Genomic DNA, 72,089 nt, shown 5'->3' on the forward strand with positions numbered 1-72,089 from the left:
CTGATTACCAGCCAATGATGTAAGTTGTTAACAGGTGCGAGAGGAATCACCGATAATGATGATGACCCTCAAGGTACTACAGTACAATTTGCGTGGTGTGAAAAAGGGACTTGGTGTCGAAGGCCATTGATGTAAACCTGTCTCCGGAAGTGAGAAACTTGTTGTTGAGGCATGTAAGCATCAAAGTACTGAAAGGGTTGTTCCTAAGTCGACTTCTTGGATAATGAGCTAATGTCGACAAGAAGCGACCCGTCGTAGGAGGGCCTTAACGAATCCCACATCTATGACACAGAACGGAGTAAATGATTTTGGAGGTGAAAACGATCTGATGATACAGGGTTCAGGGTGGTGGTCATGAAAGAATGGAGCGTGAATGTATTGCAGTGGATGAGGCACAGGTGAATTCTCTAAGCGACGTCTCTTGAACATACCGGCGACACTGACATGGATTGGTAGTGTTAACCCCAAATATGGATGGTGTGATGGACCAATGGTGATATGACCGGTGAATGGAATAACCCAACTCGACTCGGACGTGGAGTGAAAGTGTCATGTTCAAGAGCGACTTGCTACCAATAAAGTTTCTTCAAGTTTTCTTCCCAATTTTTCCCCAGTCATTGTTGACCAGTACCTCTTTATTTTTTATCAATCTTGAAGGAGGATAACATATGCTTGTTCTATAATCTGCCCTTCGGGAAAACCCGTCGCTATGTTTTAACAAGCCTAGCAACAGTGAAACTCATTCTTGTCTATATGGACAAGTTTGTCGCTATTGGTTTTAACGAGTTTAACGACAAAGATAACTCGGTACTTTTCAATTTTAGAGAGTCTGAAAGGGACGTAAAAGAAACTCCACTAATCCTTTTTCGTCATATAATCCCTTAAGCCCGAAAAAGTATAAAATAATACAAAAGGGATGAATTTTCGATAATTTTAACGAGCCGAACAAAACAAGTGCTCGATCTTTTTGTGCAATAATCCCTCAGGTCCAAAAAGATTAAAATCTAGAGGAGAGATAGCACTCCCAGTAGCTTTAACGAGCTGGAGAGGCCAACTGCTCGGCAATCTTTTCATATTTTACGAGTCAGATGAAAAGAGCTTAAAGGAGACTCGTCTTTTTAGGAACGAGTGATAATTTCAGGTAGCAGCTGATTCGAAGTAAGGTTTGGAATTTTCCAATCATGGCAGTGTCACAAGGATGGTTAACAGGATCACTCTTTACAGCTATTCCTCAAAAAGGGGTAAACAATCAAATGGAGGTGAATGATCAGCTAAAACATAGTGGAGGTGATGATGAGAACATAACCAAGGCTCAAAAGCTGACGATAATGCATTCGCAATGGTTATTTACCAGAAATTGGTTCATTTTTTAATGAGCTTAAACTATGGGGGAAACATTTTCTCATTGCTTAGGTTTAATTTTTAACGAGCTTGGACTTCACATAAAAACTGCTCGTGATAATGGTCATTGATTATTTGATTTTACCGCTAACCGCTTTGTTCCTTCAACGGTTGTATTGCCTGTTCAATTGCTTCATCAAACCGATTAGAAATGCACAATACATGCTTGAAAAAAGAGTTAAAACACTAATACTTTACTCGAATTACGTGAAAAGTAATCTAAAAGTGGTTTTTTCCCCTCATTTTACCATTTCATTTGAACTTTGGTTTGTTGGAGCTCTGGAGGTGCCTTTCCCCCTTGATTTTCACTAGCTAATTCCGGGAGATTCTATGGACGATTCTTGGTGCCATCTGGACCAGGTAGGAGCTAAACCTAAGCTCTTCAGTTGCATTCCTTCCTTTTTGAATTCTGAGCATGTTTCCCTATTTTTCTGAGCCCCTGGGGTTTGAAAAATTTTCCCTGGCTCCATCGCACCCTTCCTATATCGAAAGGTGTGATGCATACTGGCCTGGCCATTGGCCAGTCAGTATGCATCCCACCCAGTACACTACTGGGGTGCGATGGGCGCGAGAAGGGAAACTTTTGCACTGTTTTCTCATGGAATTTTTGCCTGTTTTTTGCCAAATCAAGACCCTGACTCTTCTCTTGCTTGTTTTGCAAAGATTCATCGGAGAAAAATGGTTGTTACATGGCGAGAACGTGAGCATGAAGAAGAGGACATGGTTGCTTTACATGATCCGGGTACGGTAACTGCACTGCGGAACTATGGCCTGCTCAAGTTTTTCCGCATCTCTAGCATGAGGCAACAAATCAACTTGTTGCAATATTTTCTTGATGCATGGGATCCTACCAACCAGGTGTTTCAGATCAGAGGCAAATCCATCCCCTTGACTGTCGTGGACATCTATTTTTTGACCGGTTTATCGAGGCATGGTGCCCCTCTTTCATTATCAGGTTCTGCCCGTGGGGGTGAATCCGTGAGAGATTATATTCGTCGGTATTACAGAGAGGGATCTCAGCCAAGCATGGATGGCAAGATCAACATCCGAGACGTCACTGACCGACCCTTGAGGACCATTCTGTTCACTTTTGCTAGCCTGGCTAGTAGTGCAGCTCTTCATGTGGCTAACAGGTCCTATATGCAGTACGCCTTGGAATGCCTTGAACCAAAGGTGTTCAACTGGTGTGACGCAGTACTCCCTGTGATGAAAGAACAACTGACCAAGGTAAAAATCAGAAAATCCAAGAATTTCGGCTATGGTTCTATTTTGACCACTTTCGCCTTGGAAAAGATCCCACTGATGCAGCCGTAGTATATTTCACTTAGTTTACCTCCACCAACTGAGCCACGGATGTAGAGCTGGGTCGACCTCATGGCCCGACATGCTAGTCAGTCCCAGGTTTCCTTCTCTGATACCTTCTTCGAGTGGTTCAACCGTCAGGAAATGGTTTTTTCTGAGTGTCCATATGCTAGTATGGATTTCCGGGGTGACCTGGATTTGGTGCTGTCGGCTGGTGAGTAGTGGGGTGATATCGGTAAATTCTCTGACCATATCTCTGTTTATCATTTTTTATAACATTCTCGTGCTTTCTTCTATGAAGACTAATCAAAACTCATGTGCTCATGCAGATATTGGACCAGTTCGGCCAGTAGTATGTCTGAGAGCACCAGCTACCATTCCAACAGGAGAGGCTATGGGGAGGGCTATCCTTCGCGACCTTGATGTGGCCGAGACTCTTTCAGCATTACAGGATCAGGTCGAGGGTCTCACTCTTGGTATTTCGGACGTGAGGACCGATGAGCTGCCTCTGAGGTTGCAGCAACATACTACTGGCATGCCGAGTCGATGGACTAGGCTTTTACGCATGATTGCACAGGCGGTGACTTGTTATCACCAGCATCATTAGACTAGGGTGCCCCCTAGCATTTTGAGTTTTGGGTCATTTGACTGATTTTGTCTTGGTTACAGAACATTATGTATAAACCATAAACAGTTATATATATTTTTTTTTATTTTCGGAGCTTTATTTTGGTTAAGTTACGTGATCTTGATGCAAATATTGATGAAATGCTTCTTTTATAAATGTTGCAAATGTCTATCTAACACATAATTTGCTAATGAGTCCATTAATGTGTTTAAGTTTCTGGAAATATGCTGATATTGAATAGAATCAAACTGCCTTTCCAAAATCTTGACCCTCAGGAACATGCGATAGATAGCTAGATTCCGTACGGAGTAGATACCAGTGAGTTGTAGGATGATGAGTTGTGAATCTAGCTTGACGACGAGTCGACGTATGCCACGTATGATGGCATCAGAAAGGAGCTCTATCAACGTGTTGTATTTAGCAATATTTTTTGTTGACCGACCAATACATACCCCTCTGAAACTCACTAACTCGCCGCTTGGATCGAAGATGGCCTAGGCTCCATTGACATATCCAACAAATGATTCCAATAGGTCTGACATCTACAACAAATGTGAAAGTGGATCACTTAACCAAAATGATTACCCTTAGCGAAAACAAAAATGTAACAAAAGCATAAGGGTTACTATCTTGAGTCAAGCATAGTAACGCTTAAGGTACAACCCATTGCGGGGTTGCGCCAGTGGAATCCCATCATAATCCACTAACTCGTAGGCTCCTTTTGCTAATACATGCTTAACAATATAGGGGCCCATCCATAAAGACTTGAACTTGCCTGCTCCCAATTTATCAGACTCCTGGTCGTAAAGTAAGACTAGGTCACCTTCTGAGAAGACACAGGGTTTGACATTCTTGTCGAACTGCGCCTTGACTCGTTTCTTATGGGCTTCATTAGCCAAAGCGGCATCACGATGGGTTTCATCCAATTGGATTAGTTCCAAGAAACGAGCCTCCTCTTTTGAAGTTCCGGGGAGAAGGTCGACCACGAGTTTGAGGGATGAGATTTCACACTGAACTGGTAAGATCGCTTCCAGGCCATACACCAGTTGAAAGGGTGTAAACCCAGTTGCATTCCTCACTGATGTCCGGTATGCCCATAAGGCTGAGTACAGGATCAGGTGCCAACTCCTTTTGTGGACTCCAATCATCCTTTTCAGCATTCACTTCAGGACCTTGTTGATTGCCTCAACTTGTCTGTTGGCCTGCGGATAATACGGAGTAGAGATGTCATGGGACAACCCTAATTTGGAAGCCAACTCAACCATCATGTGATTGCGAAAATGCGATCCATGATCTGTGACTATGGCCTGTGGAACGCCTAACCTGGAGACTACATGATTGAAAAAGAAGAGGGCAGTCGTTTCACCATTGTTGTTTAATGTAGGCATCGCCTCAGCCCATTTGGTAAAATAGTTTACTGCGACTATGATATACCTATTCCCCCTCACCGAGGTGGGGTAACATGTCATGAAATCTATGCCCCATTTGGCAAATGGCCGAATAGCAACTATTGGTTGCAGAGGTACAGGTGGTATTATGGTTTTGCGATCGAAGATTTGACATGCATGGCAACTTCTAACTGTGGTTATGCAATCTTTGAACATTGTTGGCCAGAAGTATCCTACTCGTAAAATCTTTTGCGCCTTAGCGTAACTAGATTGATGCCCACACGTGCTTGAATGGCAATCATTCAGTTCTTTTTCGGCCTCCTCGTGGGTGAGGCACCTCCTCAGAACTGTATCGACACCACGATGGTAAAGTGTATCACCGACGATCATGTAGTCTTTTGCTTGGTATTGAATTCGTCTTTGTTCTGTGCGCGAGGTATTAGACCTATATGTTTGGGTTTGGAGATAGATTATTATGTCTCCATACCATGGATTGCTTGAAGATATCAGAAACAAAGATTCGTCCATGATTGCTTCTTCTGAGGTTGCATCGTTGGACGACAATGGGAGATCGCATAGTAACTCCACGAAAACCAGGGATTTCTTTGATTTGGATTTTATAAATTCCAGATCAAACTCTTGTAGAATTGCTATCCATTTTGAATATTTTCCCCCCAGCAACTGTCGCGACAATATATAAGTCATGGGGTTGCAATCTGACAAAATGGTAGTTTTTCGAAAGAGGACGTAGTGTCGAAATCTAGGAGTACTTGCTTTCCATATCATTTAAGTTTCTACTAAAATAATATATAGGATGTTCAATCCCATTGTCTTCTTGAACTAAAACCATTGCGATGGTCGTATCCGCTGCAGCCAGATACAGGTTAAAGTCTTTTTTATAATCAGGAGCGTACATTAATGATGCTTTTATTAGGGATTCCTTTAAAGCATCAAAGGAAGCTTGCGCGACCTGATCCCAAATGAAGGGTACTTCTTTTTTCAATAGACGAGTATAACCTTTAGCAAGTTTGGCGTAATTTGGAATGAACCTCCTCAGAAAGTTTGCTTTCCCTTGGAGTTTCTGAATCTGAAGCAAATTTGAAGGTGGAGGCAAAATGATTGCCTGAACCTTACATGGGTCGAGACGAATCCTGTCCTTTGAGACCACAAAGCCAAGTAAATGACCAGAACTGACACAGAACACACATTTGTGTGGATTGAGTCGTATCTTGTAGTGTTGGCAACGTAGAAATATCGCTCTCAAATGCTGCGGATGATCGGTCCGCTTTCGCGAATGAGCCGGAAGATCGTCGAGATATGGTTGAACGATGTTTTTGATGTCATGGAAGGCATAATTCATTGCCCTCTAAAATTTTTCCCCTGCGTTCTTTAAACCAAAAGGTATCTTGCGATATGAAAATGTGCCCCACGAACAAATAAATGTAGTCTTTGACTGGTCCTGTGGGTGGATATTTATTTGATTATACCCAGAAAATCCATCCATGAATGAAAATATTTCACATCCGGCACATTCATCAATTATCTGGTCAATGAAGGGTGTAGGATAGTTGTCCTTCGGACAAGCTTGATTTACATCCCTATAATCGATGCACACTCTAATCGTTCCTTGTTTTTTCATTACAGGAACAATATTCGATACCCAATCAGTTAGAGGAACCGGGTAAATAAAACCAACATGGAGAAGTTTTTCAACTTCTGCCTTGATGGCAGCGGCTTTCTTGGGGTGCACCTGCCATAGTCGTTGTCGTACCGGTTTGACATCTGGATACATCTTAATTTCATGTTCAACTATGCTCGAGTCAATGCCTGGCATTTCATCATACGACCAAGCAAAGACATCTCTGAACTCGCGAAAAAAAGCGTGATATATTTCCAATTCTGAAGAAGAACAAGATTTGCCGACATGAATATTCTCTACAACATCTGTTTTGGTCGAGATATTTATGGTGATAGTCTCTTCAATATTGGACAAGTTTCGTTCAGAATCCACCGTGTTTACAATATTTGTTAGAAAATCAAAAACTGATGGATGATGAAGGTCACTAGGAGTATCTTCTTTGTAATCTGAAAGATGGGAACGATGGTGGTAATCTTCCCATGGTGCCCCATCAATCATCATTGGCTGAACAATGCCTTCGTCTGTAGAATGTACTTGCGACCAAGGATCTAAAGGGGTACCATATTCCTTAGACCTATCTATCCAAACGCTTGATGAAAGTTGATTTGGGTTTGCCTCCCATGCCGAAAACATTGATTGCTACAATATTTCTATTGGGCTTGGAGGCAATACCTGCAGATGATCCATGTTAATATCGTTTTTAGAGATCTTTTGAATAGAAGATATCATATTGCAGGTTCCCACAGTTGCCACTTCCGCCAGATTGATTAGAGGTGGTAGGGCAAAAGTCCCCATTAATATAGGGTCTTTTAGTAGGCCTACTCCGATATTTTGAAGCGAATGAGGGCTTCCATGGATCATCGGAATGCTTCCTGTAACTTGTGAACTGTTGGGGAGAAATGTTTGTTGGTCGACGATTGTAATACTTCCTTGGAAAGGAAATGCAATCTTCCTGAAGTAGGTCGACACAACGGCAACCATAGCATATATCCAGGGCCTTCCCAGTAGGATGTTGTAATCAAGGTTTCCGTCGATCACTTCAACATCAACTTCTGTTGTTTTTCCCCCCAGTTCGACTTACAAGTTACTTAAAATCCCATATGGGGTGTATGTTCGTCCATCAAATGCTTTTAATGTCGTCAAAAATCGTGACAAGGGTGTAGATCCTAAATTTTTCCAGCGACTCATCGACATAATACATGTAGATGCCCCCTCATCAATAATTGTTCGATGAACAGTTTTGTTGAGGGCTTTCACTTGAATAAGGAAAGCTAGTTGAGCTGGTAACTGAGGGTCATATCCTTTGTGATTAAAGGACACAAGATTGGAATCCGTTGGGTCAATCCCACCTATCGCTGATAATAAAGCCTGCTTTTGGGAGGGGCAATTTTGCAGTACCTCAAGTGTCGACATAGCGGATGGAGATTGGGCCAGATCCTCCACTATATTATAATGTTGTGCTTCTCTGGCATGAGGATTAAATGTCGATTTGTGTACTACTCCCTTTGGCGGCTTTATCGTTAGTTCAGGAATGATGGGTGGCACAACTTCGGTCGAAGTTGTTGTCGAACTACTAGGTTGATCATTAGCCTTGTTGTCCGACAGCTGTGGATTCTCGTAATCTTTATTCCTTGTCAATATCAAAGCATCATTTTGCTACTTCGAAACCGACAACATTAGCACTTGGGACGGGGAAGCATTGTCACTAGCAACCAGATTTGTTCCTAGATTTGGAAACGGATATGTCAATACCGCCAAGGTTCTTGAATTCTTGAAGAATTTTCTAAGCTCACCTTTATATGGACACTCTCTTGTCCAATGATCCTCATCACCTATAAGGCATGGATGATTTGGTTTCCTATCTCCAGAAGGGTTTGCAGAAGATTTTTTAGGGGACGACTCCTACTATTTCTTCTTCTTCCCTTTCTTTTTCTTCTTGCCTCCTGGTTGCTTGGTTTCTTTGCCTTTGTCAGTCGATACAGCATTTACTTCCGAGGCGAGAAGTTCCTCATTTGAATTTTGACCTGAAACTGTACGAGCCTTCTTTGACTTAGCCTTTACGGTTTTCGTGCTGGTCGTTCCTATCACGCCGTCTCCAGCATGAGAGTCTTTGTTTGATTTAGGAAAGGGAGGAACGGAAAATTCCGATCTAGGAGCATTAGGGATTTTATCGTAGAGCGTGCTAGACTGAGTATAGATCAAATCTAAATATTGCGCACGAGCAATGACTTACTCTTCAGTGATGACTCCTCCCTTTGCCACATATTCCGTAATAGAAGGTAACAATGACTTAATAAACCATTCAGCCAATAGCTGATCAGGAACATATGTTTTTACCATTCTACGACGACTCTCCACTCATGAATATGATCGGATATGTGAGTGGCTGTGATTTTCTTGAAATTGGTAAGAAGCTCTGTTCCCATTTCGTACATTATGGGTAACTGAAAATGGGTTAAAAAGGTTGTGGCTAGGGTACTGAAGTTATAAAACAAAGCTCTAGGCAATTCAATATACCATTTTGCTGTCGGACCAGTTAACGTTCGCTGAAAAAGGCGAAGTCTAATCGAATCATCATTTAGAGTGTTAGATGAACACCACAGATGAAAGGTCATCACATGATTCGACGGGTCTTCACCTGGATTTCCATTAAATTTAGGAATATCTGACGGAAGTTTATGAGGAATCGCTGGCCACCAAGAGGCGTAAGCAATTAGATCGTTTGTCAGCCGATTTAGATCTAGTAACTCTAAAGTTGCCACGAAGGGCAACTGTTGATTTAGGTTCGGCGAATCATACCCAGGATAAGATGGGATTGCATGAGTAGTGGGTCCTTACATACCAGCATAGTGCATTTGATGCTGATAACTTTGGTAAGGTTGATGGGCATAACCATTATGAAATGGTTGATGTTGACCGTTTTGAATATACGGCTACCCATTACTTGCAAAGATTTGGTGCTCAGATCCTTGGTAAACTTGTTGGAATTGCGGTTGTTGATATTGCACCAGCCATGGTTGTGAAACCATTTGCTGTTGTCCAATACTGGTTGTTTGACCAAGATGAGGGGTAATGGTACCCATTTGAGCCTGGGTCACTCCAGTTAAGGAGCCACTAATCGATGATTGTGGTGGCATCATAGAGACAAGAGGTTGTTGACTTGCGACCTGAGAGACTTGAGGTTGGCATACAACAGGCAACGCTTGTACTTGCGACACCGTCACAATAGCCGGTGTAGTGGGGATATTTGACATAGGCAGACTTTGTTGCATTGAGTATACAACTCTTGGTTGTTGAGGCAGTATTGGCACCCAACCGCTAGATGTAATTCTAGCATAACCTGAATTCTGTTGTGAACTCTCGTATGTTTGTTCTCCCATAGGAGACAATGAAAGGGTATATTTCCCCCCATATGGCAGTAATCCAGTGCTTAAAGGAATGATCTGCCTTTGAGGACTGGACTGCCCAAATTGACATTGCAAAGGATCAATTTGCTGAGACTCAACATAAGAGATTCCAGATATTATTCCGGACGAACAAATGGGAACAGACCATACTGTCGAAACAGCCCTTGGATGAATCCCACCCAGTGCTTGAGAGCTAGTTGCGACAGACGGTATGCCGGCAAACATTGTTGGAGTGACAGCAGGAAGTTCTGCTGCTGCTGCATCAGATGACACAGCCCTAGATGTCGACGGTTGTTCAAACATATCTAGTCTATCCAAAAGATTTCCTAGCGATTCTATAGGAACTTCCGATAACGGTAGACTAATTTCTGACGAAGAAGGATATAGGGTTATCCCAACTCCAAAATGCGACAGAGTACTAGATGGGGGATCCTCCACAATCTCTTCTATAGCAATCAATCCAGGTGGAAGAGGTAGACCGTCAGGTCCGTAAAATATTTCCGGTGCCGAATAAGGTATAGATTCTTGTTGGAGAGGTAAATCCCCTCTGCGGACAGAGACGATCCCACTAGCCCAAAATGGGTCTAGCAACAATCAAATCACGCTACTATGCAAGTTCCTAGTTGCATAGAGAAAGTGGATTACGATAACCAACCTGGAGTCCAACGCTAATGTCGAAGAAGAGTTGATACTCTCGTTCCCTTGCTCCGACAGGTCACAATCCTTGCGATCCCCGCGTATGGATACCTGCACATGCAAAGAACGAAACGAGAACAAGCATAAAATCCACTAAAATACAACTATATTTCAGTCAGAAAGGAAACAAATCAAACATTATCATGATGAACAATGAGATTGGAACCATAACAGTAGTCGTTTATTAATGAATAATAAGCAGAGAAAGATACAACCAAGGTTTTGACATTGAACCTATCCTCTGGCTAGGCGAGTAGCTATGTATGTCTTGCAATAGACCTCCTCTCTCTCTCAGACTTCCGGTAGCATAACCTCCCTACGCTTCAAGACTCTTACTATCACTCAAGACAAGCATAATCACAACTAGCATTACTCAAAAACTAGCTTGTCTAATGCATGAGGACAGACTTTTATAGATGGAGAAGGGAGGAATATAGAAAACACCAGGACACCCATTGTGGATTGACATTATCTCCGAAACGCTGATGTGGATAGATGTCAAGGATAGATGATGACTCTCGACCTCTATCAGATGGATTTTATCCTCAAAAGACTTCGTGATCTGAAGGGAAAAAACATATGGGTGCGTGTTTGTCAGAAATCATTACCAAACTTGGTTGGCACGGGTGTTGTTCTAAGACAGGGCGCCAATGGTCGCACCCCCTTTTGAGGATCTCAGTGATTGGCGCGGGTAAGACACTGTGGACCCACGCCAATGGAAAAAGGGCACTTTTCAGGGATAATTTGCAGAAGGTGTCTTCAGGGAACATGAAGTACATACTCAGGGGAACATAATGCAAGTGTTTTTAGGTTATGTCACTGCTCACAGGTCCCGGAATGTGTCCTCCAACGTACAGAAACAAGGGTGATAGGGACGGTGACCAATGGTGACAAATTACTGTGTAACAGATGCCCCCTAAAGCATGAGGCCCAAGAGAGAGAGAGGGTTGAAATGCTTTACAAGAACACATGTAGCTACCGCCGAGAATCTGCATTGAGAGATACAATTGATAGCTCAAATACATGATGTATGTGGTATGGTCGCAGCCATCCATAAGAGAGTACATGATAATCTAGATCCATAGTATGGACGCAGCCATCCGGTTAGGATCATTGAATTGACTCAGGTATGGTCGCAGCCATCCAGTGAATGAGTCATGTATCAAGAATCACGCCTGGATTACAACAGACACAATCCAGGGTCTTGCGCTCCATCTCGACCCGAACAAAAGTACAAGTTCAAGCATGCGAATATATGAGTTGAAGTCGAACATGCATGAACATCGTCTGATTACCAGTCAATATTGAAAACTGTTAACAGACGCGAGAGGTACCACCAATAATGACAATGGCCCTCAAGGTACTATAGGTACAATCTACGGCGTGCGAATTAGTGATCTGATGTCGAACACCCATAGAATCATTCGATCGGAGGCCAATGATGAAAACCTCACGTCGAACACGAAGAACCTGCCATTGAGGCATGCAGGCTCCAAGGCACCGGAAGGGAGTCTCTAGATCAGCTTCTTGGATAATGAGCTGAAGTCGACAGGAAGTGACCTTGATCGAAGGTGGGCCATAATGTTTCCCACATCATCGACACGAGACAGAGAGATAATGTTGTGAATCAAGATTGTGCGAGCTATCAGAGGGAGGTTGTTTCTTTGCAGAGGTCAACTTCTCTTGAACATATCGGCGGCACGACAGTGGAATTGGCAGTTTTTGACATCAATGTATCAGAGGTCATGATGACGAGGCAATGAGCAGATGAGAGGTCAAACAGGATTACCCAAGTCCACGAAGGCAAGTGAAAAATATGAGATGAGATATCCCCACCCAGACACGAAAGCAGAGAAGTGCCATGTTCAAGAGCGACATACTGCCGACACGACGGTAATTATGGTTCCTTCTTTCCCCCGCCATTTCTGGCTAGTACCCCAATTATTTTTAACAAGCTTGATGGGGATAGCATATGCTTGTGGTGCGTCATTTCGACAAAATCCAATGTCATCAGGTTTTAACGAGTCTGACAAAGGAAGAACTCGGCGTCTTTTCATGTTTAGAGAGTTTGAAAAGACAGCAGAAAAGGAAACTCCAGGGGTGTCCTTTTTCGTAAAGTTGTGTCTCTCGGGCCCGAAAAAGTATAAAATAATGCCCGAAAGAACCGCCCAACCATTACGATCGAGGAGTACTTTTCATAAATAGTGATTTCGACCTGAAAAAGTAAAAAAGTGATCAAAACCACGTCGTTTCGTAACCATTAACGAGTTTGAAACGACAAAAACCCGGTAATCTTTTTATGTTTTAACGGTCGACAAAAAGAACTTAAAACGACCGCCCCTTATTAACGTTTAACGAGTCAAGAGGAGTAACTCGGCAATCTTTTCCTCTTTAAACGGTCAGAAAAGAGCTGAAAGCGGACCTTAAAGTAACCTTTTCTCATGTTTTACCGAGCTTGAAAAAGTCGAAAAAGAGCTCGTTTCATTGCTTGAGTTGCACCAACCCCTATCATCATACCAAAAACAGCTTAAAACCCACTTTGACATAAAAATATTCCAAAAATACTCGAAAAATATCATTTCTAATATATTTTTAGGTCAAAAAATGCTATAAATAGTGAAATGGTAAAAAATAAATTTACTTTTCACTTTTTACCTTGTGAGTTTACCATTGGAGGGTTTTGGGTGCAAACTTCAACTGCTGATTGCGATCAATCCAGGAGATCGTTCGAGCCGCCGTCTGAAGCAGGTAAGAGGCCTCATCCTTAGCTTTGTCTTCATTCCATTTTTTCAGCTTTTCATCCATAGATTAGTCTCCTGCCAGAGGATTTGCAATTTCATAGGGTTGCGCCATTGGCGCGAGTTTCCCGCTCGGGATCGCGCCAATGGGATTTTCTACCCAAAGGGGTCGCGACCTTGGCGCGACTGTTTTAGAAACAGTCGCGCCAACTACGCAACCTAAATTTCCCGCATATTTGACCGTTGAAATTGCAAATTTTTCTCAGTTTTGATTTCACCAATGATCTAATGATGAAAATTTCGACTTTGTGGTTGCAGGGATTCGTCAGAATGGCTATAGAATGGAGAGAAAGAGAGCATGATGCCGTAGATGCCATGGCAATGGAGGATGATGCATGCATGGATGCTTTGAGAGACTGTGGCTTGAAGAAGTTCTTCCTCACCTCATACTTACGTGCACAACCTGAGTTGCTGCGATTTATCGTGGATGCTTGGGATACTGAGGATCAGGTATTTCGCTTGAAAGACCAGACATTGGAGTTAGATGTTTCCGATGTCTACTTTATCACTGGTCTATCGCAGCGAGGTGCACGGCCCATCTTGACTGGTAGCAGGCCTTCCGGGGAGAAGATGGGAGAGGTGATGGAAAGAGTTTGTCCTAGGGCACAGTTTGGATCAAACAGTGCCAAAGTAGATATTATCACGGTTCCCGACCTGGTGCTACGAGTGATTTTGTTCACTATCACCCGGACAGCTGGGGTACAGGCGCCCCACGAGGCCAGCAAGAATCATTTGTTGCTGGCAACTGAGTGTCTCCAACCTACACTGTTTGATTGGGCCACGGCAGTGACGACAAACATCAAAAGGCAGCTTACCAAGTGTAAGCGTGATGGGAACAAACAGTTCGGATACAGATCTATCGTAGTATCGTTCTTCCTGGAGCGACTGCCGATATTCCGGGTACAGGGGGGTATAGTGGCAGATCTAGTGCCACGGGAGCTGAGATTGAATCGATGGGCAGAACTCATGCCCAGAGGAGGAGGGGGCCAGCAGATGGCCTGGAGGCCCGAGTTCTTTATCTGGCTCCGTCACCAGATGATCATCATTGAGGACTGGCCCTATGCAGGCACGGATTTTACTGGAGATCCAGATCTCCCATTGCCTGCAGGAGAGGACTGGGACGAGGAGCTAGGTAAGAACTCTTTGTGTTTTTGATGTTTTTATGTATTTAAGTTTTTTTGCAATACATGCCTGTCTCTGACAACAGCTATATATATGTATGCAGATGTTGGTGCAGAGCGACCAACTGACTTGCCTCATAACGCACGGAGAGCACAACCTGCAGCCGACCCTCAGGCAGAGGGTGATGCGGGTGACGATCTAGTACAGAACCTTGAGGCACTTACTCGAGGGATTCCAGATTATGCCAGATTGGCAGACGTGCCTAGAGCGTACCAGAGGCACACGGTGGGAGTATCTACTCACGTCCATCATCTGTTGAGACGTTTGGTGCGAGCGGTGACATGCTATCATGAGCATCACCGTGATTAGACGCCTAGGTTTCATTTTTGCATGTTTTTGAGAGACATGTTGTCAGCGGCTGTATGAGTTTTGGACATGTATTATTTTTTGGATTATGTAATGCGCGTGGCGCAAACATTATGACACACACGTATATATATACATATGCCTATGGTTTATTATTGTGTTTTTCATGTGCTTGCTTGTATAATGTTTTAGTTACAAATTACGCAAATGTCTATCTAATACATGATTGGCCAATGCATCAGATAATGTGTTTAATTGTCGTGGAATATGTTGATATGTGATAAAATCAAAGTTCCTTTCTAACAATCTCACACGTAAATACAACCTTAGGATACGATGGTCTCTGACGGAATATTGCCCGTTGAGCTGGTGGACAACAAGTTGAGAGTCCAGGTTCACTACCAATGCACGAATGTCGAGATTAATTGCTTCAGCAAGTAGCTCGATTACAGCACAGTATTCGGTGACATTGTTAGTAGTACGACCTAAACACACACCCTGACAATCTATCAGCTCGCCTTGAGGATCGTAGATCACCCACGCCGCAGAGGACAAGTTGCGAGTACTGCGGCAGGCACCATCAGCGAAACCAACATAAGGTGTATTCGACATCTGCACAAGAAGCGAGAAACACAATAAGTGGCAGTTACGTCTTTAAAACTGACACACACACACACAACACACTAGCTAGAGTACATGTATGTACAAAATAAAATGTACCAGCATCACGCATAGTACTTTTTCAAATAAAGCCCATTTCGGGGCTTCCCAAGAGGGTTTCCTTCATAATCAATCAGCTCGTAGGCCCCTTTCTGCAAAACTTTCTTGACAATGTAAGGGCCTAGCCACATAGACTCGAGCTTTCCTGCTCCTAGCTTATCCTTTGCCTGATCGTAGAGCAGGACTAAATCTCCCTCAACAAAAGAACGCGGACGGACGGTCTGATCGAAGTGAGTCTTGACTCGCTTCTTTTGTGTTTCGATGGCCAAGGAGGCCAGGCGACGAGTTTCATCCAGCCGTTCCAAGTAAAGAAGGCATTCTTCTAATGGAGTGGTGTTGGGAAGTAGCGTGATAGCTAATTTTAATGAAGGGATTTCACACTCAATCGGAAGGGTAGCCTCTAGTCCATAAACTAGCTGAAATGGAGTGAAACCAGTGGCATCCTTCACAGAGGTTCGGTAGGCCCACAAGGCAGGGAACAACATCAAATGCCAGTTAGACTTATGCATGCCAACGGTACGTTGAAGCATCGTAACCAAAATCTTATTGATAGCTTCAACTTGGCCATTGGACTGAGGGTAGTACGGAGTTGAACTATCGTGCTGGGTTGTTAATTCCGACATCATATGATTACGAAAATGCTTCCCGTGATCAGTAACGATGGCTTGAGGGACGCCGAATCACGAAATAACATGATTAAATAAAAATTGCGCCGTTGTGTGACCGTCTTCAGTTAATGTAGGCATCACCTCGGCCCATTTAGTAAAGTAATCGACGGCAACGATAATAAACCCATGCCCCCCGGCCGAGCGAGGGTTACAGGTCATATAATCAATGCCCCATTTGGCAAAAGGGTCGACGGCGACAACAGGGTGCAATGGAGCAGGAGGCGCTCACATCTTCCGTTGGTATATCTGGCACTCATGACAAGAGCGGATGGCAAGGATGCAATCCTTAAAGATAGAGGGCCAAAAGTAACCAGCACGGAGGATTTTTTGGGCAGTAGCATATCCAGACATGTGACCGCCACAGGCACCGGAGTGGCAGTCATTCAAGACCCGCTCAGCTTCCTCGAGAGTAAGACAACGGCGGAGAACAGAGTCGGCGCCGAGACGATATAATGTATCGCCAATGATACGGTATGGTTGAGATTGATGGCGAATCCTTCGCCGAGCGTCTTTGGACACGCCCGGGCGAAAGGAAGACGTTTGCAGATATATGATTATATCGCCGTACCATGGATCAAGGGTGCTAATGAGGAATAGGGTCTCATCCGGAATTTGATCCTCGATGTGAGAGGTCAGGGAAGAGGATGGCAAAGAGCAAATTAACTCAACAAATACAAGTGATTTCTTGGACTTGGCAGTGGTAAATTCCAAGTCAAACTCTTGGAGGATAACAATCCACTTTGAGTACTTGCTCCCCAGCAACTGGCGTGACAATATATACATCATGGGGTTGCAATCAGAAATCACAGTAGTAGTACGCAGCAGAATATAATGACGGAAGCGTTGGACAGCACAAACAACGGCCAATGCCAACTTCTCGACATAAGCATATCGAGTTTCCGTGTCTAAAAGGTTGCGGCTGAGATAATAGATAACATGCTCAGTGTCATCATCGTCAGTTTGGACAAGAACCATGCCGATAGTGGTGTCAGCGGCAGCCAAATACAAGGTGTAGTCGCGATAATAATTCGGAGGACGGAGCAATGGAGCAGAAACAAGGAGGCCCTTGAGACGCTCAAAAGATTCTTGAGCTGTGGTGTCCCAATGAAAAGGGACATCGCGCTTTAGTAATCGTGTAAAACCTTTGGCCACCTCGGCATAGTTTGGAACGAAACGACGTAAAAAATTGGCTTTACCCTGCAAACTCTGCAATTGTTGTAAAGAAGCAGGGGGAGGAAGATTCACTATAGCCTCGACTTTAAGGGGATCCAAACGGATGCCCTCTCGGGAAACGACAAACCCGAGAAGTCGGCCAGATTCAACACAGAAGACACATTTGTGAGGATTAAGCCTGATTCGGTAGTATCGACAGCGAAGAAAGATTTCGCGAAGGTGCTTAGGGTGGTCCTGACGTTTCGCTGAATGAGCAGGGAGATCATCCAGGTAGGGCTGTACAATGTGTCGAATGTCATGGAACGCATAGGACATTGCACGCTGGAAGGTAGCACCGACATTTTTAAGACCGAAAGGGAGCTTCTTATAGGCAAAAGTACCCCATGGACAGATAAAGGCAGTTTTGTGTTGATCAGTGGGAGCAATATTGATCTGGTTATAGCTAGAAAAACCGTCCATAAAAGAATACATCTCACTTCCGGCACACTCGTCAATAATCTGATCAATGAATGGTGTGGGAAAATTATCTTTAGGACAGGCTCGATTTATATCTCGATAATCAACACAAACACGGATTGTACCCTATTTTTTAGTCACAGGTACGATATTTGAAACCCAATCTGTGAGCGGAATAGGATAAATAAAACCAGCTTTAAGAAGCTTCTCTACCTCGGCCTTAATCGCTGCAGCCTTTCGGGGGTGTACAGGGCGTAAACGTTGACGAACAGGCTTAGCACCTGGGTACGTGATTATCTCATGCACCACTATGCTAGGATCAATGCCGGGCATTTCTTCGTAGGACCATGCAAAAACGTCACGAAATTCGCGAAAAAGGTTAGAATAAAGTTGAATCTCCTCGGGAGTACAAGTGACTCCAATATGAAGATGCTCGACAATCCCTGGTTTGACAGAGATGTCAATGGGCTGGGTTTGCGTAATATTTGCCATATTCCCTTCAGAAGACACCTGATAAATCTGAATAGGTGTTTGCAGTGGGAGACAAGGAGCAAACCGCTCAAGGCAAGTGAGAATATCCTGAGGGGCAGGGAGGAACGAGGAACGATGGTGAGAATCATGCCAAGGAAGTTCCTTGAGAGACATAGTCTCAATAATGGCTTCATCAGAAGAGAACGTTTCTTGCAAAGGATCCGAAGAAGTCTCATCTACAAGCCCTGAGGATGGATCGAATGAGTGGAGAACTGTGCTCGAAAGAGCGAGTTCGGAAGAGGGAGCCGATGCAGCAATAATTTCAACGTAGTTGAGTTCGGCAGGACTCAACGGCATCTGGTCGCCCCAAGAATCTACTTGGTCGGTGGGAGGAATGATCCACGGATCAGAACAAGTAGTAATCATATTAACAGAAGCGACGTTAGGAGGTGGGAGTGGAAAAACACCCATAAGGGCAGGATCTTTGAAAAGTCCGGCTCCCAGACTCTCAGATAACTTCGAGGTATGCTCCACAAAAGGGATGTTACCTTCAGAAGAGGAAGCGAAGAAAGATAGCTGGTCTACGGTAACAATCTTCCCTTGATGAGGGAAACGGATGATACGAAACAGTGATGAAGCAACAACGTTCATCGCGTAGATCCAGCTACGTCCGAGAAGGAGGTTGTAGATAAGAGTAGCGTCAACGACTTCAACTTCCATTTCGACTGTCTTCCCTTCCAAAGTGATGGGCAAACATTGGAATATACCATAAGGACGAGAGGCTCTTCCATCAAAGGCTTCCAAGGTAGTGGGAGACTGACTCGGCGTAGGAGATCCAATAGCTTTCCAACAGGCGACAGACATGATGCAAGTTGAAGCACCTTCATCGATGACTGTACGATGAATCGTTTTGGAGTCAATGATAACCTGTATAAGGAATGCGATTTGGGGAGGCAGTCTCTGCGTATGGCGTTCTAAGTCAAAAGTAATTAAATCTGAATCTGCCGGGTCTATGCCACCAATAGCAGATAGCAAGGACTTCCTCTGAGAAGGGCAGCTCTGGAGAACTTCTAAAGCGGACATAGCCGACGGAGTCTGTGCTAAGTCCTCAACGATATTGTAGTGCTGTGCAGCACGAGCATTTGGGTTGTAAGAAGATTTCCGGAGTACTCCTTTTGGAGGGGGTCGAAGAGGCGTCTCAGTTGTAGGTCTCTCAATGTGGAGAGGACCCAAACTGAACAGAGGAGCGCTAGAGGGTATCTCAGGCTCCTTCCTGGTAGATGGCGGATAATCTTTTGTTCGAGTACTGATATTGACAGGTATCGTTCCAGCCATAAACACTTGAGAACCGAAGGAAGAGGGAGGCTGAGATGGGTCAGCCACCATTTGAGTTTTTTGAGTTTGTTGTGAGGGAAAGGGTTCTTTAAGCACCGCAGGAGTCCCGGGAGCGCCTTTCAACAAACGACTAACTTCGGACCGCCTCGGGCAGTCCTTGGTATAGTGATCCTCATCACAGATAAGACAAGGATACTTGGGTTTGCGCTTGGCACCGTCCTCGGGCGGAGGTTTAGGGGCTTCCTGCTTAGGTTGATCTGGCTTATTCTTCGCTTTCCCTTTCTTCTTTGCTTTCGAGGCTTTGTCTGCCGTGGTGGATTGGACGGCATTGACCTCGGAAGTAACATTCGAAGTGGGTATTACCTGAGAAGTGGGTTCATTCGACACGGGTGGTTTTTGCTTCCCAGGGTTCGCGGAATTTTTCTTTGAGGATGAACTAACAGTTCCAATAATACCATCAACAGTTGGTGTTGGCGGGGCTTTGGATGTTCCTGGTCTAGGGGCATCAGGCAGATAATCATACAATGTACCTGACTGAGAATAAACCAAGTCAAGGTACTGAGCTCGCGCGATAGCTTGCTCTTCAGTGACACACGCTCCCATGGCGATATCCCGAGCTATTGGAGGAACGAACGAAGTCGTAAACCAATCGGTAAGAAGCTGGTCGGGAATCCAAAATTTGATCATACGTCTACGCCGTCTCCATTCATGGATATGATCAGAGATATGCGTAGCCGTCATTTGTCTTAAGGATGTGAGGAGGTGTGTACCCGTTTCATATCGAACGGGAAATTGAAAATGAGTGAGGAATGCCATAGCCAAGGAGTTGAAATCCTAAAAGGATCCGCGATTGAGCTCAATATACCACTTAGCGGCAGAGCCGATGAGAGTCCTTTGAAAAAGGCGAAGCCGAATTGAATCATCAAGCCATGAATTGGATGAGCACCATAGGTGATAGGTCATGACATGAGCTTGTGGATCTTCATTAGGCTTACCATCGAGTTTTGGACAGTCACCGGGAATTTTCGTTGGAACCGGAGGCCAATATGGATTATGTAGAATAGGATCATTGGTCAATTTAGACACATCCGGTAATTCTAAAGTCGCTAAGAAAGGTAATTGAGGATTAAAGGACATCTGGGGCTGCTATTGGGATGGAACACCAGGGTTCCAACCAACTGGTGGTTGCCCCCAAGGGCTTGGTCCGGACGGATTTGGCCCCATAGGATTTTGTCCATAAGGATTTGGGTTTTGCCCCCCAGTGCTCCATGGATTACCAATCGGTCCTGCAGAAGCACCATATGGTTGCGGATAATAAGGATTCGTCTGCAGTTGTTGATAATTTTGGTACGGGGCAAACAAAGGTTGCCCTTGAGGTTGCTGGTAACCATAGGGTGGCTGGACTCCAAACTGAGTTTGAGGAGTAGGCGGAGGTTGATAAAGCGGTTGGGATTGAACCCCAGCTTGCATTTGAAAACCAGACGGGGGCTGGGGTCCAGCCTGGGGCGAAAAACCAGGTTGAGCAGTACCAGAAAGATGTCCTGTAGGTTGGGCTATCTGGCCGGAAGGATAACCTTGTTGATATTGGGGTTGACCTCCCTGCCCAGAAGGTTGTACCTGCTGGGAATGGAGTTGTTGTTGCTGCACAACTGAAGGTTGTCCTAACGGACCAGATGGCTGAGTGGGCTGGGCAGTTGGTTGGCCTGATTGGATTTGAGGCTGACCGACTTGCCCAGAAGGTTGACTATACTGGACGGTAGGCTGTCCCTGTGGTTGAACAGCTTGTCCAGATATTGGACCATACTGGACATTGGGTTGGTTTGGGTTAACAGATGATTGACCAATTTGTCCAGTAGGATAACCTTGCTGGATACCAGGTTGGACTTGTTGAACAGAGGATTGACCTGAATTACCAGAAGGTTGAACATAAGAGGAGAAAAACGGGCCACCAGAAGCAAAAGGGTTTCCATGGAAGGATTGCCCTTGTTGGTCTTGAGGAGGTTGTCTTGGAGATTGCGCAGATGAAACTTGACCACCATGAAAAGAGGTGGAGCCCCAATCAATTGACAATGGAACTGATACCTCAACAACCGGTTGAGACGACAAATATGGATCGTATGGCCCCTGTATTGGGACATTTGACATGGGATCAAAGACTCTGAATAAGGAAGCCGAAGGACGACTAAAAATAGGAGTCGAAGAGGCTGCACAGACCGTTGGAGCGGTTGTGATTGAGGTAACAGATGTACTGCGACTTTGCGGAGTAAAAGGCTCCGTGGTAGGAAAAGTGAGTGGTGACCAAATAGAACCCATGAAAGGAGTTCCAGAGGGCAAGGTATCCCTTAATGCTTTATAGCCTGGTGGTAGGTTTGCAGTAGTGGGAGTACTACTGACAAGTATAGGGTCCGTTGCGGTGGGAATTTCACCGCTCGTCGCAACGGACTCATCAGTCGTTGTAGGGGACAAATCCTCCATGTCAGAGGAAGAAGGTGGGACTGACACACGAGGAGAAGTATAGTCCCAAAAAGGGACACTGTCCTCAGAAGGTTCCCAAGTAGGGTTCCAATGAAACTGGTAAGTCTCGTCGCCTGGGGCACGAGAACTAAGTGGTTGTATACTCGGAACCACAGGAAGACTCACAACCGGTATCTCGGCAGAAGACGAAATTGGTAATTCCGCCAGGATGAAACTTCACAAAACCTAAGGAATCTACCGAGACAAAACCCCTACTCAAACTAACGCAAACAAAATCTAATTGGGTAAATGTTATCGTGGCCGAATAAATTTTAGGACGCAAAGACACAACTTGACCTTTTCATGTTTTAAGAGTCGAGAAAAGGACAAAAGATGACTCTAGTCTCCTTCGAATGTTTAATGAGCACGAAGTGACAAGACGCTCACAGGCACCTTTTCTTTTAAGGAGTCCGAAAAGGATCAAAAGTGACTACTCTGGAGACTCTAGGCAAAAGGTTTACCAAACAATCCGTAAAACTGCTTATACACCTTGGCAATCAGATGAAAACCAAGGACTTCCCGTACTGCAGTCAATCTTCCCGAATGTTGTGTTCAGTGCATTACGGCTTGTAAGGCGGCAGACTCGGCTTCCTATGGATAAAGGATGATAGCCTAGTGGGGTCTCCCGTATATACGCGACGGTACGTGGGAGCTCAATCCGTACTGGTACTTATTGTCTCTCAGGAGGAATCACCCAACCATCAGCGAGGCAATAGTTACCAGGTTTTACGACGCCGGAACACGTCTCTAGCCTAGACCTCTAGAATATGTGCGTTAGGTTCCAATGCGTTGTTAGGTTCATTCGGTTTATTTTACAGTTGATCTTCAATTAAGTTTCAGTTTTTTGGTCCTACCGTATGTGATATCTCAAAACTTCCTAAATGCACACTATATGCCAAAATTATATCATTTCGTTCAATGAATTCTAACTACAGGAGAGTTGAGATTTTCAAACAAACAAAATGAACAATAAACAAACAACAAAGATCCTAATGCAGCTAATAACAAGAAATGAAACTTTTTCTTTTCTTTTCTTTTTAAAAGCAACAAATAACAATAAATGCTAACTAATATAATGCAAAAAGATCTTTTGTTTTTTCTCTTTTTAAAATGGCATAATGCATTTAAACAAATTTCAAGAGATATTAACAAGCATAAACAAACAAAATTCACTCAATGCAAGGAGAACCAAATCTGAAACACCAAGATGAACTGTCAAAACAACGAAAAGCGCACAGACCTTCAATGAACCATGTGATCTAAGTTCAAATGAAGTCAAGCAAAATCCAAACAAGCTAGAAGTGAATTGCCCAGAAGCACGGAATAACAAGCTTTAACAACTACTAGACAGGTGCGGAAAACAACCAAAAAGTTGACTGGATAATCAAAAAGCAAAACTTCCCACAGAAGGCTCGACATGCAAAGCCACTAGATGCTCTAGGGCTGGGATACAAAATCGATAGAAATAAGCAAACAACTGAAGGATAAAAGTAACAACCAGTCAAACAGAGGTCCAACACACTTCCAGAAGCTGCAAAAGATATATAAAGACAAAAATCTGAGTTTAAAGAGCTTCCAACAAACAAACTGGCAAAATTCACAGGGCTGGCGCGACTGTCAGCCTGCAACTTGCGCTATCAAGGAATTGGTGCGAGTTGTTGTTGTGCAACATGCGCCAACTGGCGCGACTGTCAGAGGAAAAAACGCGCCAACCGCGTTTGCTGGCCCAAAAAATAAATACAACAGCCCAGGGTCTGGTCAACAGTACTCAGACAGGTCTAACAGCAAGAAACAGCTTCAAAGCTGACCCAGAAAGCTCATTTATACAAGCAGGCAAGAGAAAACTAACATGCAAGACAAACTCCAAGCCGTTCGGTTCATAAACCAAACCGGAGATCGACTGAAGTGGCGTTGATCTACTCTGCTAATGCAAAGCAATAGCGTTTCAAAGGCTGTCTGGCCGTGCTTCAGACTCCATCCAAGGTTTATGAATCAAACAACCAATAGCTTCTCCCCAGTGGAGTCGCCAAATTGTCGGAGAGGTAAATCCCCTCTGCAGACAGAGGCGATCCCACTAGCCCAAAATGGGTCTAGCAACAATCAAATCACGCTACTATGCAAGTTCCTAGTTGCATAGAGAAAGTGGATTACGATAACCAACCTGGAGTCCAACGCTAATGTCGAAGAAGAGTTGATACTCCCATTCCCTTGCTCCGGCAGGTCACAATCCTTGCGATCCCCGCGTATGGATACCTGCACATGAAAAGAACGAAACGAGAACAAGCATAAAATCCACTAAAATACAACTATATTTCAGTCAGAAAGGAAATAAATCAAACATTATCATGATGAACAATGAGATTGGAACCATAACAGTAGTCGTTTATTAATGAATAATAAGCAGAGAAAGATACAACCAAGGTTCTGACGTTGAACCTATCCTCTGGCTGGGCGAGCAGCTATGTATGTCTTGCAATAGACCTCCTCTCTCTCTCAGACTTCCGGCAGCATAACCTCCCTATGCTTCAAGACTGTTACTATCACTCAAGACAAGCATAATCACAACTAGCATTACTCAAAAACTAGCTTGTCTAATGCATGAGGACAGACTTTTATAGATGGAGAAGGGAGGAAGATACAATGCACCAGGACACCCATTGTGGATTGACATTATCTCCGAAAAGCTGATGTGGATAGATGTCAAGGATAGATGATGACTCTCGACCTCTATCAGATGGATTTTATCCTCAAAAGACTTCGTGATCTGAAGGGAAAAAACATATGGGTGCGCGTTTGTCAAAAATCGTTACCAAACTTGGTTGGCACGGGTGTTGTTCTAAGACAGGGCGCCAATGGTCGCACCCCCTTTTAAGGATCTCAGTGATTGGGGCGAGTAAGACACTGTGGACCCGCGCCAATGGAAAAAGGGCACTTTTCAGGGATAATTTGCAGAAGGTGTCTTCAGGGAACATGAAGTACATACTCAGGGGAACATAATGCAAGTGTTTTTAGGTTATGTCACTGCTCACAGGTCCCGGAATGTGTCCTCCAACGTATGGAAACAAGGGTGACAGGGACGGTGACCAATGGTGACAAATTACTGTGTAACAATTCTGCAGCGACAGATGTTGGGGAATAACACCTTCCGAATCAGCTACAGATGGAGCCGATTCAGGAATAGAAGTGGTTACCTTCTCACTAGGATAAGTTCTACTATCCTCTGGTGGCTGCGGAACTTCTTCTGTAAAGGCAGGGATACCAGAAATGTTTGGAGTAACCGGAGTCTCCGAGGGTGTCGGAACACTTGTTCCAACCAGACCAGGGGACTTTGAACCGGTTAAATGAGTTCGCTTTGTTCGGAATAGTTTTGTTTCTGGAGACAAAGATGGTTGACTCGTAAGCCTCTGCAAACAACGGGGTTGCAATTGACTTTCTTCCACGATTGCGGATTACTCGATCAACTAAAAATAAAGGGGAAAATGATTCCATATTAAATGAATTTTAGACGCTTTGACACAACTTGTTTTTACAATTTTTAAGATTCGAGAAAAAACAAAAGATGGCTCTAGTCGCCTTCGATTTTTAATGAGCCTGAAGTGACACGTGCTCAGATGGACCTTTTCCTTTAAGGTGTATGAAAAGGAACGAAAGAGACTACTCTGGAAATATAGACAGAGGGATTACCAAACCAATCGCAGAACTGCAGAATACTTTTTATGATACGGTAGTCAATCTTCCCGAATGTTGTGTTCAGTGCATTGTGATCGATAGGGCGGCAGACACGGCTTCCTATGAATAAAGGATATAGCCTATTGTGGTCTCCCAATATATACTCGACGGTACGTGGAGCACAAGTCCATACTGGCACTTGTCGTCTCAAAGAGGAGGAATCACCCAACCAACAATGAAAGCGATAGTTACCAGGCATTACGACGTCGGAATACGTCTCTAGCCTAGACTTCTAGATGTTGTGCGTTAGGTTCCAAAGCGTTTTTATGTTCATTGAATTTATTTTAGTTGATCTTTCTTAAGAAATTTGCCTTTCAGGTTCACCGCGTGATGTAGATATGCAATTCCTAAAATGCAATCTAAGATGATAAACAATCGTTTAATCTTCTTTTTGCAATGAAAATCTTAGCTACTAAAGAAAGAGAGATGATATTCTTTCAACATAGAGCAGAGAGCACACACTAGATGCACTGTCCTAAATCAAACCAACAAGCAGTGTAAATGCAAATGCACATGCATGTATTTGTTTTCAGCTTTCTTAACGTGTGAATGACAAAAAGAATGCTAAGTACAAATCTGAATTATCTTTTCAAAGCGACAGTACTAATAAATTTCTCTTCAAAAATGGAAGGAAGATAATGACGACACTTTGCAACTTTGAATTGAAACTTGCTTTCAACACTTGAAAAACTACTAATTCAAATCAAATACAAGAGTAACTGTATAGTTGACCATCCAAAACAATAGAATTCTTTTCTTTGACTGAAAACGACACTTCCAAATCAAAAGACGACAGTTCGATTATGCTACTTTTTGTAAAAGAGAACTGTAAATGGCGCATAATATATAAAAACATTCACAATTCTTTGTACTATGGAGGTAGAATCATGCAAAGGAAGGGAGTTTCCACAGTGGTATACTGATCACAGACAGCAAAACTCCTGAATAAAGCTGAAGAGAGTGAAAACAAAACCAAAATCTAAGAGCAGAAGAGGTCTTATCTGATCAGCACACCTACAACACAGGGAAAGTGCGATGCAGCGCACCTACTGCACACGGGAGGTGCAATGCATCCAGATTCCCAAGAGGAGAAAGTGCGATGGTCCAGGGACGAGACTTCAACTTGGTTCTTGGTCACAGTTTGCAGCTTAGTTGAGGGATTTAGGCTGAGCTAATGATATTCAGTAAATAGAAATCACAAGGGCTAATCTAATGAGGTTACTAGAGCCACCAATAGGGCAATTAGGATGTTTGCAAATCGATTGTTTAGTTTATAAACAAAACCTGAAGATAGACTGAAGCAGCATTGATCTACTTTTCACTTGCATAGCAAATGCAGTTCGAAGGCTAGCTGGCTTAACTTCAGGCTCCGTCTGTAAGTTTATAAAGCAAACAAATATAGACAAGTAAACAATCTATTCGCTCCCCAGCAGAGTCGCCATTTTGTTATCGGGAAATCTAGTGTCCACTCGGAGCTGCTAGTCCCACTAAGACTGGTAGCTATCTTAGAAACAAACAAACTAAAACTACTTTCGCTTTCCTTTATGAGAAGTAGATAAGAGGGAAACGAAGGACACCAACCTCAATCTTGCCCTTGGTTCCTTGCTTGGTTCCTCTCCCTTCTGACAGATCCTTGTCGCTTTTCCTCCGTCTACCCAGCTTCAAAGAACACATGTGGAATCAAAATAGCATAATACTATCAGAGAACAGAGATCTACAATCATAAACAATATAGGACCAGATATATATTGACCACACAAATGCATATATCATCAAACATACAAGAATGTGGAGGAAAACTTGAATAGCTTTATTGATATAAAGATTAGAAGAGAGGATTACAACCCATTGTTCTGACCCAGCGTCATCCTACCAGCATGAAAGCTGTTCTTCACCTCATGAAAAGCTTAGATCACCCAACACTATGATATTCCACCAAGAAACCAACAACACTTCCTTACAAGATACAAAATTCCGGCCTCTAGATCTCTGGGATGAGGGATCCATATATAGATGATTGCAGGGGGGTGAGTCAACTTCTAGGATTTTGATTAGTGTCCTCTCTCTGATAGTTCTTGATTCCACTTGGAGATTGATGATCTCTTACTCATCCCTGAGCGAATTCAGAGAGGCAAGTGTCACAGGAGATGTTTCTGGAAGATTCCATGACGATCCACCTTGCAAACTGTCTCTGCCATTTGTCTACTCTTGCCCATCACACCCTACAGAAGGGTTTTCCAGTATGCATCGCACCCTTTACACTGAGCAGGTGAGATGCATCGCACCCTATGCACTGGGCAGTCTGTATGGTCCAGCTTTGACCAGTTCTGAGCAGTTTTCTGTGGAGAACTTCTGGGAGAGATGTAATCAGCTAACCTTGTTCCTTTAGGGTGTGAAGCAACACTTTTAGGGACTTAGGAGCCCTTGGTTTATGGACATGTATGATTGGGGTTGCAGTGCCCAAAAATGTCTATAACACTTACCTGCTAAATATTCCACATGGGAGGGTGAGAATTTTATACAGAAGCATCCGGAACTACTCAAGCATTGAGGACAACGCTTTTTTGAAGGAGAGGGGCATGTTGGGTCCCTATAATACTAGTGATTCCCCCATTACTATTGTAATTGTAGCCCTTATTTTTATTTTTGTGCCCCTACTGTCCCCATATTGTTATTATTATGCCCAATATAAGCCCACTATTGTTATTGTTGTTCCCTTATATTATTATTGTTATGTCAGCTTTGATTATATTATGACCCCTTAGACTCCTATATATATAAAGGAGGTTTTGTCAATTCTATGATCCAATAATTATTCATTTGTGTAATGTAAAGGAGGTTTCCCCCTCGAAGAGACTTATTTTGAAGTCATTGATCTATCTTTTCTTCTATTTTGGGAGCTGGTTACATAACAGGGTCCAAGTGGAATAAGAGGGTGGCCACCAATATCCACCTGGATCTTGTGGCCTCTGGGCTACTACAATGCATAAATCCTCTATGTGTGCTCTATATCCTATCCCTCTTGCCTATTTTTTCTCAACTATAGAACAAATGCACTTGAAAGAATGAAACCTCATTTCCTCCTAGTGACCCGATTGTAACATAGACTGATAGCCTACTAGTGGTTAGGTTTGACTACCTCAACTCTTTACCAGAGTTACAATTTGGACTCCTCAGGAGTCTTCTACATCATAATCACATGGTTAGCCCCTTTTCCATGGATAATGGGGGTTGATGTGGCATCCTCTCGAATCATGGTGGTGAAAACAAGAAGGTCAACTTTTGAGGCATAAATTTTGCATATTAACTCTGATTGACATGATTCTTGCGTCGTTGGAAAGGACTTTGTGTGGAGAATAGGAAAAAAATGTTTTTCACTAAAGCGACATATTTTTTCCTCCAAAAACGTCATTTGATGCCTCAAAATACTCCTAGAAGGTTTCAGACCCCAATTTGCCAAACTATGTCCCACAAATAAAAATGGTCCTAAGAGTTGATTCCTCCACTTTTTCCACTCTAAAATCATCAATATGGATGACAAATAATATAATGATCCAATCTAGATCAATTTAAATGCATGGGCGATAGAAAAATGAAATCTATATATATATGAGAAAAATTAACAACCTGAATAACATCGCTACATACATTTACATTCAACTCATGCATACTCTAAACAATAACTAAACATACTTATACACATTTGTGAACCAAATTTAACTCATTCATGTTAGCCTTAATATCACACAGAGGCAAAGGAGTTTATTCTCCACAGATCTCGCCTCAAGATTTGCCAAATAATCGGTGGAATAACCAAGCTAATATCCTAGTTGTAATGCCATAGCCAACCATACAAATAACAAAGTCAAATGGATAAATGACCTTGCCTCAAACCCTCACAAGATGATTTAGTTTCAAAATCCATTTTGCAACTAAAAGACTTGTTCCTATCTAGAGATTTTTCTCCAACTCCTCAATCCAAGCCCTTACACACAAGCACAAACAAACGAACAAGGTTTCCTATGTGGAAGACAAAATTTTCATGCAACATAAACTCAATGTAATAAATCAATTAAGTTTCTCACATACATAGACATGAAATGGAGAAGGAAACTAGCATACATTAATATCATATCAAAAATACATAAGGAATTATACTTCTTCTACAACATGTCCTCTCCTTCGATCCCTCAGTTCTACTCTTCCCTTGACTTATAGAAAAATTGGGCTCATTTGAGATCCAAGAGAAGATTACTCTGGCAAGATTTCACCAGCATTACCGAGCTAACTCTCTAATTCTTACTCTGACCCTTGATAGGGTATGATTAAATAGGCCTTTCCTAGACCAAGGAGGATGTATTTGGACACCTAGGACTATGAGAAGTTAGGAAACTTCTTTAATAATTGACCCTCATCCAACTCAGGATAAGATAGTCTAGTTGAAATCCTTTGGAATCACTGCTTCTATAATTTTGATCTCCACCGCTCTTAGGATGAAGGCAAGTTGTATACCTAATGATAGGATGCACACCTAAAAGGGAGCAATGGGTACACAAGATACTAGACTTGTGGGAGCGATGGGCTACTAATTGAGCACAAACAAGAATTAGAAGATCTACATTCATGCCAACAACTGAAGGAGGTTGTTATAGGTTCCTCTCATTAACATAAAGCGACAAAAAGGGTTATAACAATTCATATAACATAAACATCACATTGACGAATACATTTGTATTTAGACACTATCCATGTAATTGGATACATAGGAGCAAGTTACCTCCTAATCATAGGCATATATAATGAGCATCACTCTTAAGCAAGGCTATAAGTTAATGAGGGTGAAGTGCTACTTACAAGTCTCCATTACTCATTACAACTTAACCCACATCATCACATGACTTAGTGAGATTAGACATCTACCATGAATCCCAATGGTGTAGATTCAAGTTGATTCCTCTATTAATGTTTAATCACTGTGATGGATATAATATTTTTATCGATTCCCTAACTTAGGGTTGGGAATTCCCCCTTTATGCATACTTAAGGAAATCTTTCATTTTCTAGGATAGTATTCTAACAAGAATAGTCTTAGCTAATAATATCCTTATGGGAGATCTATTATGTTAGTTTAGCATCCAAAGCCCACCACCAAGGCAACTACAAGAGAATTTAGGTAATCTATTTGCTCAATAGAGTCAAAACCCAACACGAGAAAGAGAAAAGGATAGATTTTACCTTTCGATCAACAGTGCTCACTATAACCATTTCTTCCTCATTAAAACCAATGTGAAAACTATGTTATATCATATCAACATTTGAACTATTTCGCTCATTATGTCTCCATACAAATATCTCAGGTGATTAAGAGACAATTTCAAATGAAAGAGAGACTAAAGTAAAGGAATTTTCCAAATAGTGTAATTTTTAGAGGTGAAGTTTTGCCAATAGGATATTTTTTTGTCCTTTAATAAAAAATCACAAATTAGCCATTTTCACTTTAAATGTTTTGTTTTTTTACATAAAATATGTTTATATTGATAGTATTTTCCAAAATTTACAAATTTTATATTTTTTCATTAAATATTTTCCTTCATATTTATATGCATGATTTTTTTCAATATGAAATAATCACCTACAATACTATATAAAGATATAATATTTGAATCCTTTAAAATGTCATGATTTGAAAATCCAAAATCAAAGAATATATACTAAGGTGTGCATGAATTCATGTAGGTGGAAGGTTCATCGATTCACACATGGCAAAGAATAATATTTCCCCACAAACTCCATTTCATTTTCTATCTTATCGCATCATAACCCTCTTTGGACATGCTATATCATTTATTGTAAAGTACCTTTTAAACTATACCATGGTGGCTTTACAATATGACATCTAGAAGTATGAAACATGGAAATAAAATAATCTAAAATCCAAATTAAGATTCACTAACAAAATAACCACATTAACAAAATATATACGATACAATTAGGGCATAAATACAAGGGTCAAAACCATGGCCTTACAAGTGAATTGAAAGATTTAAATGTCTCAGCCATATTGAAATGGCATTAAATTCTTTTATTACCATGTAAATCATGGAGTCTATGATATCATGTAGAAGGATGGATTTCCCCAAAATGGTTCCTTTCTATAAAAATGGTAAAAATGGTAAATCATAATCTGCATATTCAAACTATAATAAGTGTCGTAGAGTAAAAATGACTTTTTCCTATTTAAATAAGGAAATATGTCTCTAAGTGGCGAAAACCCTTCAACCTACAAATTATGCATTTGCAAGAAAGAATCCTAACTCCTAATGCAGTTTGAAGTAATTGTTGAATGGACTTCTCGATGAATACTAGCAAGATGAAGTAGTGGTGTAGACAATATGGTATCCCTGCACTTTGGTTGGACCTAGGAGGGTGTAACTCTAACACTTTCTTTGTTGTTAGTGTAGTCAAGGAGTTTTCAATCCTTCTCCAAAGTAAGATAGCATAAAGAGGGTCAAAGATGTAGCATGATGCTTGGAAGAGAACCTCATGCTTGAATTTTGAACCTTAAGAAGCATTTATTTTTATTCTAGTGGGTTGTTGAAGATCAAGAGAAGTGAGCATCAAAGTAAGATAGAGCCTAAGATTTATAAAGGTTGACTTGCTTGATAGTTTTTCCAAATCAACAAATTAAGGGAAGAAGAGTTAAGTTTGTAGACAATAGGCATCATAGGCTCCATCACAATGTACTACAAGAGAATCTAAAAAATGATGTTGCAATAATCCATAGATGTGACATCACAATCAATATTGCCTATAAAAGCTTTATGGAAGAAGCCCTTACAACTAATTAGTGTCCAATGTTGCACACTATAGCTGAACACTATAGCTTCACACTATAGAGTTTGGAGCTCAGCGCTCTCGGCTTGAGACGGTTTTCAGATTGGTTTCATTCTTGCATCGTGTCCAGGGCTTCGTAGACTCGATAAAGAGTAGGGACCATTATCCTTACTTGGCATATTGCTCTTCTGAGACTATTGCCCGTTCTACTCCCTTAGGCCGAGCCAAATGTTGGTTTACAAGAGTCTCAAACCTCTTAGAGTCAGTGGGAATTCAGTTGGATTGTCTCCCTCCTTTCCGATATTCCTTAGATGCTCTCGGTCACCTTTTACCTACTAGACAGGAGCTAAACAAGATCATCAGGGAGGACATCTACAGGCAGTTCGTCCAGGTCACCTAGGTCAATCCTCCAAGAGGGTTGCACCCAAAGATGGCCTTCTACGTTGAGCACTTCTTGGAGTTGAGAGACAGGCTCATTGTTCGACCCCAATATACCTTTCACCACTGGATGCATGCTCTTCGCATTCCTCTAGGCCAGTTCAGAGTAGGTTCTCATAGACTTCAGGTAGAGATAGACCACCAGGTGGATAGACTAGACAGACTCTGCCAGGTATGTCATTTATAGGAAGTGGAGATCGAGGTGCACTTCATCCTTGGACACCTTGTCTACTACGAGATCAGAGGAAGGTTTCATTGCTTGTTCAAAGATTCTCAAACCCTCGCCGACTTTTTCAGTTAACCCAATCAGAGATGTTTGGCCCTATATATGCAGGAGGCTCTTAAGTTCCGAGCACATATTCTTCAGCCTCCCATCAGACCAGACCCCACACAGAGGATCACAACATTTTTCAGGGTACTACATTTAGACAGGGGCACCAAGAGATCGATTGATACCAATACGTATCTAGACTCGAAATCAGTGAGGATCCGTGGGTCTGATCCTCACTGATCTCAAATGTTAGGAGAGATGGGTCTGATCCTCAGACCTATTAGCTCCTGGATCTTCTCCGGTAGGGCAAGATGTTGATTTACTTCATGCATTGTATCTTTTATAGGAGACCGTTTGGTTCTCCCGCTTTATATTAATGTTGCACTGCTCAGTGCTTATTGTTTAAGCAAACAATAAGAGCAAGTAGCAGAGATTAATGGCAATATATCCACAGTTGGATCTTTGTGCATATACATCCAACTATGTATATATGGACAATATTCCCATGAATGCTCTATTGCTGGTGATTATGGTTTGCTTATCATTTTTCAAAATAAATATAAAACTAATCTGTGCAAGGAAAGCTAGGATGAGAAGAAGGCTCAAGCTTGAATGACAAGAGAACTAACAATGGGGAAGTAGAAGAAACGCTAAGGATTTATTACATTATCCACTTTGCATTTGTGGAACTATACACACTTTTGACTTGGGCTATGAAGAAATCATATACCCTGTTTGTTGGAGGTGCCTTAGAGAGAGCCACACCTTTCCAAGAGGGGATCTATAAAATAGGGCATCCATTGGTGGTCATTGGCGGTAATTGTCAACAGCAGGTGCCTTAGAGAGAGCCACACCTTTCCAAGAGGGGATCTATAAAATAGGGCATCCATTGGTGGTCATTGGCGGTAATTGTCAACAGCGAATGACAGAGAAGGCAGGAGAGTAACGAACAAAAATGGGCTTTGGAAATATGCCGAAACATTGACACCAAAATTTTGAGGAAAACACCATTATTAAATAGCAGTCCTTCAACATATTAATTAAAAATGAGGGGGCTGAGTCCCTCTAGAAGAAGTTGTATTAACTCGAAATTCACAATTACACATATTTACAGAAGTGAGATTGAATTCGCAATGTACACATATTTACAGAAGCGTGATTGTTACAATATGCTGCGGAGCAGCAAAGCAAGATTGATCAACATTAAGCTGCAGAGCAGTGGAAGCATGCATCGAGGTTTCGAACACGGGTGGGGAGGCGGAAAGCGGTCCGTCCCAACCACATGAGATATACGCCCAAGTGCATAGTCCTTCAATATATTGTATAATATTAAGATTCAATTGTTTGGTGTAAGACATTAAGCATTGAAAGCAAACTTTTTTCCATATAGGAAAATAACAGTAAGCAAAACTTAGTTTTAGATTACTTATAGTGCTGCAAACCTCTAGTTTTTCTGTCACATTTCCCTTTCTGTGCACCAGTAAACTGGGTAAAATGTAGGGTTTAATTTGCAATATACAAAATAGCAAGGGAAATATTACTCAGCAAGTGGTCTTCCTTATTTGATTATAAACAATTAATAACTTTGATTATACACAATTGATCACCAACTACATAAGGCAAATGCCTATACTTACCCAATCTGCCTAAATCTTTTAGCCAGTACCAACAACCATTTTTATCCAAGAATGCATTGTTGTTCTATCGATCAGAACAACAATTGTGCAGTTACACAATCATGACAAAATACTTCAAATGAAGGGACAACTGTATTTTTGGTCACTGAAGAAAATCTCTGACGACATTAACACCCCCTCACAAAATATCGTAATTTATTATCTTAACACTCTAGAATTGACTCCCTGTCAAGTTGGACTGTCTTCGGAGTGCATGGCAACTGAAGCATGGAGCATTTATTTACTGAAGCAATCTCAATACGATGACGTGGATCATACATATTCTCATCTCTCAAGGCTTGTAATATAGCTTCTGCTGATGCTTCCCTGCATTAAGAGGTTAAAATTGCTCCAGTCAATCCTTTCTCAAATGTAGAATATAAACTTTGATCATGTTTAGGGGAAAGGGAATCAAATGTCCTATTGACACTTTCGCAAGACAACTTTTTTGGATATGACATTCGTAACAAGATTGTTCTACACTGAAACCTTACAAGCAAACAGAAAATTATTACCTTTTTATAAGGATATTGTACAGAGTCTTAAGAATGGGACATAGCTCCACAGGAACCACCTCCTTTTTCCTCTCTGGGTGCATGACACTTAAACTCGGTTGGCAAAGCAATTCATAGAATGCTTCCACGGCTGATACACCCTATATTATCAAAAACAGAAAGTAGCCATTCATGTTTCTGCAATATGGAATTTGATACTGCATTTCCAACCATAAATACTCTGCCATCTTTGGATTATGAACTTACTTTTAAAGCATGCCAAGGACTGCTAAAAAGCTTATGGGTCTCCTTGGAAGCTTTCCAAAAGCAGTTTTCCCACTTTGTGGTTGCTATGTCTCATTTAAACTATGAAACATGTATTGCGGCAATAAATAAAAGAGAAAAAGAAAAATATTGCCTGAGCTCAAAATTGGATTTAAACCTGTATCATTCCTTTTCCTTGTATGCTGTCCCCCATGTCTGGCCTAATTTCTCCCTTTGCAATCCGTTGACCATACCACGCATTTCTTCCCTTCAGCAGTGTAACATATGTATCAGCCAGAAGTGGGCCTGTCAATTTCTCAGGCTCTTCCGCCAACAAATGTGTTATATAGATCATCTCTGATGTGCAGTGAGCAAAATAGACAGACTTGCTTGTAGCACTCTCATTTGTCAAAGCTGCAACCATGCCTGTACAGGAACTAAAAAGTATTAACATAGTTTGAACATGAACAGGGAAACATTAATTCATCATTATTTAATGGTTTAAGAGAAAATTACAAACAGGAATGATAACAACTTAAGGCATAATGAATGCCTGTGAAACAAATTGTATGTTTATGCAATGCTATGAGATGCCAGTTGCAATGCTCAATCACTATTATTGGGCATGGTAGCCAAAATTCAAAACTTAATCTAAAACCACTGAAACTATACAAAATTTGTCACAAGAAATGAATGAAAGCGCAAGAAGCAACCATGAGACCATTGTTTTATACTAAATAGTAAATACTTGTTGGCTGTTAAATTTAACAATTGAGAGGACTGCCTTGCCCACAGAAGCTAGGAATTTCTGTCCATGTTGCATGCTTTTGCTACGCATTGCTCCATGGAACACATATCATAAATTCACTAAATTCCCATGGGTCATTGAGAAAATCAAGTCCTTATATGAATACCAAAATCAGAGAACTTGAAGAAATACTAAACAAAGTAAGAAGCAAATTATTACCTGCACCAATTGCATATACATTTTTAAGACCTCCCATGACTTCATGCGTGACAAGGTCTGGATTGTCCCATACTGTAAAATGTGGCTGACGAAGGAAGCTTGCTAGGGGTTTTGCCCACTTCTCTGACCCGCATATTCGAGCATTAGCATACTCCTTGTTGTACACTTCTGAAGCTATATTTGGTCCTCCCAGATAGAGTATATTTGATATAGGAACATTTGCTACACACCAGAAATATCAGGCATAAGATCAATACAAAATAAATCCACACCACGTAATCTATTTTATCTTCTTCACAGTGGATTTATCACAGTTGTCAGATGCAAACAATAAACACTACAAAGACAGTCAGCAGAATTTGATAGCAATAGGGTAACTTTCAAACTAGATTGAAATACACACCTTAAATCTAACAGATATACTGATGGGAAAACTCCATTACATCAGAGTTGCATTATAACAAGGGAAAAGTGGATAATAGGCAAGGCATTCCGCTAGAGTTTATTGATAGTAAAAGTATTCAACACAAATTTACCATATCCAAAATCAGATGCATTTGTTTTGGTTTCAACATCAACTTTGAGCAGGCGAAGCTCAAATACATAATGCACACTTGTTAGAGGCCCAGATTCTAGAATGGCTTGGGAGATATACAAATGATTGTCAAGGATCCAGTATTAGATTTTTGCAAATCCTAAAGACATGAGGAAATTTTCAATTTGCTTCAAAGCACCTCCACGTGGTAGGTGGCTGCATCTACATTAGCAACCCATGAAAAGTAAAAGACAGTTGATCAAACTTCTGACATACTTTGAATAAAGGTGAGAACATAACTTTCTGGGCAAATTTTGCAATCCTGGCTGGAGACACAATGCTCATATTCTAAATTATTTACAAACCTCATTATAACTTCCAAATTCGGTCAGAGATCTGTAGATTAATGTCTGTTTGAGTTTTATATCTTGTTCAGCTAATTTTATGACTTTGTCTGGATTCTGAACATGTTCCATTTGCCATATTCTTTTGATAATTCCCAGGAAGACCTTTTTCCCACCTATATTGACCACAAAGGAAGCCTTAATGGAGAAAATAAACCTGTCATTTAAAACTTAAAAGCAGTGATAAGAAAGCTGAAGCTAGAACCGCATATTTTTGTTGGCCATAACCCAATTCTGACCATTATTTTAAATTCAAATTTGTATAATGTTTTTAGACAGCATCCCTTAATTTCCATCTAAAAAGCAGACATTTGGTTTAGACCAGTCTTCCTGATTGCTAATAATTTTTCAATATGATCCAATTTTCTACAGCTTGTGTGGAAGTCACTTAATATTTAATGATGGTCATCAAGAGAGGGCTAACCTTGTAATCACATAAAGGATTTTGTAAAGGGATAGTATTGTAGAAACTGTGGCCACTTGTGTAGCTTCACATATTTCCTAATTTAACAGAGTACGCACATTCTAATAATACTCATTGGGGGCAAAAGCCTTGCAGTGCAACAACTACCTGAAGAACAGGTTACTACTTCAAACGAGAAAAACTAATATCTAGATCATAGCATAAATTTGTAGGTTGTAACACAGTCCAATGGACACATAATGGTGTAGTGGATAAAACAGGGAATTGAGATATCTCATATCAGTGAGTCGAATTGGACAAATTGGCAATCAAACCTTCAATACAATTAAAATATGGCCATCTCCTAAGCTCAATCTTACACTGCGATGTTGAAATTGCCAATTGCAAGTCCTAATTTGATCCTCACGCTCTTGTTGGAAGCAGGTAGCCTAAACCACCAAGAGCTCTTAAAATACATTGCCCTAGATCCGTCTTCTTTTCTCCATAACTTGGACACTGTACTACCCAATTAGCTAAAATTATAACCAGATCATAGAAGAAAACTGTAATAGAAATAAAAAATGTTATAATAGGCCATAAGGGTCTAGTGGATAAGAGACAGAATTGAGAGATCAGCAGATCAAACTTATCAAAATCTCCAATTAAACCTACAATTCAATTCAGAGAAGGACATCTTCCATTTTCCATTCTTGTCCCTGGATGTTGAAAGTGTCAAATGCATGTCCCAAGTCGATTCTCACCCCCTCGTTGGAAGAAGCGGGTAATCTGAATTAGGACAATAGGTGCTCTCAAAATCCGATGTCTGAGATCCTTCGCTTCTTCTCAACCACTCAGACATTGTACCATCCAAATAGCATAACTAATAACTAAGATCATAGAAGATAATTGTGAAAGCATTGTAACATGGCCCAACAGACCCATAAGAGTTTAATGGATAAAAGAGATAATTGAGGGGCCTGTAGGTCAAATTAGCCGAAAAGGGCAGCTCAGCCTTCAATTCAGTTCCGACATGGACATCTTTCAAGTTCTATTCCAGCTCCATGATGTTAAAATCATTATTTCATGTCCCATGTTGATTCTACCTTGAGATCCTTATCTACTTTTCTTCTACTTGGACATGATATTGTAGACTAATGACTTTTTACCTATCACTAAAATTGTTTTGGAAATGAAGATTTATAAATGCCTGAACTATGCTAATGGAAAAATTTATAACCAGTTTGATATGGGTCGAATGTACGTCTAAACCTTTTTTGCCAGCTCAAATTCAAAATAACCCCACAGAAAACATACCAACTCAAAATCATAATGGCGGCACCGAAAACATTCCAGCTCAAAATTATAATGACCCCACAGAAAAAGCATTCAATTCAAATTCAATCGAAGCCTCAACCCAATACATCATGCATACAGTACAGTGAAAGCAACATACATGTCCTGCATAGAAGGAAGTTGTAAAGCATTGTAACATTGTCCAACATTCCCATCAAGGTTTAATCATAATGTATAAAAGAGAGAATTGAGAGGACAGTAAGTTAAATTAGCCAAGCTGGGCAGCTCAGCTTTCAATTCGATTGAGAAAAGGACATCTTCCTAGTTCCGTTCCAGCCAATGATGTTCATCCTTCTCTACTTTTTCACGACGTGGACATGATATTATACACTAATGGGCTTTACCTATTATTCGAGAGGCTTTGTTGAATCATTTTAGAGAGGCCGATTTAAAGTGCCCGGACAATGTAAATGGAATGGAAAATTTATAGACAGATATGGGTCTCCCCAGCCAAGATTGAGAACGTATGGGTGAACTTCTTTGCCAGCTAAAAACCAAATTAACTCCACAGAAAACATACCAGCTCAAAATAAAAATGACCCCACAGAAAACATTTAATTCAAATTGAATTGAATTGAATTCAAACCTAAACCCAATAAATTCATTCATGCACTATAGTGAAAAAACATGACATGTGCTACATATAAGGAAATTGTAAAAGAATTGTGATATGGTCCAACAGATCTGTAACAGTCCACCGCACAAAAGAGAAATTTGAGAAGCCAGCAGGCCAAATTAGCTGAGATGGGCAACTCAGATTTCAATTCAATCTAGACAGGGAAACCTTCCAAGTTCCATATCAGCCCCAAGATACTGAAAATTCATGTCATAAGTTTAATTCTACCTTGAAATCCTTTTCTACCTTTTCATTATCTACATGGCCATGATATTATAGACTAATAGGCTTTTATTTTTGACTCAAGGGACTTTTTGAATCAACATCACTTTTACTGAAATTTCAGGTTCTAATTTTAATTTTGTCTTGAGATCTTTTACTTTTCCACTACTTGGACATGATATTATAGACTAATAGACTTTCAACTGAAGGACTTGGTTGAATTCAATATCACTTTTCATGTCCAAAGTTTGATTCTACCTTGTGATCCTTCTCTACTTGTCCACTACTTTGGACATGATATTATAAACTAATGGACTTGGGACAAGATATCATACAGTAATGGACTTTGACTAGTAAGTATAAGGACTTTGTTGAATCCTTTTGGGAAATATGGCGAAGGTGATGATCTATAGAGTACTTAAAGCAACATAAAATTTATATCCAGTTTGATGTGGCTCTCCCAATCTAAGGTCGATAACTTCTTTGCCAGCTCAAGTCAAAACGATTCTAAAAAAACATTCCACTCAATTCAATCCAAGCCTCATTCCAATACATTCAAGCATGCAGGAGAGTGGAAAAACCATGGCATGAGCTAAATTTAAGAACATAGGTAGAGGAGAAAAGAATGCTAACTGGCTTCATGGATCATTTGGGTGGGCGTAACAATATGTGGAACAGGCTTCAGCACCGCCTCCACTCCCTTGGCCAGAGAAATAACGACAGGCAATGCAATCCTTTCCCCCCAGTACCTCCCAATCTCTTCAAAAACCGGCCTCGTCTCGGTGGAGGGTAATCCATTGACAACAATGTCGGCATCCCAAACGGCCTCCTGCAAGTTGGTGACCACCTTGACAGGACAAAGGGGTGTCTCAAGCATATTGACACAGAACCCATCTCGCAGAATCTCGTCAGCATACAGGACTCGATCCCCCAACCTGGCCTCCACATATTTGAGATAAGCACAGTTACAGATAAGCCTCCTGAGAACGTCCTCCCTGGAGTTGATGACATCAAAGAGACAGTGAGCAGAGGCTCTGTCCACTGCCTTCCCAGCCCTTCTCCACATCCTGAACTGCACCTTATCATCTCCCACGTGACCGTAGGCTTCCCGAAGCATCGCCATGAATACGCTCCCCCAAGCCCCAGCCCCAATTCCCACCACACGCAGGGGATCTCCCTCTGATTTGTTCATAAGCCCCCGGAGCTCCGAGAGCCGATCTTCGGCGCAGGGGAGCGAGATCTTCTTTGTTATTATGGTATGATGCAGAAGCTCTGCACGATGTTGATTATGGTATTCATTAGTCGAAGGCGCCATTCGAAATCAATTCTGTATATATACACACAAACTGTGTCTATCTATGTATATCTCACAAAGCTATTTCTGCAAATGAAGAATTATGATGTATATATATGAATCGAACTGTGTTGTGTATATATGTTTGAACTTTCTTCCTGCAACAACACAATGCCTGTGAACAAAAGCCCTGTGTTTGAGGACTTGGTATAATACAGTTGAGACAATACGTGTTTAAGTAATTAATGTCGTGGGCAGGCAGGGCGGTGCCTTTTCACGGAGAAGTTGGAGGATGGACAGATGGAAGACAATCGTGACTGATAATTGACTGAGAACTATAACATTAAAGGATGAAAATTACAACCCAGGATTTAAATTTGAAGTCTTGCATTGGGCTTGGGGATGAATAGCGGAGGTGGTGAATTATTTTTGGATTTTGGATGGGTGCGTTGGTAACCAGAACCAACCAACCACCACCCAAGCCAACGCAAATTTCATTAAATGCATCGTTCTTCACCATTTTGTGAATATGGTTTCGTTTTTGTTTTTGTTTTATATACAGAGCAAGAGTCAGAGTTATGACTGAAATGTCAAACCTGTTACTTGTCAACCATGTCGGCCAAGCGTTGGTTGGTTTTGCTATGTCTAAGCGTTGCAACACCTTAAATGCAGAAGGGCCAGGAGATAAAAAAAAAATGTAATATTGTAAAAACCGATCGTGTTAATGTTAACATTATATAAAAATATAATTATATTATAAAGAATATATATATGATATTAAATTTATTCAGTGCTATTTTAATTAAATATATATATATATATATATTATTATTATAAAAGTGTTCAGAACTTCTTAAATATAATTTTAAAAATTCAGTTAAACTAACTCTAATCTGTTAAATATGTTAATTTTTTTGTAATGTTTGGTAGGATATTTTATTTTTTATTTATGAAAAACAAGTTTACACTACATAAATGAGATAGGTGGCCTCAACTTGCCCAATGGGAAACCAAGTCTGTTGGCCACCTTTCCGTGTTATATGCCATCCAAAAATCATATAGTTTAAGGGATCTACCCAAGCTATATATACATCTATATCATAATAGGAGCGTGAGTTTCTATCTATCATAAGCATACATAATAAAAGTAAATGCTATCCGCTAAAAACTAAAAAACGGTCAGGAACCTAACTATTCATTTTCGTCCTCTGAGGCAGAGTCGACCGAGGCTGGGTCATCAACTGAGTCTCCTGGTGCATTTGCCAACTCGATGATACAAGGGATATGCCTTTGGATTCTGTCTAGGTGGATGTCCTACTTGCACAACTGAAACTGTATGGTCTGTAGGTCTTTCTTGTAGTTTGGCATGTCCTAGAGGGTCATTGCCATCCCCATTGATAGTTGCTCCATGGCCTTCCCCATCAGGCTCTTCATGAGCCAATATAGGTATAGAGTCTGCTTAAATTGAGTTAGTCTTCCCCTCGTATTTCCTGGGTCCGGGATTACCTCTCGCCAGGCCTCCATTTCCTCTTCTGAGTCTGCCTCCTCTTTTATCTGTTCCTCCCAGTCTTCTAAGATCTTCTTGATGCTTGCATCTGTCCCTACTCTATACGTTGTCACTGCTTCATTGATTAGTCTTTCTACTGGCTTTCTTCCACATCTAGGTTCCAAGGTACCTGGGTCAACACCCCGAGGCTCCTCCCTTCCCCTTCTGTCGCGTCCTCTACCACGGGTTGGTCTATCCATGTCACTTGTTGTGCTCACCTGTTCACAAAACATTCCAGTTAGCTTACATATTACATTTGTCAGTGTTTCCACCATTCTATCGTTGCCCCTCTCCTTGCATCTCCTACCACCACCGTCTCTGCCCTGATGCCCCTCTGCCCACTTCTTTGTTGCCTCATTTCTGTCCGAAGTAACAACGCCTCTCCTCTGCCATGCAATAGCCTCTCCGCCAGAGCTAACAACGCCACTCCCCTGCCATGCAATATACCCTCTGCCTTTTTGGAAATTGCCTCTCTCTGCTATGTTCTTGGGGTTAGAGTCCTAGTACTCAATTCGCATGACTCTTACAGCCTTACCCTCCCGTCCCTTGAACCATACAACTACTACCCTCAATTCCTTTCCCTTCTCCCTCCCCTCTGGCCTGTGCACATTTCGCTCTTCTCTATCTCTCGCAATTGCCCCACCTCTCACTTGCTTATCTCCCTCTCTCCTTCCACCTTATGGGTTTGGCTGGCTAAATTAATGGCATGGCCTCCCTCATATTCTAGTCCCTGGTGGTCCCTCACGATACCATTTACAGGTTCAACCTCACTCCCCTTCCCTCGCAGCATGTCCAAATCTCTCCCTCCTTTATCCCTTCCCTCCTCTCTATTCGAACCTCTCATTCCCTTTCCATGTAAACACATAGGCAGCATTTCAAATAATGAATATGACCAGATTACATACCCGGTGCCGCTTCGAAGGTGTCGTTGCAGGTTGTTGAGTTGATCTTCCTCGTCATTCCTCTGTCTCTCCTTCGCAACAATACTCTTCTCATCACCCTTCATTCCTTCATACTCCCCCTCCTTCCTCTTCTGTCTCATCCATCCTCCTGTCTTGTCCTTCCCACCTCCATCACTACCCTAGCACTAGCTGCCACTTCTCCCTTCCATCCTGTACTTCCTCATGCGGGATGCCACCTCACCCATCGCCATGAGCGTGTGGGTTGCGGTGGCCTGTACCCGTCCTAGTATTTGTCTGAGAGCCATATATGGCCTATTTCCTCGAGCAGCCACCCCGATCGGGGGGTTAAATATGCTATTTAAATTTCAAAAGTATTAATATTAAAATGATAATCAAAACGAGAGAGAGCTTTGTCGTTGATCCTCCTCCAATACTTTTGAGTTATGAGAGAGGTCAAATTCAATACTCAATCTTAGTTGTTTATACTAATTATTATTTGTGGTTTATATTAATTAGAATGTATTCAACAAAATATATGCTATATGTAATGAGATGTTATATATAATATAATTAACCATTATAAATTAATTACTTCGTTATGAAAATTGAAAAACTAATTAATATCCTAACAATTATATATTTTTTTTATTTTATAAAATTATTTTTATAAATTAATATTAAAATTTAAACAAATTATAATATTAATTAAAAAATTTATTATTAAAATTTATTTAGAATAAATGTTTCAAAAAAAAAAAAATTTATTAATATGATATTGAATATGATATTTAAATTTCAATCATATTACTATTAAGGTGATGGTTCATTAATGATGTCAATATTAAATAATATTGACAGTGAAAAATAAAGAATGAGATTTTATAAACATATATGTAATTTTAAAATATTATTGATAGTAAAAATAAAGAATAAAATTTTATAAACATACGCGTAATTTTAAAAAAATTATAATATAAATATATTTAAGAATTATAAGTAAAAATTTAATAATATAATATTAAAGTAGTAGTCTATAATATTAAAGTAGTAGTCCAAAAAAGATTGTATAATTGTAAATACAATTACAAAAATATTATTCATAGACCCATTCAATAATTATAAGTATCATTTAATATGACAGTTAACAATCATAAATATGAACAATATCAATGCCTCATTAAAAAAGATGTTAGGATGTCAATTTATATACCAAATTCAAACAATTAATAAAGTAGACTAAAAATGTGTCGTAAACATTTTCCCCTTCTCATCTTCTTTGAGATTCTATGTAATATTCCAAACCATCTTATTATAATAAAAAATATATATATATATATTTATTTTTTTTTTCCAAAAACTTATTTTTATATTTTTTAATTTTTTTTTTCCAAAAATAGTCTTTTAATTTTCAGGGCAATCTGCATAGTAGCATTTCAAGATCTATTTTAACTTGTACATCATTCTGCATAAACGGAACTTAGTGGCCATTTGTTATAACTTGTTGGTGCTTTTAAGAGATAGACTTCCACTCATATTGAACAACTAGTATGAAAAATGTTAATTAAAAGAGCATGTTATGATATCAATTCACAAACCAAAACCAAGCAATTAATAAGATAAAACATAAAACAAGAATGAATTATATTTCCCCCTTGAGATTCTCTATGTAATGTTTCAAAGTATTTTATTATAATAACTTATCTTATTTTTCATTTTTCTTGAAAAATAAAAAATAAAAAACTCTATTTTTCAAAGACTAAGGACTTAGTAACATATTCATATGTACCTTAATTTGTCGCTACATAATTATGCATAAACAAAAAGTAAATGGTCATTCACTATAATTTGTTGACAACTTTAAGAGGTAGATTTACAATCCTACCAAATATGTAGTATTGAAATTCTCAATGATTAATTAAAAGAGGATGTTATGGCATCAATTTAAAAACCAAATCCAAACAATTATTAAGGTAGACTAAAAATGACTCAAAACATTTTCGCATTTTCGCCCTCCTTTTATGATTCTCTATATTATGTTCCAAAGTATAACTTATTTTTATATTTTGTTTTTTCCAAAATAAAAAAGACTAATTTTAAGGGCCACCAATTTAGTGGCATCTTCATATTTACTTTAACTTGTAACTATATCATTGTGCGTAAACAAATCCTATGTGGCTATTTGTTATAACTTGTTGGTGGCTTTACGAAGTAGACTTCCACTCCTACTAGATACCTTTGGGTTTTGGTTCATTACCTTATTTCCTTAGATAAAAAAACAAGCACTTAGCTAAACAAAAAATAATTTAATACCTTACTCCATAATTAAAAAGTCATTTCAATACCTCACAATAACTGTTTCAAAACTAATATTAAATCATCTTTAAAATTATCTAAAACTAATATAAAATCATCTTTAAAATTATCTAACTTAATATCATATTCTTTTTAAAATATAATCTACCCTAACTTTATAGATAATGAAAAAACATTAACATAATTAAATTTAATCTTCGCTTTATATTATTATGTTTACATTAAATATTTATTCGACATTTCTATTACAAAAATAGATATATAATTATAAATTTTTATATAATATTAAAATATTTTATTATAATAAAATTGAAATTATGTTCTATAACGATTTTTTCCAAACTCAAATCCAAATCCCAACTTTAAAAAAGTTTAAGGATTTTGTTTGTTTTTAGGTTAAGAAAGGATGAAAGGATTTAAGGTAATATTTAGATGAGTTTTTATCTTATAAAATCATTTAAAGTTGGGTGTCTTTTATATTTTATTTTATAAAATTAGTATACAGGTCATATGTATTATATTTTACTATGTCATTTAAGGATTTTTTTTAAAAAGCTATTTTGTTTTGGTTTTGATAGGAAATTATAAAATAAGTAGAGGTTTGTATCTCTTTCCCTTGGATCTCCTCCTTGGTGAATGATTACTCTTTGGGATTTTTTAAAGCCTCAGGAGGACTTCGTCATGGGTGCTCCTTGTCTCCTTTCCTTTCATCTTTATGGCATATTCATTAAGAAGATGCTTTGAATATGAACAAAGGAATGGAAACCTTTTGGGTATAAAATATGTCTTAGGTATCAAGAGTATAAATCAATCTCAATTTGTTGATGATACCCTCTTATTGGGAGGAGTCTCATTAATTATTATGGAATGCTTCAAGCAGGTTCTATCTTTGTATCTATTGGCTTCTAGAGATCCTATTAATAATCTAAAATCATAGATGTATTCTTGGAATATTAGCCCCCTTCTTCATAAACAAGTAAGTCGCCTTCTTGGGTTTCATCATGTAGCCTCTTGGAAACATTTCAGATATTTGGGGATTCTCATATGTTTAAAATCCTATTCTTCCCAAGCCTAGTAAGGAATTATTGCAAAATTCAAGTCCAAGCTACAATAGTGGGGAGCGATTTGGTTTAACTTATCTAGGCATCATGTTCTTATTAAAGTGGTATTATCAACTTTTCCTCTTTATCGATTCATAGCTCTCTTAGTGCCAACTAATACTCTTTGTGAACTAGCTAAAATTATGAGGAAATATTTATGGGAGGGTGCTAAGCAGAGTCATAAAAAGTTTCATCTCATCAAATGGGTTGTGGTAAAATCCCTAAAGTCTCATGGTGGCCTAGGGATCTAAGATCCCTCCCTTATGAATATTTCATTAGGTGCCAAATTGGTGTGGAGATACATTTCAAATCATTTTTCCTAGTGGAAAGAAATTCTACAGTGCAAATACTTTCAGCAGAGACGAGAATTAAACCTCAAAGCTCCCCTAGCTCCAAAAGGAGGCTTGTCCATCTGGAAGCTCTTAAATCCATGTATGGATCTGATTAAAGAGCATATTTCCAGATATCTAGGGAATGTGAAGTCAATAAATCTATGGTCGAATCAAATCCTTAATAAGAAAGCTTTGGAAAGTCATGAGGAGCTAATCCCCTTGAGAGATTGGCTGATCTCTAAAAGAAAATTCACACTATCAAATATTTCAAAATGGGATAGCTCTAGTTTGTGGATTTTCTAGGACCTAGGTTGTGTTCCACACACTCTCTTGACTCAACTTAGCTTGTTGATGTCACTATTGGTTGGTTACGCCCCTAGGAATCGAGCCTCTGTTGATCATTGGGTATGGCGGAACTCAAAATTTACGCTTCAAGAAGGATACTTTTTATTATTATTTCAAGCAGGACTTCCTCCAAAGTCTCATTTTTTATCACGAGTTTGGACTCCCAAATTTCCACTAAAACTCAACTCCTTTTTTTGGTTGTTAACACATGGTAAAATCTTGATAGCGAAGAATCTTCGAAAAAGAGGAATGGCTAGCCCCTCATGCTGTCATTTATGCCTGAGATAGGAAGAAACAATTGCTCATCTATTTCTCAGTTGTTCCTTTATTCATGAAGTCTGGGAGTTCACCTTTGCTCATCTCTTCTCTAAATTTTAATGGCCTGACTAGCCCGCCTCCCTCTTCTCTTTTTGGGAGGGTTTCTACCTTGGAAAATTCAAAGGAAATATATCTTTCAATCAAATATTGTTGGTGTTCCCAAACTTTCACTGTTGGAAAGTTTGGATAGCTCGGAATGTCAACATTTTCAACAAGAAGCAATATCATTCTCACTTTGTAGCCTTAAGAGCTCAAGTGTTATGTGTTGAATATTGGAATAATTTTTCCTTCCCTATTGATAAGGAAAAATGTGGATTCCCAAAGGAATGGCTTCTTAACCTCCTTCTTGGTTTTCCAAGGAGAAAGAAAACTCACTCAAGACCTACAGAATGGTGGAAGTTGAGGTTAGATCAAGATGACATGAAGAAAATGAGGAAATATCATACATCCTTTTTTGTGAGTTTTTATGGTGCTTCAAAGCATAATCTGAGGGTAGGAGGAGCAAGAGGGGTTATTCTTAGCCCCAATGGAAAAATTGAAATTCAGTACATTTGAGGGTTAGGCAATTAGAAAATAATGCGGCAGAGGCATACAGATTACTGCAAGGGCTCCTTCTAGACAAGAATAAAACATCGAAGGTTTTGTGGAGTTTGGAGATTCAAGGTTGGTTATCTATCACCTTGTTCATGTATCTTTACCCAAGTATTGCAAGTTGCAATGCATTATTGATTGAATCGGGAATCTGAAACTAGTCTTCTCTATTACTAGCTCCTTTCATGTGTTGAGAATGAATATTTCTATTGCAAATGATATCGCCAATAAAGGTGTAAACTTGGATGCAGGAGTCCTAATGAGAAATGGTATTCCTTCGCTCACAATTATTCCTTAACAGTGGGTCTAATATGCAGTATATTTTTTTCTATATCTACAAGTCTTTTAGAGAATCTATACCTCCAAAGACCCTGTGTCCTTTAAGATAGTAAAAAAACTAATAAATATTGAGAATAAAGACTGTTGTAAGGTTACATGTATAGTTGACCTCAAAGGATTCTCATTTTACTCACTTGTTGTACAAGCTACCATCCAAGCACAAAAAAAATGAAAACGCTTGAAAATAAAAAATAAAAATAAAATGAAGAGAGAGAGAGAGAGAGAGAGATAGCTACATCATGGTCATGTCCAAGATAACACCCCAATAGGGCAAGAAATTGAACTCGTGACTTAACATTTAGAAGTGCATTAACAATGCACCTACCACCGTCTATCCAAGACCCCATGGACTAAAATAAATTATATTGATCCATTGTAATATTATATTTTTTATATCATCATTATATTTTTTTATATAATTTAATTTTTAATTAATTTTTAAAATAATTATTATATTTTGATTAATAAAAAATGTTAATTTAATAAAATCATACATTAATATAATATTATATATATATATATATATAATCTTTTATTTTTTATTTTTTTTGGTTGATTCAAACTACTACCACTATAATTTCTAAATACCTATATATACCTTTTTCCACGAATACAAATAAATAGAAGAAATTTGAATATATATATATATATATATATATATATATATATATATATATTCCTGGTGGTTCACTGTTACCCTTGGTCATTGGGTAGCCGCTACGTCCACAGTAATTCTGGGCTCGACCCAGAAGGGGGATCACATCCCCGCGCCTATGTACTGACCTGACCCCAAGGGCTTTCGGGTATAATCGACCCTGTGACCTCTCGTATGGCAAGGCACTGCTTTGACAAGTTGAGCTAACCCTTGGGGCTTATATATATATAATTTACTACTAAAACACTATTTTTAAGATTTAAATATATTAAGAAGTTAATGTTACAATATTATTTTTAAAATTCAACTAATATTAAAATAATTATTTTTTTATACGTGGAACTCAATTTAATATTAAAAAATAATTTAATTTTTACACATTTTTAAATAACATTAATATATTGGTAATTTATTATTAAAACATCAATTTTAAAATCCAGTAAATATATTTTTTTATTAATTAACATAATGTAAAATCAATTTACTCGGGAAAAAATTATATTTATTATAAAAAATAATTTATTAACCTAAAAACCCCATCTTTAAAATTCAACAAATCTTAAAATATTTAATACTTTAAATATATAAGATAATAACTAAAGGAAAAACTTTAAAATTAGATATAGACATTGCAAATAATTTAAAAACTTTACTATTACCATCTTTACAAAGAAATAAAGGAATTCTATAATGTTAAAAAGATGTCTCCTGAATAGTTACTAACTGGTTATCTATCACTATCAAATAATTTCCTTACAAGACATTCATTAACCACTTACTATTTTAAAATGTTATAAATAACCTTTACACTTCCCATGAAAAAATGATTTCCTGAGGGAGAATCTGATTCATTATAAAATTTAGATGTCAGTGGCTCGTGATATTGATGTGTATACTTTACTGGTCTTGATATTAACAAGGCACCCACCTTTTGTATTGTAAAAAAATACCACCTTTCGTACTGCAGACATATTTCCAAATTCAGATAAGTTTCCTTGACAAATTGTTATGTCTGGTATTGGTCAAAGGAGGGCATCCAACTAATGTAACTTTTCTAGATTTGAGTCCAAAATATTTGGAATGAAACCGAGAAAAAATGAAAATGGTTATCTATTGTTTTGAACAAGTCTCATGGTCAATGTAAGGTATCCAACTCCTGTAAATTTTTGGATTGAGAGAGGAGTATTGAGTCTTGTGGAGCCATAAAACCAACTACCCCACCAACACAGAGACCAAGACCATGTGGATATTAATGTCCATACTGGTATATATTGCTTAGTGTATAAATCTAACGCTACTGCAATTATCTAGTGGCCCTCCTAGGAATTTGGTGGTTGCAACTCCATCTTCTCTAAATATGTCCATTTAATGATATGGGTGGTGTTGTATTTGCCACCATTGCCTTCAAATACAGCAAGCACGTTTGAAATTTGTGTGCACTTATTGAGTTGGGTCAACCATAAATTACTAAATTGATACTGGGAGAAACCACAATTCTCGTACTAGGATTACAAATGTTTGAAGTCCTTGTGGTAGCTAAATATATTGGGAACTTACGATGCAAGGATAATGTGATTAAATTGTCAGAGTTAACTGTTACAGAAGATAGATAAAAGTACATTTTAATTTGGAAAAAGTTTTGGGTATTGAGTAGGTAAACATGGTTATGTTTATCGGATTGGTTTTATTTTTAATTAGGTTATCTTGGGATAAAATTGTAATATTGAATAAGAGGATCAAATCTAAATAAATAAATAAAGGTATGTAAACGTTTATTAAAAAAAGTCGTTTATATATTTATTTTTCAATTACTAATATTTGTTTATATATTTATTTTTCAATTACTAATATTTATTTTGATTAGGTATTGGAATTCAAGATAAATAAAGGTATATAAAAATTTATAAAAAAAAGTTGTTTATATATTTATTTTTCAATTACTAATATTTATTTTGATTAGGGTATTGGAATTCGAGATAATGAAAAGGGAGGGGAAGAATCCACTGCTTCTCATTGTTTTTAAGAGGGGTGGGTTGATCACGCAATCATATATGTAAATAATTATTCCTTATTTTCATAATTATATGGTAGGCTACTCTCCCTCTGAGCGCTCTAGTTGGGAGACCTTGGTGCAACGACCCCCTGTCATAGGTGCAACAATTTCCCTATGGAAAAAGTTGTGCGGGGCTCGAACCTTATTGCTACGGCTTAGTGTTGTGTGGCAAGTTGTGTGTTTCTACCTTGTTGCAAAGGATGGCACTTTCCTATGGGCAAGGCTCGATATGCATTGTAATTCTAGGCGGGTTATGTTTCCATTGATGTTAACCTCCAATGCATGCACTAGATGTTGAGTAGTTGTGAAAAGAGACAACCTTTTTGAAGACAGTAGTGGAGGAGACCTTTGGGATACTGGTGGAAATTACGACAACAACTTGAGCAAGGGAGGGTGGTGACTAGAAACAATTCGTCCTCACGACGACATAAGTTCAAACTCAATGGGTCGTCCAATAGTGGGTAATTCATCCTATGTCCAATTCCTCTTGCTTTGTCAGCTTTTTGTTGAAAATAGCAACAAGAAATGATAAAAATAGAATCCAGTATATTCCAATTTTAATTTTCCCTTCAATTAAAATTGTGAATTAAATTCGAATTTAGTCTCACCAGCTGCTTGAAAAATAATTAATTAATTCATCTTGAGTTAATTAGTTGGAGAAATTCAAGTTAGAAGTCTTTTTTAAGTCATGCAACAGTTATCCCTTAAATTAAGGAGATTATCCCTTAATTAAGGAGATAAGATTGAGTATTTGAGTTGTAATTAGTTACCTCAGTTTACTGAGTTAAGTCCAGTTAAATTAGTTCCAAACTATTTGAGGAACTAATTCTGAGTTGAGTCAGTTAATGCATGCATGCATCCAACTAGTGTACTCCATATAACTGAAGATTCTCTCATCAGTAACTCATGCATGTCTATTCAGAGAAAGACCCAGTTGAGCTAAATGTTAAGGACAAGTTATTATCAGTTGCATGAGTTTTCCTATAAAGGAAACTCATCCATGCAAAAGGAAAAAGGTTCCTTGAGGATTGCGTAGTTTTATAGGGTGTGAGATCAATGTGAATGATCAGTGTTACACTTGGTAACAGTAGGATCACCTAGGAGAAACAACACAAGGAAATAGGAGGCTTGGAAGGTAGAGGAGAAGGTTTGTGAGAAGCCTTGTTTGCTTGTGAGCATCTAGGAGGATTGTACTGAGAGCTGGCTAGCTGTGGGAGCTAAGGCTTTGTGTAATTCTAATGTATTTCCACCTTGTATAATAATACAGATAGTGGGGTTTTTAGCTGAGGCTTTCCCCTGAGTATTCTTCTATGTTTCATGTGCATTCATTCTTCTTCTGGTTATATGTGTTCAGCTTGATCTTGCTCAAATCTTTTAAGCTTTTGCAAAATTGATTGTAGAAGTAGATTAAAGTACTTTGCTTTAGTTATATTACATTATCAGGTTAATCTACAGTTAGAATTTCTACATGGTATCATAGCAAAGGTTATCAAAGTTGTGAACAGTATACTGAGAAGAGAATTTGAAGTTTGAAGTTCGGGGTTGCGGGTGAAAATTGAATTCATCTCATACTTCAAGGTTGGTCAATGGTGTTCAATGGCTTGAGACTCGAGTATGCCTTGGAAGGCAGCTCGAATTACATAGCATGGAAAGATCGCATGGAGGTTGTATTAGAAGGAAACAACTTGAAGGATTTCATTAATCAATAAATCCCAAAGCTAGGCTCAACTAATGCACAAGAGTTGGCTGAATGGAAGAAGTGTGTGGCGAGGGCGAGACAGATTATCCTTGAGGGAGTTCGAGACCATATTGTCTCAAGTCTCCATGGGAAGGATACTCCATATTCAATGTGGAAGACATTGAAGGACCTCTACCAGAACAGTAGCGACCAGAGGAAATTGGTGCTCAAGGATAAGCTTCAAAGAATCAAGATGGAGAACTGCGATACTATTTCCACATATCTGAACAAGCTCACCACTTGCAGAGATGAGCTTAGCAGTGTGGGAATAACTATTGTTGATGATGATATGGTGAGCCTTGCTCTCCTTGGCCTTCCAAAGACTTGGAATAGCTACCAGGACTTTGTGAATGGAAGGGAGAAACTGTTGGATTGGAACGACTGTGGTCGGATCTCATGTAGGAGGATATCAGGAGGAGCACACGAGATGGTTCTTCATCCAAGGATGATGAAGAAAATCTGGCCTTAGTAAGTAAGGCAAGGAACACAAAGGGGAAGGTGTCCCATTCCGAATCGAATTCTTCTCATGGAGGGAAGAAGGTTGACAAGTCTAAAGTGAGATGCTTTAATTGTCACGAGATGGGTCATTATGCAACTAATTGACCATCGAAGAAGTCCAAGAAGGGATCCTCGGAAGGATCGGAAGATGAGGCATTAGCCTTTCAGTTCGAAATGGACTTCACCCTCATCACATGCATGGTGTCATCAATGATGGGTTGTGGTTGGTTTCTTGACAATGGAGCCTCATTCCACATGACCAGCGATAAAATTTTATTTAGTACCTTGGAGGAGAAAGACCTCAAGATGTGCATAGAGATGGGTGATGATGAAAGCTATAGTGTTTCATGAGTGGACACAGTTTCTTTTCAAAGGGAGGATGGAGCTCTTATCACCTTGACAGATGTGAAGAATGTGCCTGGACTGAAGAAGAATTTGGTATCGATCGTGATGTTGGAGGACAAAGGCTACGATGTTGTCTTTAGTAAGGGAAAGTTTTTCCTTATACACATCACCACGAGACAGGTGAAACAGATCGGTTCACAAGTCAAGAACCTGTATGCCCTTGAGGTTCAAGGTGCATACAAAGCCTTGAGGAGCAAGGAAAATGTTAGATACTTGGTGGTTGAGAGGGAGAGTAAATTACCTCTCAACATGCAGCCCCAGAAGAAGTCTCAGACAATTGTGGAGGAGCCACAATTGGAGATACTGAGAGGAGATCAAGTGGAGGAGTTGTTATAGACATTTTTGTGCCTTACAACATGGAGCATGAAATGTCGATAATCTGAGGGATCCAAAGTCCCTAAACATGTTGTTCTCACCCTTAGAGGAACAAGGTCTGCAAACCACAGCACTGAAAATCAGTTCTCCACCTGAAAACACTAAAAAACAGGCTATTTCTGGATCATGTCAGCTGCTCCACTGAGCATCTGCGCTGAATTTCAACTGCTCCTCCTTGTACCTGCGCTGAAGGTCAAAATCAATGAAGGCTACCTGCGCTGGGTGAGATTGGCCAAGTGGCACAGTCATTCTGTAAGGTGTCAACTGCCTAGGAAGCTTCCAAACTGACACTTGGTTCAAGGAATTCGCCCTATGATGAGTAAGAGGGTCTTGATCTCCAAGTGGAAGCAAGATTCTCCAAGTGGACTCAAGAACTGAAGATTAACTAAAGTGGGAGAGGACACTAGTCAGCTTTATGCCAGCCTCAAGCTGACTCATCCTTTCTCCAAATCTCCTATATATAGAGCTCTCTCATGAGGTCTAGGGAGGCTGGAATTTTGTGCAAGTAAGGAAGTGCTGTTGGTTTGTGTATAGAGCTATTGGGTGTTTTGCTTGAAGGAGGTGAAGAGGAGATTTCTTTCAGCTGGGAGGTGTTGCTGGATTGGGCCCATTGTGGTTGTAACTCTCTCAAAACTTTACTTCTATTATCAATAAAGTATTTGAGGTTCTTCTATATGCATGTGTCTTTATGATGAATAGATGCTTGTATATTTGATTTATGCTAATCCTATAATCGATTATGGATGTATGCTTCTTGTAGTTTCCTTTTCTTGTGCTTTTACAGGATCTGTGTGTAGCTGGGCCGGTGAAAGGGCAAAGAGCTAGGAGCAAGCAGCAAAGAGTGAAGACTGGATCGACTATTAGCGCAAGATAACGGTTAGTAGATCATCCTTTTCTTCCCTCTCTCATCTCATAAAGAAGAAACTTTGAATAGCTTTGCATTCAGTTGTTGCTGAAGTACTATCACCTTCAGAGTGGGATAGAGGCATTATGCATTAGATACTTTTCCCCCCAACAAATTGGCGACTCCACTGGGGAGCGTATCTTGTTGGTTGTTTGTGTTTTTTTGCTATTCATTTCATAAACAAAGGGAGTACCGAATCAAACTGTGTTTGAATCCATCAAACACAAAGTAGAGGGCAGCTACTCTAGCTCAGTTTCTGGGCAAGTTTATGATTTGAAGAGCTGATCCACAAGGACTCTAATAAGCTCTTAGTGATAGATTTTCATCCTCCTTTACATCCCTTAGTGTGTCCTTGACTGATAGCTTTTGATTTGAGCAAAAACTGTGAATTTTTGAGCAATCTGTGACCCGGAAACCAAGACGGATGAAAGTCTCGTTCTTCATTGTAGGCTGTACAAAGGCAGTCTGCATTTCAGCGCAGTTCCCGAAGGGGCTACCTGCGCTGAAGGTCAAACAGGCAGTGTTACACCTGCGCTGGACCAGTCTTGGCTTGAGCTACTGGGGTTTCCTGCTGTGTCTTGCCTTGTTTTCACTATTGTTTTTGCTGTTTGTTGCCAGTCAGTGGGCCTATCTGAAACCATCTTCCTTTGTCATTATTCCACCTCAGTTGTATAAAGAAACTGTATTTGTTCTTTTGTATTTCTTGTGTCATTTACAGTTTCCCATAACGAAAGTGAACCAGTCTTGCATTGACCTCTTAGATCTAGACCTGTGATTAAGTGTCGTTCTGATCTTAAGAGTTAGTTTATTTGTTGTTCATAGCTGATTGAGTTTGTCGCTTTCGTTATATGGTTTGAATTTATATATTTCTAAGTGTCGAAACAAGTGAATCGTAAGGTGTCTTTCGATTTTGGACAAACTTGTTTGCTTCCGCTTGAAATTGAATTCAAAGTTATACAACAACTTTCTTTTTGCATTTCATCAACATTAAGAAAGAGAAAAGAAATACTTGCATTGTGCATGTGCATTATGACAGTTTGCATGTTGATTTAGAAAAGTGCATTAGTGTGTGCTCTATGATCTGTGTGAAAAGGTGTTATCTTCCTTCTCCCTCAGTAGTTAAGGTTTTCAAAGTTGAAAGATTGAAAAGCTTGCTTATCATCTTAGATTGCATTCAGGAGTGTTTCTATACATCTCGTGGTGATCCATAAAGGCAAACTGCTAAACAAGATCAACCTTAAAATAAATTGAATTTACATAACAACGCATTGAAACATAACGCAAACATCTAGAGGTCTAAGCTAGAGACGTGTTCCGGCATCGTTAAACGTGATATCTTAGCGTTGAGTGGTTGGGTGATTCCTCCACGGTGAAGCGATAAGTGTCAATACGGACTTGTGCTCCCACGTACCGTCGCGTATATATTGGGAGACCCCTATAGGATCAAAGCCTTTATCCATAGGAAACCGTGTCGGCCGCCCTACTGATCGCAATGCAGTGAACACAGCATTCACGAAGATCGACCACTCGTACCGTAAAACGTATTCTGTGGTTTTGCGAAAGGTTTGGCACACCCTCTGCCTAGAACTCCAGAGCAGTTTCTTTTGGCCTTTTTCAAACTCTATAACTGAAAAAGTCCATCCGAGCATTTGTCACTTCGGGCTCGTTAAAACATCGAAGGAGACTAGAGTCATCTTTAGCTTTTTCTCGACTCTTAAAAAGTGAAAAAGCAAGTTGTGTCTAAGCGTCGTTATAAAATTTATTTTAAACGGAACATAATCACCTCCTATTCCCGCGTTGATCTTTGAGTTGATAACATGGAACGCCCCAACCAAGGAACTCCACATGATGGAAATCCTGGTCCTTTCTCCTCTTGGGGAGAAGTTGGTGCGCCCCACATGGCCACATTGTCGCTTCCAGGACTGACAATTGCCCTGCCTGTTTGGCTATTCTCAACTAGTGTAGTTCAGAACACCATGGTTCCTGAGCAGTCGAGTCAACAGTTAGATGAGTCTAGAGCCTCCCACCAGCCTTCTACTTCCTCTAACCCTTCCTCCAATGCTTCATCTTCAAAAGGTAAAGCTGGCAAAAGCCAAGCTCCTATGGAGAAGAAGGAAAAGAAGAAGAAAGAGAAGAAGAAGAAGGAGCCTAAGGCGACTGGGGGCAAGCAAAAGACATCTGACAAAAACCCACACACAGCACAGACCGGGCCTAAATCGCCATGTGTCATATGTAGAGGAGACCACTTCCATAGAGATTGTCCTTGTATTCCCCGGATACTAAGGGACTGGTCCCCTCGTCTGCACAATTCGGGAGCATCAACCTCTGATAACCATGTTGATTGTTTACCGTCAACCAGCGAAAGTGAAGGTTCAAGACAAAGAGGGGGAGCAAAATCCCCCTGCAGACTGTGTGAAGGCGGTCACGCCATCCACCGTTGTCCCTTCTTAGACGAAGCGAAGAGAGTTTTGGAAGATCGTCCGGTTTCTCCAGTAGTACTTCCTCCTGGATACAAAAAACTCGTGCCAAGTCCTTCGTTGGTTGAGAATACAGCTGGCCCGCTCAAGTGGTCAGCTGAAACGTCAGTCATTGAAAATGAACCTACTGAATCCAGACCAGACGAAAGTCTAAAGGTCGATACGACAGTTGACCCGGTTCCTCCTTCAGAGGTTTCATCCTCAAATGACACCGTCACTGAAGATTCATCTTCAAATGACACCCTCACGGAAGAGAATAAGGATGACACCATCCAGATTCTTTTCATCAACACAGATTCTGATGAGCATCAGGGCAATGCGCCCATTCCTTTATCGCAGGAAGGAACATCGTCAGGGTCGTATCCGGCCGTATATTCGGTCCCACCACCAAGCAACCTGGTTGTGTCCTTTGATTGGAACCAACTAGGCAGACCCCGGTTACCAGCCAGTATACCATTCAGAATCATAGTCCAAATTTATAGAATGGTGATGGCTGGAACTATCATTGATGAAGGGGCATCTGTGAGTATCCTTTCCTCTGTTGCTTGGAAAGCACTGGGTTCTCCGGCGCTTTTGCCTGAGATAAGAAATCTCTCGGGCTTTGATAAAGGAACCAGTCGACCATTAGGGATCCTCCCCAATGTGCCTGTTACATTAAAAGGGAAGACCGTTAATTTGAACGTGATGGTCGTTCAAGGACCCTTGGATTATAACCTACTCCTTGGACGAGACTATATATATTGCATGGGAGCTATAGTCTCCTCACTCTTTAGAGTAATGTGTTTTCCACACGAAGGAAGGGTGGTCAAGCTCGTAGACCAACTTTCATTTCCGGGATCACGCATCGCAAATAGTCAAATACCAATCCTCAATGGTCTATTCACCCAAGAAATGTCTCCACCCCCAGTCCTCCTTCCCGATGAATGCGAGTGATTCAGAAAGATAGAACTGGAACCCAGGGGGCATGCATCCTGGTCTGCTTCGGGCAGAGGAAACCTTGGGTATAAAGTAGAATTTCCGCGAAAGAATATGACTAGTCCGTACCCCGTCCATGGAAGGAAAAGGGGTTGTTCTAGAACAAGATTCTTTTGTCAAAGTTATGTGTTTGATGATTTCTAGTCATTCACCTTTGCCTAAACAAGTAGGCTACCAAGGAAAGAGATTCTATTGCGGCAACAAATGGTAACCATCTTTGGGTAAAAGGCAAGCCTCACCCATTAAAACTAATGTTTTAGAGGATAAGTAGGGGCAGCCTCCAAAGAAAGGGATTCCTTTGCTGCAACAAGTAGTAACCATCTTTGAGTAACCTAATGATAGACATCGCCGAAGAAAGAGTTTCATTTGCGGCAGCAAATAAAACCATTTTTTGGATAACCTGAAAGAGGCAAGCCTCACCCATCAAAACGAAAGTTTTGGAGGATAAGTAGGGGCAGCCTTGAAATTGTACCTTATACCCGGGGGCATGCAAACCTTTTGGAGTGTAAGCAAAGAGCGGTCGTTGATCGTTTCCTAACTTACATAAAGAAAGGATGAGAGGGAGCATAGCTTTGGTAAGGCGCAAGCTCTATAAAAAATGGGATCTTTCAGGAGACATTCTTATCTTATGACTGGTATATCGAGCAGTTTTACCGCAGAATTTATGCTCGTTAAAAAATAGAAAAGCGAGATCCGAGCAGTTTTAGCGTCATAGTTCATGCTCGTTAAAAAATAAACATAAGCTTTTGAGCAAAGAGTTTCCTCCAGAGTTCAAGCTCATTAAAAAATGAACCTATTCCGGTAAATAACCATTGTGATCGTAAATTTATTAGCCATAAAAGCCTTGGTCGTGTTTGCACCTGCCACCTCCATTTCATTTGGCCAATCGTTCACCTCCATATGATTGTTTACCCATTTTGAGGAACAGCTGCGAAGAATGATTTCACTTAGCCATCCTTGTGACACTGCCGTGATTGGAGAATTCCAACCTATACCTGGAACTGCTGCTATCCCTATTTATCACTCGTTCCTCAAAAGACGAGTCTTCTTTGAGCTCTTTTCATCTGACTCGTAAAATATGAAAAGTTTGCCGAGTTTTGGCCTTCCAGCTCGTTAAACGACCAGAAGAGCTATCCCTCTTCTAGATTTTAATCTTTTTGGACTTGAGGGATTATTGCACAAAAAGGTCGAGTGCTTGTTTTATTCGGCTCGTTAAAGTTATCGAAAATTCATCCCTTTTGTATTGTTTTATACTTTTTCGGACTTAAGGGATTAGATGACGAAAAAGGAATTTTGGAGTTAACTTTCTGTACCTTTTCAGACTCTCTAAAAATGAAAAGGAGCGAGTTGTCTTTGTCGCTAGACTCGTTAAAATGATTAAATAGCGACAAACTTGTCTTTAGACGAGAACGAGTTTCCCTATCGCTAAGCTCGTTAAAATATAGCGATGGGCTTGCCCGAAGGGCAGGTTATAGAACAAGCATATGTTATCCTCCTCAAGCTTGACAAAAATAAAGAGGTACTGGTCAGAAATGACTGGGAAAAAATTGGGAGAACCTCAAAGCTTTAATGGTAGCAAGTCGCTCTTGAACATGACACTTTGTCCTCCGTATCACATCGGGTTGGGTTGTTTCATTCACCGGTCTCATCACCATGGTCCTCGCCAGACCATCCACATTTGGGGTAATGCTACCAATCCATCACATCAGTGTCGTTATTTGTTCAAGAGATGTGTTCAGAAAGAGTCAACCGTGTCCCATCCACTGCCATACATTATCCTTCATCCACCCATGATCGCCGCCCTGAATCATATTTCACAGATTGTTTTCACCTCCACTAAAATAATTAGCTCCGTTCCGTGTCACTGATGTGGGATTCATTAACGCCCTCCTTTGACGGATCACTTCTTGTCGACTTCAGCTCATCATCCAGGAAGTTGATCTAGGAACAAACCCCCCAGTACTTTGAAGCTTGCATGCCTCAATGGCAAGTTTCTCACTTCCGGCGACAGGTATACATCAATGACCTTCGACCAGAAGATTTTGCGTGGTGTTCGACGCCAAGTCCTTTATTCACACCACGTGAATTGTACTGCAATACCTTGAGGGTCATTGTCATTATTGGTGATTCCTCTCGCGCTTGTTAACGGTTTACATTATTGACCGGTAATCAAGCGATGTCTTTCCATGTTCGACTTCAGCGTAATTCTCACATGGATCGACTTGTACTTAGAGTGAAGATCGAACGAGATTGAAGACCCCGGATCTAGTTTCATCCATCCGGGCTGCGATATATATTCAGGAAATATAAAGACATTTGTTATGTACATCATTGCAGCAGATGATCATCCTACTCAAAGGATGATAATTTCAGCAGAGAATTATCAGTCTACCATCAGACGATCGTCTGTTCTATGTACCAAAATGAATTTATAAAGCTGAGCATGGGAATGCCCGCCTCAGCTAGATCATGAAAGCAGAATGAAAAATAATGTATTGTATTGTATTTTATTACAGGGCACCTCTCAGCGATTGAATGAACTTCGGATCCTCCTGATAAAGCATTTCACCCGATAAACGACCTCATACTTTAGGGGGCAACTGTTATAGACATTTTTGTGCCTTACAACATGGAGCATGAAATGTCGATAATCTGAGGGATCCAAAGTCCCTAAACATGTTGTTCTCACCCTCAGAGGAACAAGGTCTGCAAACCACAGCACTGAAAATCAGTTCTCCACCTGAAAACACTCAAAAACAGGCTATTTCTGGATCATGTCAACTGCTCCACTGAGCATCTGCGCTGAATGTCAACTGCTCCTCCTTGTACCTGCGCTGAAGGTCAAAATCAATGAAGGCTACCTGCACTGGGCGAGATTGGCCAAGTGGCACAGTCATTCTGCAAGGTGTCAACTGCCCAGGAAGCTTCCAAACTGACACTTGGTTCAAGGAATTCGCCCTATGATGAGTAAGAGGGTCTTGATCTCCAAGTGGAAGCAAGATTCTCCAAGTGGACTCAAGAACTGAAGATTAACTAAAGTGGGAGAGGACACTAGTCAGCTTTATGCCAGCCTCAAGCTGACTCATCCTTTCTCCAAATCTCCTATATATAGAGCTCTCTCATGAGCTCTAGGGAGGCTGGAATTTTGTGCAAGTAAGGAAGTGCTGTTGGTTTGTGTATAGAGCTATTGGGTGTTTTGCTTGAAGGAGGTGAAGAGGAGATTTCTTTCAGCTGGGAGGTGTTGCTGGATTGGGCCCATTGTGGTTGTAACTCTCTCAAAACTTTACTTCTATTATCAATAAAGTATTTGAGGTTCTTCTATATGCATGTGTCTTTATGATGAATAGATGCTTGTATATTTGATTTATGCTAATCCTATAATCGATTATGGATGTATGCTTCTTGTAGTTTCCTTTTCTTGTGCTTTTACAGGATCTGTGTGTAGCTGGGCCGGTGAAAGGGCAAAGAGCTAGGAGCAAGCAGCAAAGAGTGAAGACTGGATCGACTATTAGCGCAAGATAACGGTTAGTAGATCATCCTTTTCTTCCCTCTCTCATCTCATAAAGAAGAAACTTTGAATAGCTTTGCATTCAGTTGTTGCTGAAGTACTATCACCTTCAGAGTGGGATAGAGGCATTCTGCATTAGATACTTTTCCCCCAACAGGAGTCCACTCATGCAGAGACCTCCAGTGGGGGGAATTTTGAGCCAAGTTAGCAGAGAGATCACATGCAGCCATACTGTTGAAAATGGCAACAAAAAATGCTAAAAATAGAAGTGCTAAAAATAGCAGTTTGGGTACCAGTGCTGGATTGGGCAACAGGGAATGAAAAATGGAAGTGCTAAAAATATAATTTCTATTTTTAGCAGTTCAGGATGGATTCCTATTTTTAGTCAATCCCTAGACTAAAATAGGAAGTAAAATTCGAATTTAAACTTAACCGTTGTTTGAAAATAAATTAATTAATTCTCCATGAGTTAATTAGTTGTGAAAAATCAAACACGAAGTCTATGTGAGGACATGCAATAGTTTATCTATTAATTGAGGAATTTATCCATCAGTTAAAGAGATAAGGATGAGTTCTAAATTGAGTTGTAATTAGTTGGCTCAGTTAACTGAGTCAAGTCCAGTTATAATTGATTTAAACAATTTGTTTAAATTAATGTGAGTTTAGTTAGTTAATGCATGCTTGCTTATAACTGCTGCACTTCAGATAACTGAAGATTCTCTCATGAATAACTCATGCATGTCAGTTCAGACAGAAACCCAATTGAGATCAAAGAAGGGACAGTGTACTATCAGTTGGATGAATTTTTCCCTATAAAGGAAGCTCATCCATGGAGAAGGATTCATCTCCTTCAGGACTGCGTAGTTGGATCAGAGGTTAGTGAGTGTGTGAAGAGGCCAATTCACACAAATGGCTGCACTAGACCCCAATAAAAATTGTGCAAAGAAATAGGAGGCTTGGAGGGAAGACCAGAGGTTAGAAAGAGGCCTTTAACTGTCTATGAGCAGTAGAGGTATTGTAGAGAGAGCAGGATAACTTTTGAGCCGATTCCTTTTGTAGTACTGGCTATATTTCCACTTATATGATAATACAGAGTTGGGGTTTTAGGCTGAGGCTTTCCCCGGGTTATATCTTTTGTGTTATGTGTGATTGGTTCCTTCTTATCAGTTATATGTGTTCTTATTGATGTTTCTCATGTTCGATTAAGCTTTCGCTAAATTGTTTGTAGAAGTAGATCAAGTGTTTTGCTTTAGTATATTGCATTACCAGGTGATCTACAGGTGGGAATTTCTACATGGTATCAGAGCTAGCTGATTTGTAGAAAAATTCTACATGGTATCAGAGCACAAGTGATCAAGGAAGAACAGTATACAAGAAGGGAGAAGTTGAAGTTTGTGATTCCTGAATATACAAATCGAGTTCTTATCACATATCTATTTCACCTATGGCGTTCTATGGTTTGAGACTCGAATATGCCCTTGATGGCAGTTTGAATTATATAGCTTGGAAGGATCGCATGGAAGCAGTACTAGAGGATAATGATCTAAAGGACTTCATTGATCAAGAAGTCCTCAAGCCAACTGGTGCTGCTGAATTGGCTGAATGGAAGAAATGTGTGGCTAGAGCAAGGAGAATCCTTCTAGAGGGAGTTTGAGATCACATAATCTCGAGTCTCCATGGGAAGGAGACACCATTTTCAATGTGGAAAACATTGAAAGATCCATATCAGAATAGCAGTGATCAGAGGAAGCTGGCACTGAAAGACAAGCTTCGAAAGATCAAGTGTGAAAACATGATCTCTATGTATCTAAACAAGCTCACCACATGTAGGGATGAGCTTGGAAGTGTAGGGATCGCAACAACTGATGGTGACATGGTGAGTCTTGCACTCCTTGTTTTTCCTAAGAGCTGGCATAGCTAGCAAGACTTGGTTAATGGAAGAGAGAAACTACCAGATTGGGAACGACTTTGGTCGGATTTGATGCAGGAGGAGATAAGAAGAAGCACCAGAGATGGTTCTTCATCCATGGAGGATGAAGAAAATTGTGCCTTAGCGAGTAAGGCAAAGAAGGGGAAGGAGAAGGTTTCTCATTCCGAATCCAGTTCTTCCCATGGTGGGAAGAAGTTTGACAAATCAAAAGTGCGATGCTTTTGTTGTCATGAGGTGGGCCATTTTGCTACAAATTGTCCACTGAGGAAATCCAAGAAGGGATCCGTGGAAGGATCAGAAGGTGAGGCATTGGCTTCACAATTCAAGTTGGATTTCACACTTTTCGCATGCATGGTTTCATCCATGGTGGGAAGTGGTTGGTTTCTTGACGGTGGAGCTTCTTTCCACATGACCGGTGACAAGAGTTTGTTCAATACTTTGGAGTAGAAAGATCTCCAAATACTCATAGCGATGGGTAATGATGAAAAGTATAGTGTCTCAGGTGTAGGCATGGTTATTTTTAGAGTGTGCATGGAGCTCGTCTTACCTTGACCAATGTCAAGTATGTACCAGGATTGAAGAGAAACTTGGTGTCGATCGCGATGCTAGAATACAGAGGCTATGATGTGGTCTTCAGTAAGGGAAAGGTTTTCCTTAGACACATCATCACTAGAAAGGTGAAGCAGATCAGTTCACGGGTCAAGAGCTTGTATGCTGTTAAGGTTCAAGATGCATAAAAAGCCTTGAGCAGCAAGGCAACTAATGGAGACTTGGTGGTTGAGAGGGAGAGTACATTACCTCTCAACATGTAGCGCCAGAAGAAGTGTGAGACGATTGTGGAGGAGTCACGATTGGTGAAGAAGCTTTAGGAGGTTGTGGAGTAGCCACAATTGGGGAAGTCGAGAGGAGACATAGTGGAGGCATCCACTCATGCGGAGACCTCCAGTAGGGGGAAATTCGAGCCAGGTGGGCAGAGGGATTAGATGCAGCCATACCTCCAGGTAGGAGGTGGGGCGATGTGGAGTGATCGTCCCAAGGAGGAGGGGCATGATCCTTGAGGTACCCAACCTCTTTGATTCGACTTTGCTACAGGAGCCCCGATGAGTAGTAGTAGGACTGGCTGAGTGGGTAGAGACAGATGCAGATGGAGCGGCAGAGAGAGCTACAGTGCGGGAGTCTCAGGATTGTGTAGAGCTATGAGGCTGCAATGATGCGAGAGGCACAGGAGTGTTGCACTAATGCAGGATGGCACAAAGAGGTGTGCAATGGTGTGAGATGCATGGAGTGTTGTAGCAGCTCAGAGGTTAGAGAGGGAGCACTTGTTAGCAGCAGGTAGAGCTTTAGCATCAGAGTATGTTTCTAGCCCAACAAAGAGGTCAGTGGGGAGTTTTTTTTGTTCCGAGAGTTGCTGGAGCAACCACACTTGGTAGAAGTGTTGCATGCAAAACATTCTAGAGGTACAAGATCGAGTTTGAGATTGAAGCCTTTCTTGTTGAGAGGGAGTGTTGAAAATGACAACAAGAAATGCTAAAATAGAAGTGCTAAAAATAGCAGTTTGGGTACCAGTGCTGGATTAGGAAACAGGGAATGAAAAATGGAAGTGCTAAAAATAGAATTTTTGTTTTTAGTAGTTCAGGATGGATTCCTATTTTTAGTCAGTCCCTGGACTAAAATAGGAAGCAAAATTAGAATTTGAACTTATCAGCTATTTGAAAATAAATTAATTAATTCTCCATGAGTTAATTAGTTGTGAAAAATCAAACATGAAGTCTATGTGAGGCCATGCAACAATTTATCTATTAACTGAGGAATTTATCCATCAGTTAAAGAGATAAGGATGAGTTTTAAATTGAGTTGTAATTAGTTGGCTCAGTTAACTAAGTCAAGTCCAATTATAATTGATTTAAACAGTTTGTTTAAATTAATGTGAGTTCAGTTAGTTAATGCATGCTTGCTTATAACTGTTGTACTTAAGATAAATGAAGATTCTCTCATGAATAACTCATGCATGTCAGTTCAGACAGAGACCCAGTTGAGATCAAAGAAGGGACAATGTACTATCAGTTGGATGAATTTTTCCCTATAAAGGAAGCTCATCCATGGAGAAGGATACATCTCCTTCAGGACTGAGTAGTTGGATCAAAGGTTAGTCAGTGTGTGATGAGGCCAATTCACACAAGTGGCTGCACTGGACCCAAATCAAAATTGCGCAAAGAAATAGGAGGCTTGGAGGGTAGACCAGAGGTTAGAGAGAGGCCTTTGATTGTCTATGAGAAGCAGAGGTATTGCAGAGAGAGTAGGATAGCTTTTGAGCTGATTCATTTTGTAATACTAGCTATATTTCCACTTGTATGATAATATAGAGTTGGGGTTTTAGGTTGAGGCTTTCCCCGGGTTATATCTTCTGTGTTATGTGTGATTGATTCCTTCTTATCAGTTATATGTGTTCTTGTTGATGTTTCTCATGTTCGATTAAGCTTCCGCCAAATTGTTTGCAGAAGTAGATCAAGTGTTTTGCTTTAGTATATTGCATTACCAGGTGATCTAAAGGTGGGAATTTCTACATGGTATCAGAGCTAGCTGATTTGTAGAAAAATTCTACACATACCTCTAGGCGTGAGGTGGGGCGATGTGAAGTGATAGTCTTAAGAAGGTTGAAATTGGGCAAGGTCCATTGAGAGGTTTTATCTCATGGATTGTACCTTGCTACGGGAGCCCAAAGTACATAGTAGTGGGAGGAATCAGTGAGATTGATGCAGTCAGAGATCAAAGTGACAGAGGTTAGAGCATTCATATATTGAAGAGCGCAGAGAAGGATTGACGACAGTGCAGAAAGGCTGAGTCAGTAGAAGCGCAGAGTTTTCAGTCGACAGAGGCAATCAACAGCTAGAGACTTTGATGACAGATGCATCATACTGATTTAGGTTGGATGTTTTTTTTTTGTTTCTCGAGTTGCTGGAGAAACAACACTTGAGAGAAATGTTGCATGCAGAACATTCCAAAGGTTCAGGATCAGGATTGAACTGAATTCCTTTCTTGTTGAGAGGGAGTGTTGAAAATAGCAACAAGAAATGATAAAATATTCCAATTTTAATTTGTCCTTGAATTAAAATTGTGAATTAAATTCGAATTTAGTCTCACCAGCTGCTTGAAAAATAATTAATTAATTCATCTTGAGTTAGTTAGTTGGATAAATTCAAGTTAGAATTCTTTCTGAAGTCATGCAACAATTATCCCTTAAATTAAGGAGATAAGATTGAGTTGTATTTGAGTTTTAATTAGTTAGCTCAGTTTACTGAGTTAAGTCCAGTTAAATTAGTTCCAAACTGTTTGAGGAACTAATTGTGAGTTGAGTCAGTTAATGCATGCATGCATCCAACTAGTGTACTCCAGATAACTGAAGATTCTCTCATTAGTAACTCATGCATGTCTATTAAGAGAAAGACCCAGTTGAGCTAAATGTCAAGGATAGGTTACTATCAGTGGCATGAGTTTTCCTATAAAGGAAACTCATCCATGAAGAAGGAGCAAGGTTCCTTGAGGATTGTGTATTTTACAGGGTGTGAGATCAGTGTGAGTGATCAGTGTTACACTTGGTAACAGTAGGATCACCTAGGAGAAACAACGCAAGGAAATAGGATGCTTGGAGGGCAGAGGAGAAGGTTTATGAAAATCTATGTTTGCCTGTGAGCATCCAAGAGGATTGTACTGAGATCTGGCTAGCTGTGGGAGCTAAGGCTTTGTGTAATTTTGATGTATTTCCACCTTGTATGATAATATAGATAGTGGGGTTTTTAGCTAAGGCTTTCCCCTAAGTATTCTTCTATGTTTCATGTGCATTGATTCTTCTTCTGGTTATATGTGTTTAGCTTGATCTTGCTCAAATCTTTTAAGCTTCCACAAAATTGATTGTAGAAGTAGATTAAAGTATTTTACTTTAGTTATATTGGATTATCAGGTTAATATACAGTCAAAATTTCTACACTTTTTAAATGGTTTAGCTCTTTCTTGGCAGTTGCCGGTATGCCATTTTCAGAGCACAATGGGGGTGAGCATTGGTTTTGGTCTCCCTATTTCTTTGTGGTTGTAGGACCCTACATAGATTCCTTTACTCTCTTCACCTTAGTCAATCCATCTCACAAGAAGCCACTATAGACTCTCTTGGAAAATGAAGTTTTACTGGCCTTTATTTCTACTCGGTTCTCTATTTTATAGTCTCCCTAATTTCTTGGTTTTCTAGGTGATATCTTTCTTTTGGTTCCTTGTAACCTGGTGAAACATGCCCCAATAGAGGATGTGATGTTGTCGGGGGTCTAGTGGCAGAGATCCCCCATATCGATCGCGAACCCAATCTAAAGCTCAAAAAGCAGTAACCATTTTTCACTCTTCCACTCTAAAAATAGAAGAGGAAATTCATCAAATTTAAGCCTTGACCACTAATGACTGTCAAGCAAACTTAGACTCTAAAATTCAAGTTGAAGTTGCCAATTGGATTCTTGATACTAGACATACCAAGGGAAGATGGAGCCAATATTTGAACTCCATTACCCTCCACTGGTAAATGAAGACACTCTTAGGCAGGGTCCTGAAGGAAAAACATGAAGACTGCAACGATATTATATCCTTCTTGAATGAAATCCAATATGTTCAATGCCATCAGCGTTCTTATCTTGCCAATTTAGATGTTTGGTTTACTCACATAGAAGTCCATCTCTAATGTGGCCTGAAAACCTCTAGCACTAGTAGGAACCAATGCTTAGGATCTGACCCCAGTCACTTCATCTAATTCTTGATGTTATATTTAGCCACTTGGTGTACATCTTTTAATTTTAATAGTTTAGTTTATTTCAGTTTCCATGGAATTAATGATGATAGTCATTGGCATTTTAATAAATCTTGACTATTTTCCATAGTCAACAACATTATCTGGTTTTGTATGAAGTCATTTTGAGGTAATACAATTTAAAATTAACAAAATATAAATTATAAGTAGTTATATTATTCAATTATTTGAATATAATTTTTGTTTATTATTATTAATAAATATATTTGGTTGACCACTATACATATTAATATTAAAAAATATTTAAATTTTGTAAGAAAAAATTTCGCCATTTAATAATAAAATAAATTTAATTTATATTATTAAATTAAATTATATTGTAATGATATTAATTATAAAATACATATTTGCGGAAGTTTATTCACCATCTAGAACATGAATCATAGACATGCAAAAGGAAATATCACACATGCACAAATATTTATCTAGGGGAAAGAAACTGCTTAAAACCCCTTACTATCTATATTGCATTAATGATAGAATAAAGATGAAATACATATGGTTTCTCAATCCAAGCACACCCTGCAAGTGTATAGTCTATTCCTCTACCTGACTGATACTCTGGCCAACGCTTAGCCAGCTTTTTAGCTCTCCAAGCTCCCATTTCCTTGTGTTGTTCCCTTGGAAAATTGCCCCTATTTTTTAGGAATTTTCCATTATTGAATTGTGCAATTCCCTAGGGTCCTTGCTCTGACTACATGCACCACCTGTACACATTGGAATATGCTACCATTGATAGTACACTACCTTTCAATCTCCATCTCAGTTGGGTAACTCAAATTCTCTACATGCAACATTTATTTTGGGCCAATTGATTAGTTAACTAGTTGATCACTGAGTGTGGTTAAAGTTCCAATTCCACAACTTGACCTCCACTAGTTCTTCTGACAATCAGAACTAGTTAAACTAACAATAACTCAAATTAACTAAAATAGATTGCTACAAATTAGCAACCAAACATGCTAAACTAAACTCAAGCTTCCACAACTCGAATTAACTGAGTTAACTAAGTGACAAATGCCATGTCACCTTAGTTAACTACCTCTAAGTATTCTGCTGAAATTTAAATTCAAATTTTGTCTAGTTTAACAAAGGAAAAATCAAACTAAGATTTTCTTGTTGCATTTTCAACACTCCCTCTCAGCAAGAAAGGGATTATCAACCACCCTTATCTTGCACCTGTGGAACTCAAACTTCCCTCTTGGAAAGGTCTTTGTCAAAATATCAGCTTCATGTTCCTTTGTTGGAATGTACTACAACAACATAATACGCCTATGCACACAATCATGTAGATGGTGATACTAGAAATCAACATGCTTGGATCAATTGTGAAAAACATGATTCTTAGAGAGTTTGATGCAACTCTGATTATCAAAGTAAATCACAGTAGGATCCATCATCTAACCAATCAACCCAACAAGTATCTTCCTCATCCAGATTTCCTCACATGTTGCTTGACTTGCAGCCATGTATTATGCTTTTATTGAGTTGGGTACCATTGATCTCTACTTCATGTTGTACCAAGAAACCGCTGTATACCCAACATTGAAAATTCCACCTGGTGTACTTTTCCGGTCTGATGGACTTCCTGCCCAATCTGCATCGGTGAAGCCACACAACTTCACTCCCTTTGTTCATCTATACCAAAGTCCAAACTAGGTAGTGCCTATAACATACCATAAAACATACTTAGTTTCCCTCCAAAATAGTTTGGTGGGCCTAACCATAGATTGAATTAGTTGCTTGAGTGCAAAGCACATGTTTGTTCATGTGTTCACAAGATACATGAGTGAACCCACCAACTCCTGGTAAACAGTCATATCCAATTCCTCACCTGGAGTGGCATCCTCTTTCCTCAAGTTGGTTACTAGAGGAGTCTCCATGGGTTTGTACATGTCCATGAGGAACCTCTAAAGTATCTCGTTGGAATACTTTCCCTGAGAGACAAATAATTCCCCATCACCTTTCCATAATTCCAATCCAAGGAAGTAGTGCATGAGACCCATGTCCTTCATCTCGAACTCTCTTGCAAGGTCCTCCTTGCAAGATCTGACCATTTTCTTATCACCAGTCAAGATCAATTCATCAACATATAAAACAATAATCAACAATTTACCTTCTACCAAAATATGATAGAGGTTTGCATCTACTTCACTTTTGGGGAAGCCAAAACCAGTGAGATAGTTTTCGATCCTGGTGTACCAAGCACAAGGTGTTTTCTTGAGACCATACAACACTCGCTTGAGTCTGCACACATGAGACTCTTGATTAAAAGTATCGAAGCCTTTTGGTTACTCGATATACACCTCTTCTTCAATAATTGCATTGAGGAATTTTGTTTTCACATCCATCTGGTGT

General features: G+C 40.0%; 1 protein-coding gene across 1 annotated transcript; it reads right to left on the reverse strand.

Moving 5' to 3' along the window:
• Positions 1-34,893: 34,893 nt before the first annotated feature.
• On the reverse strand, positions 34,894-42,088 carry LOC149182639 (putative glycerol-3-phosphate dehydrogenase [NAD(+)] 1, cytosolic). The gene is made up of 5 exons (XM_089416909.1): positions 40,924-42,088; positions 36,758-36,979; positions 35,969-36,216; positions 35,548-35,687; positions 34,894-35,359 (listed from the first exon to the last, which is right to left on the reverse strand). The coding sequence occupies exons 1-5, from the start codon at positions 41,603-41,605 to the stop codon at positions 35,197-35,199; spliced, it is 1,455 nt and encodes a 484-aa protein (XP_089273035.1). The 5' UTR covers positions 41,606-42,088; the 3' UTR covers positions 34,894-35,196.
• Positions 42,089-72,089: the final 30,001 nt, after the last annotated feature.

The sequence above is a fragment of the Pinus tabuliformis genome, chromosome 3_2, assembly GCF_031772625.1.
Source record: "Pinus tabuliformis cultivar Carrire ecotype Pingquan chromosome 3_2, CPIR1, whole genome shotgun sequence".
In the NCBI taxonomy this organism is placed as follows: Eukaryota; Viridiplantae; Streptophyta; class Pinopsida; order Pinales; family Pinaceae; genus Pinus; species Pinus tabuliformis.

Coding starts and splice junctions, on each gene's coding strand:
- LOC149182639 (XM_089416909.1), bottom strand. CDS start 41,605: ATGGCGCCTTCGACTAATGAATACCATAATCAACATCGTGCAGAGCTT. Junction 36,980..40,923: donor CCAAATGATCCATGAAGCCA/GTTAGCATTCTT, acceptor TCTGGTGTGTAG/CAAATGTTCCTATATCAAAT. Junction 35,688..35,968: donor AAGGAAAAGGAATGATACAG/GTTTAAATCCAA, acceptor TTGATAATATAG/GGTGTATCAGCCGTGGAAGC.